The sequence below is a fragment of the Martes martes genome, assembly GCF_963455335.1.
Source record: "Martes martes genome assembly, chromosome: 5".
Taxonomy (NCBI): Eukaryota; Metazoa; Chordata; class Mammalia; order Carnivora; family Mustelidae; genus Martes; species Martes martes.
The window spans coordinates 57,641,041-57,713,129 of record NC_137892.1 but is presented as its reverse complement, the minus strand read 5'-3'; positions in this window follow the sequence as shown (position 1 = coordinate 57,713,129).

The window sequence follows — 72,089 nt, the reverse complement described above, 5'->3', positions numbered from 1 at the left end:
AGGGAGAGGGAAAAGCAGTTTCCCCACTGACCAGAGAGCCAGATGTGGGACTTGATTTCAGGACCCTGGGATCATGACCTGAGTCGAAGGCAGATGCTTAACTGACTGAGCCACCCAGGCACTGCAATATTTAATATTTCTAATGTACATTTATATACACACTGAAAGAATCATCTACATCTTATTTTTTCACCCAACATTTAACAGCAAACTAAATTTAGGGAAACGATGCCTATGATCTAGCAATTGGGCTTCTTCATATGTAACTAAAGAAAGATGAAAACTTATGTCCCTACAGAAGCCTGCAGACGTATGTTTATAGCAGCTTCATTAAGGGCTATGAAAACTTGAGGAGCAATCAAGACTCCCTTCGGTAGGTGAATGGAAAAACTGGCACACATCTAGACAGTAGAGTATTACTGAGCACTAAAAAGAAGAATGAGCTACTAAGCCATAAAAGGAAATGGAGAAAACTTAAATGCACATTACTAAGTGAAAGAAGCCAATTTGAATAGGCTACAGATTGTAAAATTCTGACTGCATAACATTCTGGGAAAGGAAAAACTGTGGAGACAGTAAAAAAGATCAGTGATTGCCAAGGGTTGGGGGCATAGAGGGTATACTGAAGAGGAAAATTACCCAAAGCTGGCCCAGGCCAGGAGGCCCCAGAATATGGAAAAGTTACTAACAATAAGCTAGAGAAAACCAGAAGCCCTACTGGGAGCAAGAGATAACGAGCCACTTCTGCTTCTGTGAACAGGTTTCCTGCCATAGTCTTCCGGCACTACTGTTCTCGCCTAAAGCAGGCTCCCCCCAGTTTAAACCCACCTACCAGCAGTCAGCATAGCCCTTGGAAGCTGCCTGCGTGCAGTCCCCTAGAAAAGCCCTATAACCCTGTGGCACGGGGCCCAGAATTTCGAGCACGAGCTCATCTGGGTCTGGTGGCATAAAATAAATCCCAGTTCTCCTACTTCTCCGAGTGTCACTTGGTCTCTTGCAGGTCTGACTCTTTTTCTACAACATATAAGTGGAACGTAGGGATTTTAGGGCAACAGAACTACTCCAGATAATACTGTAGTGGTGGATACAGGTCATTTACACATTTGTTCAAGCCCATATTATTTATAGCACCAAGAGGGAATTTAATATAAACTGTAGACATTGGATAAAATTGATGTGTCAGAGGTTCATGGATTGTAACAAAGGTACCACCCCGGTGGAGGCTACGCATGTGTGGGGGTAGAACATAGATGAAAAATCTCTGTATCTTCTGGTAAATATTGCTATGAACCAAAAGTTGCTTTAAACAATAAAGTCTATTAAAAGCAACACACCCACACACACTGCCAGGTTTTGAGTTTTGAATACTGAGAGATGGTACAATCAGCAGAAGTATGGTCAAGAAACGAGAGAAGAGGGCCATGTTTGGATGAGGAGCTGTGTTGACAGTTAATTGCGGGATGTGTTGAAATAAGTGTTGGCAACACATCTTGGGGGAAGGGCACATAAGGAAGGTTGAAGTTATTCTCAATGGAAGAAACTACTGAAGCCATTTAGAATTTTGTATTTTAAAGCTACTTACTTCACCTCCAAGTTTTCCGGGCCTTTTGTTTCCTAGACTTATGACTGAAGAAAACAAGTGAAAATAGGTAAAATCCCCTTGATATATGTAGGCCATTTTAATGTGTTTTAATAAAAATTAGGGTCTCCTTATGTTGAGACTACATTTAAAATTCCTCTGCTCAGTTTGAAAGTTTAGAGACATTATTATTTTCAAATGAGCTACCAGTGTAACAACAGCTGCTCTAAAGTGTTTATTAAAAACAAGTTATGTACTCAAGACAGGTAATAGGCACTGCTTCCTTCTGAGAATTTCTTTTTAATGTTTTAACAGGATGATTTCTTTTTTGCATACATGTAATTTGTTTTCACTTCTATAGTTTTACGGCAGCCTTCAATTAAAATTTTATTCACAATCAAGCACATCGTTTTAAGTTACATATTTAATTCAAATTGAAGTATGTGCCTGAGAAGCCCTTTCCAAATAATTAAAAAGTGTCTTTAGTTTAACCCAGATCAAGTGCTTATATTTAAAACACATGTGAATAGGCTTCCTAGCAATTACCTGAAATCTGTCCCTGAGCTTTTGACATTAAACAATTAAGCTCTATTTCTTGACTTTCAATTAGTATATTCACTATCCCACTCCATATTTGAAAAGTTGATTAATGAATCACCAGAGCAATTTCAATTCTGTCAAAATAATGGAAAATTCATGGTATTTGTTCTTACCAACCAAATGTAAAATGTTCCCTCAGTCCCTGAGACAGAGTTTTGTATGGGGATCATGAAGAAAGAGTTGGAGTGAGAGAGAGAAGGACAGGAGTCTCCACAGAAGTTCTAAAGAACATGTTGAAAGGAAAGTCAGGTGTGGGCATTCCCAGGGAGCTCACAATACTGCACACAATGTATTTTTATTTTTTTAACTTCATCGTAAGGTTATATAGTATTTTTGACTATTGAAATGTTATAAAAACATTTGGTTCAGAAACATTCCCTTCAGTGTTTCCAAATGCAAAGAACTACTTTAATGATTCTGTTTGGACATCAGATGCTGCCTCCCATTCCTCCAGGAACCAATTATTCTTGCTGAAACATTTGTTTGCTGTCATGAAGACATGGGTTAGGTGACAGAAATCACAGAATTTCAAAAGAATAGCTGAGACAGAAAAAAAAAATTCTTTAAAGAGCCTTGGGGGCAAACATAGAAACAAACCACATGGAAAAATTGAACCAATGATGAAAAATTCCTCCTTTGATGTTTTACAGAGGCAAATAAAATGTGGAAATAATGTTGCTCAAAATAAAATTTCTTTAATAGTTGCATGAAACTATTTTTATATAGGTTACAATCTGTATGAGGTGAAAGGTAACAAAAGATAAGTGTAGCAAATGTCTTATCATATCATGTGGTATCACATGATACCACATGTGATAAGATACAGTGCCACTGACTATTTCGGGGGGAAATGAAATTTTTAGAGCCTAAACATCAGAAGGTCCCTGAGACCTAAAATATTTAAAACACTAATGAATGTGAAAGATGATAATTTCAAAGAATTCTACAATTAATTCTGGCTAATGCCTCTCTTTGGAGCTTTGGAAATACAGGAATGTCAAGTTCTACTGCTCACTAGACTGTTACCAAATATAGTCAGCCAATCTTCCTCTTCCTACTCACATACTTGAGATAAGCTATGTCCCAGGGCTATTGTAACCTAGTCTTCCAAACTGCTACTCTTCACTGTAAGAGACTATTTAGCCAGAGCGATTCCATCCGGTTAAACAGTGATTTTGTTGTTTATGCAGTAAAACTTAAACTGACCCTGCCCCCTCTACCCTCCCCCCCCCCCCCCCCCGCCAGCATAACTTACTTAAAAGCAAGTCTGGGAAACTAGTAAAATATGGTAGACCAGTCCCAGGTAACAGAGCCCAAATATAAGGGCGGGTCAGGCCAGGTGGAGACATCCAATCAGTGGGGCGTGATACTGTCTCCCTAGCTACCAAGGAGTGTGGGCCCCAACTTTTGGGTGCCTTTTGGGCGCCAATTCTGACCAAGGTGATAGGCTAGTTCAAATATCTACTATAGGGTAAATTGTGATTCAATTGGTCACTTGTGTGTGACCTAGCATGACTGGGCAGCTTTCTCTGTGTGTTACAATATCACTGGCCACCTGTGTGCGGCCAGGCTCAACCACATGGCCTTTGCTCTATAAAACTTAGTCGGCAAGGCAGGGAGGGGTCGCCCTCTCTGTAAGAGGCGGCCCCAACCGGTCGGTTTGATTCTCGATGCTTGGCATGAAATAAAGCTTTGCTTGACCTTCCCTTTGTATCAGTCTCGCTCCTTTGATTATGGACCCATCATTCACTGTCTCTGCTTCTCCGATACTCTAGCACCCAAGTATTTGTGTTAAATGGAAACCACTCACCCTTGCACTTTTTCTCATGAACACATTTTGGCTCGGCTATGTTTACCTTCTCTGTCCTGCACCTAAGTCCCAACTTCTAGTTCTATTTGTTCATTATTGGCTAAACTTGCCCTTTGGCACAATTCCTATCCTTTGTTCTTTTCCCTGTACCGTCATTTCTTTCCTAAGAATCTCTCCATCTCTTTACTCTTCTGCAAACCAAGGAGCTTCTTATTGTAAATGAGCAAATTCTCTCCACTCCCTACCCTAGGAGCACAAAGTTTCTTTCCCAGAAATAGTCTCCCTAATTGGCTATTTCATGACATTTGTCTGCAATTCACAATCTCTGCCAAAATAGCACTTTCCTACAGAACCTTCCCCAAGGAAGTCTATTTTCTCTTTTAGCTTGTGACTTTCCCAAAGAAAAGGCAAATGAACCTGGTCCCTGATCACCAATTCCAGAACACGGTTTTCTTACTCAAAGGATTCACTGTTTTCAAGTACAAGGTTCTATCATGGAATTTTAGAGTATGCCTACGACGGTCGTCTTTCTTTGCATGTGCAACACTGCTTCCCCTAGCTTCCCAGTGCCCTTCTGCCTCAATAGTCTCTCTCAGTGGAGAATGTGGGCAGCAGTTGGTATCCATTTTTTCTTATTATCTGTTACAGGTTTTGGTTGTGTATCATTCACATCAATGGTAAACTGTATACTCTGACATCCAAACGCTTTGACTAAAATGGGCATCTTTCTTTCGAAAAGACTCAGATACCTAGATTTAATTTTACACTTCCCATAACGTGCTCACAAAGCCTGTTGTTTACTACTAAAAGCATTTATTCCCCAATTTCTTAGAACATTCTTTAATTATCCAATGTCTCCTTTTCAATGATGGGTCACCCCCAGCCCTTCAGCCACATGTACATCCTGACTGTACTCTCACTATTCTGCAATGCTAATGAGCCCAAAACTAAGTCCCCACTACCTACCTCTCAGCTGTTCTTTTATTTATATCTTGTTTTCTCCCAAACGTATTCTATGCAACGGCTATTTCAAATCTTTCCTGACAGTACCTAAGTAGAATCGGGGGGCCCGTATTCTCTTTATTCTCTTTTATTTTTCAGAGAATGAGGTGATGGACAGCATGCTTTCATCAACCCCCCAAGCCAGAACCCCTTCCATACAATATCTGTATTTCACTGATTATTTCTTATCTCCTTTCCAAAGAGAAGTTGACACTCCTCTGCCTTCTCCGGTCTTATCTGCATGCCTCCTCCCTATGCCTCTCTTCCCTGTGTCCCACTCCCCCAAGCTTCAGTGTGACATTCTTCAGGATAAACTGGGTATAGAGGTAAAGAGAATGGGTCCACCATAGGCTGCATGGTCAAGTTCCATGCTGCCATTCATTACCCACAAAGAGTAGTTACATAACATTTGTATCAGCTTCCTCATTTGCATAAGGCCAATGATAATAAGGGTAGTTCTCTCATAGGGTTTTTGCAATAAAGGAGATAATATTTTTGAAGTGCTTAGATCAGTGGTGAGCACAGTGTTTTCTATTATAAAAATAGTTTCCCAATTTCAGCACCATGGATTTTTGTACTCTGCCAGCTCCTTTACCACGATGTATTAAAATGGTCAGCTTACTCATTTCGAAATAAAATTCTCCATAACTGGCAAACGTAATTGAAATGAAATGACTTGCCACAAAGTATTTGACTTAACAAGACTTGTGCACTTCCTTTTTTTTTCGATTTAGCATCACACTTGTAGGATGCTGTATTCTCAGATCAATATATAAGAAATTAGCTCTTAAAATATTTTTAATTGATGGAATACTTATTTCATCTTAGTTATAATGGGCAGATCTATAAAGTCTACCTCTTGATGCTGTGATGTTAAGATACTATTAGAGAGCATTCACATATATTAAATATATCTATAAACATTCCTAAGTCACTTTGAAAAATGCCTTCCATTTTCTGTTCTTTCCTTTTAGCTATTCAAATTTTATATTCCCCTGTTCTGCCTCAGATAAAACACATTCATTCCTGAATCCTAATCAAAGCATCTGAGCTTGTCTGTCACTTCCAACCAGGCAGATGTTACTCGGCTCTAGGTCTCTCAGTTGCTATTACTAACTGGCGATGATGTTCAGAAGAGAACTTTTTTAAAAGGGAGATCTCAGAGTTAGTGGATTCTGTTGGTACCCAAGTCACTCTAAAGAATACCTTGCAGTTTGTCTCCATGCGCGTCATGTCTATATCCTTGAATGGTAATGAACATGTGCACATGTGTGGAGGTGACTGTTAGGAATGCAAAGTAACACATGAATGTAAACGCAGAGAACATTGGAAAGAACAAAGTTTCCCTATTGTGAAACTCTGCAATGGCTTAAGACATATAAGCAATAGTTTAAAGCCTTAAAAAGGTCATTTGCAATTCCTATTGAAGCCCATATCTCTGTTGCAGGCATTTTAAAAGGTTGTGTGCATCAGAGTAGAAAAAGAAATTGCCTTAATCTAAATATGCTCTTGGTACAACCATCTGGGACAAAAATATGAAATTGGATTCTCTTACATTTAGTATGTTCTGCCTTTGACCATTATTTACAACCCTAGTGGCTGTTTCGAAAGTACATAGGGAACCTATGTTTAAATAACCAAGAATCACAAAAATAATATGTTAGGACAAGAAAAAGTCATGGTGAATAGTTTTAATGTCTAATGAGATTTGTCTTTAAACTCTTCAATAAGTTTTTTATTTAAATCTAAGCTAATAAAAAAAAATCACCTCTTAGCAAAGTTTTGGCCTGCATATACATGAAAGAAGATTCCCTTAAGAAGTAAATAATAAAACTCAGAAGTTGAAAACACTTATTTTTCTAACTTTAAAATTTCATTTTAATGGAATTCTTATAGTGAGTTGCACTCAAATATAATAAAAACTGGCAACTAACAGAAGAATAAAATGCATGTCAAACTTAATTGTCTCTAGTGATTCAGTTTTGTTAATTTATAATTGAATTAGACTTCAATACCTGGGGAAAATTTTTTTTCCTGTGGAACAATTCTAAAATGATAAATTCTCATAATTCTTGTTTGCAGTCTTTTTTGAATGTCAGAAAAAAATAATTTAAGTATTTCAGAAAAATAACTATTTTATATGGTGTGGACAATGGTGCCTTAAACAACACTATAATCTTATCAATATAATTGACAAATTCCTTTAAAAAGTGACAGTTATATTTATCAATTTACCTATCCTCTAATATAAAGGGCATTGACATTTTATCCAATGCATTATATAGTATCTACTTATTTTATTGAGATTATGAGATTTAACTCATCAAGTTTAAAACATTATGATAGACTTTTGTAGTTTCAGGTTCACAGTAAAAAGTCTGCCTGTTTCATTTTTTTTCCTCAGAGGTTTTCACAGTTTGTCTCAAAAACTTAAATATTTAGATAATGATGGTGATAATCTGTAGTATTTTATAGACCTTATAGCACAGAGTACTTTATCACTTCCAAATCTTGAAGAGCTAAGAATGATTCCCGAAGTTCCCAGGTGGGTAGAAAACGTAATGGACATAATCAGGCTATCTACTCTAAGAGCATTCTGGTGTTTAATAGCTCTTTCATAAACAGGTTTTGTCAGTAAAGAGAAAAGGCAGCAACATATGCTCTGGATTCACTGATAAAAACAGAACAATGTACAGATTATATTGGTTTCTGAATTTTTGATACAGACATCCCTCAAACAGATGGGGCAAATACTATTCCTTTGTCATTTTTCCTTTCCAAACAGGTTTGTATGATACTGAAGTTCTCATTTATCGTACCAATAAGCTATTGTTTCTGTCATTTGGGGCACAAGTGAAAAAGGTATACACAATGCAATTTAGGGAGGTATATCCTACAAATTAGTTAAGGAGGAAAGATGTCTCCCTCTCTCCCATCCTTTTTCCTTTTTGCATTTTGGCATACCCCTGTTCTAACAAACATCTGCCTTGTAGTTTGTGTGGCTTTCCTGCTCATCTCCATGCAACATTAGTAAGCCTACGTGGATGCTGGGTTAGCAATGACTTTTCTACTGCTTGAGGAACAATTCCTGATATAGAGAATAATCCCCCAGTTATAAATAATTACATCTGATTAGTATGTGACCTTCCACTAGAATGTGGTTTTCCTTATGATAGCAATTCAGGAATCACAGGAAAAACATGTGACTACCAAAAATGCACCCCTTATCTTGATTAAATTTTGGAATCCTTCAACAGGGCAACCCCATTCATCATGTAATTTTTGAAAAGTTTTAAAGTTGAATTATTTCTGGTAACACATTCTTCCTAAATTTCTAATAAATTTAAGTATGTGCAATCATAGAAAGGCAAGGAGAGCCAAGTGGCATTTATTCTGTCATACTAAGGGAGGGTGAAGAAGGAATAAAAAGGATACTGAAGTCAATTTATATCTTCAAAATTAAAAAAATACAAAAGCATAGACTTAAAAGTTTTTTCTTTCTTTTACTCTGCTTTGTTGTGAGTGTAGGGTAACTGCGTGATTTTCTGCATTTATTAGATAACTTCCGTGTTTACTGATGAATTCCCTTTAGGTTTTCTTTCCCTTGGTCAGAACTTCAGTGCAACTTAACAGCTGGTTGAAAACCCTGGTTTGAAATCCTGCTGTCTTCCATAGGCAGCAAACCAGTTACTACACTGACTTGTGTCAGAAGAATAGATTTAAAATTATTAAAATTAAGTTTTGCCCTAATGAACAATGGCTGATCAATCAAGGAGAGAAATGTCTTTGAATAACAAAAGAATATTTTTTAAGTAGTAGAAGATGTATCTTGCCAAAATTTATGATACAGTATTGTAATGGGCTTTTTTCCTACTATTTTTATAGTTTCCTTCCCTCCTCCTGTCTTTTCTCCTTCCTTCCCCTCCCTCTTTCTCCTTTTTCTCAGTCTCTCTCCCCTTCTGATTTTTCTTTAGAAAATACTGTCACACTCTACCATAATTTCTTTTCTCTTCAGCTCTAAGGAAGAATTAAATGGCAACTCAAAACACCTGATAATCTGTTTCCTTTGTGGTTTGTTGATGTTTTGTTTTCTTCCTGACAGGAACATGCCAAGGGTAGGTATCAAAATAATCCAGACAGCAGGCAATGATCTGAAATTTTGATGGTTAATTAGCAGATCGAGTATCTACAAGAAGTGTGTAATTATGATGATATGTGAAAAGTAAGTCCCTCGCCATACTCCTTACCTATTATTTAAACTACAGCACGTGGCTGTAATGAGTGCAATGTGTAATGAGCTATGATTTTAAGCATAATAAATGAGAATCAGATGCAATTATTCTCAATGCTTCACAGAGTTGCACTGAAAGCCTGTGTTTAGACAGTGATGGTCTGCTGAGTGCTTTTTGTTTGGGGCACTAGAGCTTCCATTACTAAAAGATTTGAGACTCACTTTGTATTTAGGCTGCTCATAACAATAAGGGGTACTGTCATTAAGGTAATCTGCAAGTGACAGTAATTTTAATACTCCTCTCCTGGGTTAAAGTTGGCAATCGAGTTTTCAGGCCACATAGTTAAGTGTACAACTCTCTGGTTTCCCTGTTGTGTATGTTCTTTGGAAAATATTAGTTATTTCAACTGGAGGAATAACACGGCAATCACTTGTTATATGGTGAATTTATCTCTATAATTTATAGGGGAGAAAGACATCTGGGCCTCTCCTCTTCTTTTCTTCACCAAGAATTTTCTACTTCATGCCCATAAATAACAGAATACTTGATCCACCCCATGATGCTGTAATGGTAAATGTTCCTATCCTAAACAAAAAAGTGTTTCTTCTCTGAAAAAACTGCCTACAGAGAACCTAGGGAGAGATTTCTTTTGATCTGAAATTTAGGAACCTCGTGGTCAGTTCCAAAAAGTAAATAAATGTGTTCAGAGGATGAAAATTGTTGCTTTCCTTCAACCTCACCTAACTGCAATTAAATGGTCTTAGATTGGGAAATATCCAGTCTCAGCATTTTTTGTCTTCTATAAGACAAAACTGGTCTTCTAGAATATGAGATGTTTTATGCCCAATAAACTTAGAAATTCAATAGGACATAGAAAATAATTGAGACTCTGGAAAAAGGAAAGCATTAAAAAATGCTTCAATTTTAACAAAAACAAGATTTCTTGTTTTGAATTCTCTTTCTAACCTCTTCCCAGCAACAATACCATTTGGGTCACTGGTGATAAAGCTGTGCATGTAAAATAACCTAATCATGATTTAGAACCGTCATAAAGTGAATGTTCATAGTAAGTAAAACTAGGCTTTGGACTGTAGCTGGGAGAAGAAAGATTACTTCTCGAACGGAAAAGAAAAGTAAGAGAGAGAAGAAATGACAGGCCTGGTTTGACGTGAAGGGTTAGAGGTGAGAGATTCAAGTTGCAAGAGAGATTGGAGGTGTTTAATATGACAGAATTCTAAATAGGTGGTAGCCATCTCACTTTACACACAGAACTTAATATGTCACGGAGTTTTCCATCAGCTTTTCGTTGTTCTCCTCTTTTTTGTTTTCTTTTTCTCTTTTCTTATATTTTAAATGCAAAATCAGACACAGTCATTTGGGGAGGCAGGGTGGAGAAAGAGGACTACAGTTACTTGAATTGCAACCTACCAAGAAGAGCCTTGAAATATAGCCAAACTAACCAACTATGGACTGCTAATAATTTTTAGCATTTTCTGCATTTTCAGACACCTTCCTGTATTTCATTTCCTCCCATCATTATATAACTAAATGTGGGTATATAGAGTTATTACATACATAACACATATGACTCTATGTTGTATATGGTCGTAAATATGTACTCAATAGGTTATATATTACATATGTAATAGACATGTGGCTATATGTGGCTATATATAAATAATATATACATAATATACATATTAGGATTAACATGGCTTCAAGTTCTCAGTCCCTCTGAGTAGTTCATTTTTTCATTTTAGAATATTTTCAATAAGAATACTGTTAAATTATATATAAAATTGGTATGGTGCTACTGATATTTTACAGAAGATGTTTTCTAATATTAAAATAAATTAGAATATTGAATTCCAGGTCAAATTTGTGTCTTACAATATGATTTTGTAAGTGTGTATACATTCTATTAAATAACTATATTAAAAATATATTACATAGACTTTAGGAGATAAAAGACTAAAACAAAGATATTTTAAAATTTTGGAACTAATTGTGTGCATACATGTGTGTGTATTAAGAGAGAGAAGGATGAAATATAGAAAAAGGAAAAAAGAAAAAAAAAAGAAAATGCAAGTGGGTGGAAAGGAAGACACAACCCAGCTTTTAATTCCTATAATAGGAAGAAGAGAAACAATCATTTCTTGAACAGAAAAACAGTTTCAGTTCAAAGTATGCCAAAAGTTTATGTACTACAGTCTCTAACAAGGATCAGTTTTTTACTTGCATGAATAATTTGAATGATCTGCTTGAGGGACAGGTTGACTAATATAAAAAATGTTCTGAAAACTTAATTTTAGAAAATTCGGTGAGCTCTCTGAAGTTGTTAATGGAGCATGACAATATAAGGCTGAGAATCTGAATACTTGTAGCAGTCTTGCTCATGTAATTTCCAACTCATTGATTCCTAGTAAAGAGAAGAAAGTCTGGGAATTTTCGGAGCATTTTATAATAGAAAATTTTAATTAAAATCTGACGATCTCTTTTGGCGAAGTTCAGTACATTTAAAGTGTAAGTCAATAGGATATGTCCAGAAATATTTTCAGTTATAAATACTGAATGAGTTCCCATAACTAAACAATTTCTGTGGATATAAACTTTGACAACATTCAAAGTGTGTGTGTGTGTGTGTGTGTGTGTGTTTTCCCTTCTTCCCGAGTTAAATCATCTGGGCAAGTATGTAAGGGCAATTAGCAAAATTGATAATGGTTTTATTATTTGGAGACACATGTAACAAATATGTATCACTTAACAATCTATTTATAGTTTATACCTAGAGTCTGCCTAGCTACTATGAGCAATCCTTCATGATACACAAATAGATACTTGGTCTTGTTCAGTGAAAAGCATAAAGATATATTAAATACCATATTATACATTAAATGTTCAGATTTAGCATTTTAATAGTTTTTGATGTTATCTAAAGGCCACAGGATTTACTGAGTCTTAGGCCAAGACATTTTAATAGGATTTAAGATAAGAAAAATATGCTATTTGAACACATATTTAGTTTGTAATAGAATCCACACATCTGACTTTATTTTATATCAAATACATTGAACTAGATTAATCTCTCCCACAATCATGGACTGATAGGCTGGCGGATGGATGTCATGCATTCCCTTTCTCCACTTACCAAGGTCATAATCACTCTTTAAGACTAATCCTACAAACCATATTTTCTGGAAGCTCTAATGTCTCAGGGTTTATTAATCCATTCTCTGTGCTCACAGAGCATTCTGTCCCACTCTAGTATAACACTTGCACAATACTGCAGTTTGTTTTCAATATCTACCTCCTCACTAGACAGTTAACCCCACAGATAGGAAGAGTATCGGCCAGCCTGTGAAAGGATGATCACAATGGACCAGCTAGATCATGAACAGATATTAGTAGAGCCACTCATTCTGTCCTCTAAGGAGTGTCACCTCAAAATTGTGAGTTGCAGAAAAGCGTCTTCGATCTTATTATAGCACCAGGGTCAATGATTATGATGCTTGCCTGAAGAACCCAACATGTGCTCTCCTGAACCACCATCAAGTTTAAATCCATAAGGGCTGGTCCTGATACCCTATTGTCTTGAGGCAGTGTTCTGAGGTCCATCTTCCGGTGTACAGTTTTATGTTCTTAGCTATGTACAGAAATACGTATTCCTCATCCTTCCCACACCCAGGACCCTCATCAAGATCTGTGATCAACAGGGCTATGAAGATTCGGACTCTTGGAGAATACCTGGCCAGAGAAACACTACTGCTCGTTGCCCTGACTTTCTTTTCCCTTCTCTGGGAGATCAATTCAGTCATTGCTGGTGGTGAAAGGATCAGAAAGAGGCTAGTGTATGCGCTGAGTACAGAATTACAAAAAGATGAGAAATGTAGCCCATAGAAATTATGACTTATCAAGAACACTCACTCCCCTGTCACTCTTATGCAGGACAATGTGTTTTATACCACATAGTGAAATGCACATTTGTAAACGTACATTAAGAGAGTAGTGTAATCTGGGATTTCTTTTTTTTTAGTTTATCTATTGCTGTGAACAACAAGCCATTTTGAACAACTGTATTAGTTGTTTTTACTTTGAACAACTATATTTTATTATTTCTTGTGATTCCTTGGGTTGGTTGGGAAGTTTGTCTTTTGTCTTCTCCTGGATTCATGCACATGAACGTGTCTGGCAGTTAACACTGCTTGCTGGCTGGCACACCTCGTGTCTACTCCATGTGGCCGGTCAGCTTCCGAGAGGATGGACTAGTCAGCTTCCAGGAGCACAGACTGTCTTCCTTACACATACATGTCAGGGTAGTGTTCCAAGAAGACAAAATAAAAGCCACGAAAATCTCTGAAAGCCTGGTCCTGAAACTCAGTGTCACTTCTGCCACATGTAGTAGGTCAAAGGAAGTCACAAAGCAAGCCCAGATTTAAAGGGTGGGAATACAGACATCATCTCCGAACGAGGGAAGCTATAAAATAATGCAGCTACACTTTCAATCTATTACAGCATTCCAGTACACATGTAGTTGTTTCCAGTACGCATGTAGTGGTTTCCAGTATCCAACATCACGTTCATTCTGTCAAGGTCAGCTACTATTCATACATAGAGGCTAAAATCATATCATTTGCTCTCGTTGTGCATAGTGTTTTCTACTGTTCCTTCTGTTGACTTGCATGAACAATTTGTCGTGACCAAGCCACAATCTGTTAGTTTTGTAATTCTGTTATTTTTATCTCACTCCGAAAAACAAGGCTATGTGAAAAACTTGCCTGTTTTTTAAATGAATATTGTAAATAAGTAAAACAATATATTTTTAAACACTGTCTCATGATTATGAAAAAAATGAAAACAGAGAAAAAATTCAAATAGTGAAGAGCATTTGGAACAAGATGTTAAAAGGATTTTTTTTTTCTGTTTTCATGATTTCCTTAAAGAGATAAGGAAAATAGAATATATTATCCTAGAACATTATTCTAAAGATGGCTCCAAGGGATTACCACTTACTCTTTCTGAGGTTTACGAAGATCCCACCAAACCTCTTATCCTTATCCCCATATAAGGGGACTGGTTATTATGCAAACCAGTCTATAAAAAAGATCCCAAGAAGGTAGTTCCCCAAGTAGGGGATTTTTAGGGGCACTGTTTTGTAGACATGGTAGCAAGTATTGTGTTTCAGGAGAACACATGTTCAGAAAGTAGGCAACAGAGAGAGGAAGGCTCCAAAAGACCCAATGAGTGGGACTGCCAGTGCCAGCCACGGCCACAAGAGACTGGCCGGGTGCTTTGTGCTCTCCACAGTGATGACACGCAAATGCACATTGGCATGGAGCACAATGGAAGAATTGAGAGCCTGGAGGTGGAGGAATATATATTAATGTAGAGACTAACACCTTTTTTTTTTTTTTCCCCTCCTGGAAATTTTTGAAAGCCTGAGACTACCCGGAGTAGACCTTAAAGGAAAGGAAAGAGAAAATTGCCGAAGTGGAGCAGCCTGCACTCCCACTAAGTGATTTTTTTCTATTGGGCCGAGCAGATGGTCTGAAAGAAAGCCAGGTTTGAGGTCATCTTAAAATTCCCCCACTCAAAAAAATAACTTTTTAGGGTAAGGTTACTTCTATAGTAATCCACTGTGGAAACACTTGAGGGAGCATGAGGGAGGTTGAAGAGGTTAATAAGAGTATATTTCATAAAACAAGACCCACGGGACCTTGATGGGCTCACAAATGTGACTTGTAAGAAAATGTGCTCTGTACACCTGTCATGAGGAGGATATGTGTGACCATATTACAACAGCATGAGCAATGTACACTTTCTACCTGATACTGACCCTCATTTCTCTATTTAAAAAGAATTTCAATTTCTTACTTTTCAGCATTTATTCTGCTTAACCTCTGCTAAGAAATGACCAATAACACATTTTACTAAAACATAAACTTAAGGTAGGTCTCTCTCCTAGTTAAAGGTAATGACTTAACACTATTGAGGTGAATAAGTTGAGCAGAATTGCCATTCCTACATGAGGTTCAAATATTATCATTTTATAAACTTCTCTTTTGAGATTCGATACATTTACAAGGAGTTATGACAGATACTACAGCATAAATCTAAACACTAGGTCACAGACTGCTAATAAAAATAGATTATGACATTTATAGATTAAAGTTTCTCCAGCTTTTCACTCAAAAGTGTACTCTATCTTTAGATGGATTATATAAGCACAGTTTCATTGCTTATATATCTCACTTCCAGGAGCCATTTCTGCAAATATGAAGTATATTAGCTCTTGTCAGAATGATCCAGGGCAAAAGGTGTGACTTCAAAATTACACCAGGACCTTTTGCATAGTTTCCCCTTTTCTCTATCTGCTTGCCTTGCTTCCCACGTCAACTGTCCCAGTTGTCCTCTACCTTCTTGCTACTTTGTAGCTGCCCAGCCCAGCACTATGAGTTGCTTCAATACCTTTTCTTTGCCCAAACACCAAATCCTCCATCATACCTTTCAACACTGCCCCCCCGCCACAAAACTCAGACCCTCTGCTCCAAGAATGGGCTAAAATATAACAGTATACTACGCTTGATAAGCTGACACTTAGAGGCACAAAAAAAAATGCATTTCAAATTCAAATGAAAATACTTTCAATAATACTTTTGGGTAGTTGAAGTGTTTTCAACTCTCTCAGATGATACCATTTTATCTACTGAATAAGACTATAATAAAGGGCGTTGAAGTTGAGAACATGTATAACATAATGATGTGTGTAGCACTTACAATGTATTTTTCACCTTTAATTGGAAAGTAATAATTCAGGCTGGAGTTATTTGGGGTATCAATTCTCTTTTAAAAATTTTAAATGAAAAATGTTTTGGTATCTCTTTTTTTCTATAATTCCTAAGTGCTTTCCTCTAAAAATAAGGTTGATTCACAGATCAACATAAAATATATTTCATTATCTGTAGCAATCATTTATTATATTACGACAGCATATGATTTTCATGATTTTTCTTTGCTTTTCACATTTTTACACATTTATTGAGGTGTAACTGACAAATAATAAATTACATACATTTATAGTGTATAATGATAAAATGTGACATGTATATGCCTGTGAAATCATCACCACCATCAAGATACTAAACATATCTATCATCCCCAAAAGTTTCTTCAGAAAGTTCCCTTTTTAATTCCCCATCCTCTTTCTCTCTATCCTCTACACTCCCATCCCCAGGTAACCACTCATTTGTTGGCATCACTACACAAAACTGTGCATTTATAGAAGTTTATGTAAGCATTATTATACTGTAGGTACAGTTTTTCTGTCTGGTTTCTTTCATTCAGCACAATCATTTTAAGATTCATCCATGTTGTTGTATATGTCAACATTTCATTACTTTGTTGTAAGTAACATTCCATTGTAGAGATGAACTACAATTTGTTCATATATTCACTGGTTCATGGACATCTGTATTGCTGCCAGCTTTTAGTTATGACAATAAAGCTATCTTAGGAACATTTATATACACCTCTTTGTATGGGTATATGCTTTCATTTTCTTGGTAAATACTTTAGCAGAATGACTGGAACACACAGCAGGTATATGTTTAACTTTTCAACAAACTGCCAAACTATTTTCTAAAGTTGTTGCACTATTTTACATTTTCACCTACAGTACCTGAATGTTCCAGTTTTTCTGTACTCTCACCAACACTTGGGATGTTGGATCTTTTTAATATTAAGAATTCAAATGTCTGTGTAGTAAAATCTCATTGTGGTTCAAATTGTGGTTTCCTATGTCTAAAGATATAGAGCATCTTTCCATTTGCTTTTCATCTGTATATCTTCTTTGGTAACATGGTTCTTCAAACCTTGTCCCTTCATTTATTTTTAGTTGGGTTATTTGTTTCCTTAATGTGTTTTTAGAGTTCATATATTCTAAAACCAGATCCTTTACTAGATAACAGGATTTGCAAATAATTTTTCCCCAGGATTTGGCTTTTCATTTTCTTAACAGTATCTTTCAAAGAGAAGTTCTACATTTTGATTAAGAAAAAAGTATCAGTTTGTTCTTTCATAGGCTGCACATTTAATGTCCTTTCTATGAAATCTTCGCTTAAGATCAGGAAGCTTTCTGTTGACATTTTCTTCTGGAAGCTTTATACTTTATAGGTTTTACCTGAAGGTCTGTGATCCATTTTGAATTAATTTTTGTATGCAGTTAGAGGTATGGTATAAGATTGTTTTTTTTTTTTTTTTTTGCTTTTCTTGGGTGTTTTGCATATAAATAAACAATATAAAAATTGTTCCAGCATTATTTGTTGAAAAAAAAAAACCAAAACAGTCTTCTCAACATTGTCTTTGCATCATCAAAAATTAGTTTGCTATATTTGTGTGGGTCGACTTCTAGGCTACTATGTTCCATTGATCTATTTGTTTCTCTTTGCCCCAATGTCACACCATCTTGATTATTGTGGTTTTATAATCTGTCTGATCACTTGGTGTTAGTTTTTCATACTGGTACTTTTCCCCCAAGTTGTTTGCACTATTACAGGTCATTTGCATTTCCATATGAATTTTAGAATCAGTTTGTCAATTCCTACATCAGAGTCTACTGGAGATTGTCACTGTGTTCAACCTACAGATCATTTTTGGGAGAACGGACACCTTAACAATATGGAGTCCTTCACCCATGAATATGGTATATTTTTCCATTTATTAATGTATTCTTTAATTTCTCTCAGTTTTGCTGTCTAGTTTTCAGTGTAAAGGTGATTTATTTATATTTTTAGTCAAATATGTATTTTACTATTTCATATGTTTGATATTATTATAAAAATACTGTGTACCAGCAATGAATAATCCCAAATTGGTATTAATCACTAATTTGAGTATAGATTCTTATCACCTTTTCTACATAGACTGTCATGTCTATAAATAAAGGTAGCTGTACTTCTTTCCTTCTAATCTGGATATCTTAATTTCTTTTTCCTACTTTACTTCCAGTACAATGTTGAATAGTGGTAGTAACAAGCAGACATATTTGCTTATTTCTCATTGTGTATTCAAGTTCTTGGCATTTTTATTCTGTAGTGTTTAATCTGCTGCAAAGCCCTTCAATTTATTCTTTATCTCCACGTCATAATTGCCATTTCTAGAAGTTCTACTTGGGTCTTTTTTTCCATATCCTCTATGACTTTATTTAAATATTTGTACTTTTCTAATGCAGTTATAGTTGTTTCAAAGTTCTTGTCTGTTAATTTTAACATTTGTGTCAGTTCTGGGTCAGTTTAGTTGGACTAATTTTTCTCATTATTAGTCTTATTCCCCTGTGTTTTACATACCTGGTAATTTTTGATTAGTGTGAGATACTGTAATTTTACCTTGTTGAGTCCTAGATAATTTTGTATTTCCGTAAATATCGAGGAGCTATATTCTGGAAAGTTAACTGGAGGTAGTTCGATCCTTTCAGAATTTGCTTTTAAAATGTGTTAAATGAGGCAAGAACAATGCCCAACCTAGAGCTAATTGTTCTCCACTCCTGAGACAAGACCCTTCTGTACATTCTCCCCAATGCAAAGGCCTGTGAATCAAAGTTTGCAAGCCTGTGTGTGTACCTGGCACTGTTACCTACGAACCGTTGGGTAGTTTACTTCCTGCCTTGGGTAGTTTCCTCACACATGCTCTGACTAGCATGAAGCGAAACACTAGATGGAGACCCTCTGCAGATCTCCAGAGCAGAGCTCTTTCTCTGGTACCCTGACCTGCCAATGAACACCTCTTCAACTTTCTGAGTCTTAGCTCTGACTCAAGTTGTGGAGCCCACCAATTCCATATATTTCCCTCTACCTATGCCATATTGTGGAAATTTTTTCAAAGCATGAAGCTGGACATGAAATTGCTGGACCATTTCCAGGATTCACCCATTTTCTTCTCTCTCAGGGATCAGTACCCTTTGTTGCCTAATGCTTAGTGTCTAGAAAACTACTGTGTCATAAAAAGTGTTAGTTGTTTCAGACAGTAAACTCAGTGTATATTGCTTCATCTTGTCTGGAAGTGATAGGCAATTCTTAAAAAAATATTAATCATCCTTTTACTGCCCATCTTTCCACAGGTAACTGGCATGTTTTGCCAAAAAGGAAAAAAAAATTATTCTCAGATCCCAAATCCTCCTCTCATTTTAATGCAGACAATTCTGTAAGTTCTTTTACTTCATTTATGCTATCCAGACACTGCTCTGGAATAAGTTATGTCTTTAGCTCAATCAGCTGACAGAAGATTGTAATCAAATTTATGTTTTGGGTTAGACATGTATGTAGGCAATTGGAATCCTTAGCTCTGGCTGACAGACATCCTATCACCAGTAATCTGGTGCCTTAAATCCATGTGTGGATTTAACAGTTGTGCTATTGGCTTAACAGGGAATGGATAAGATTCCTGACTAGATCAAATTTACATTAAGTTAGAAAAAAAACAAATAAAATAACAGCTAGGGCTAGCACTTATTAAGCCTTTCCCATGTGCCATGTACTGTCTTAATGTTTTACATATATTAACTCACTTAATTCTTTTTTTTTTATTAGATTTTATTTATTTATTTGACAGAGAGAGATCACAAGTAGGCAGAGAGGCAGGTAGAGAGAGAGGGGGGAAGCAGGCTTCCTGCTGAGCAGAGAGCGATGCGGGGCTTGATCCCAGGAACCTGAGATCGTGACTTGAGCTGAAGGCAGAGGCTTAACCCACTGAGCCACCCAGGTGCCCTAACTCACTTAATTGTTACAGTAACACTACGAGATAGGTACTATTGCTCTTCTTGTTTTAAGATGAGGAAATTGAACCATAAATAAACTTATGGTGATTTTGTGCAATTTACTTATCCAACAAACCAGTTTTAGGGAAATAGAAGGAAAACAGAATTCAGTGATTATAAACAAATTAGAGGGGAAAAAAAAAGAAAATACATTAAGTATTTAAATAATAAATCAGAGGTGCTTGGGTGACTCGGTCAGTCAAGCATTTGACTCTTGCTTTTGGCTCAGGTCATGATTTCAGGGTCATGAGAATAAGCCCCACATTGAGCTCTGTGCTCAGTTCAGAGTCTACTGGTCCCTCTCCCTCTGCTCCTTCCCCCATCTATGCTTTCTTTCCTTTTCCTTGTCTCTGAAATAAATGAATAATTAGTATTCAGAAAAACATAGATACAATGGGAATAATTTTTTTTGCAGAGTTTAAAGGTTTTTTTTTTCATTTTTAAAATAGTACATAAAGTTTTTATTATCAATACCATGCCTGTCAGTAATAGAAGCCAAGGAGAGTTTTTTTCTTGGGAGTTTTTTTAACTAGGGAGTTGGCTCATTTGTCAGGAAGAACATGAGACAGGTATTAGAATAGTCTGGAAATGAACTGGAGTGGGTTGGCCCCACTGGAAATAGTAAAGAAGGACATTAGTGAGAGCTATGAAGAAAGCATAATTGAGTAAGGCTTAGTGAGCATATAGAGGGACAGATATTGTAGTGGGAAATTTTAAGCAAAAGAGAAGAAGAAAAGATGGTTCTGATGTTTGGAACCCATGGATGATGCTTTAGAATGCTGATGTTACTGACAGAATTGGGGTAGAGAGGGATAAGGAGGATAAAGAAAAATTTTTTAAAGAACCCTTTTTATGGATGGTAAGATGATCAGGTGGGAGCTTCCTCTTAATCACTGATGTGATCCCATGAAAATATTAATGCAGCTTCCAAAGACATTTTATAATTTGAGAGAAATTTAGTCACCAGAAAAAGTGTTATTTAACATAATTACTGATTGAGTGTCAAAAAAGAAGATAATAGGTAACATGATTTACCTGGGGGAAAAATCGGGCATATACTCTATTTTCACATTTAAAACTAATTTTTAGGGTGTAACATAGGTTTGTGGTTAGTAATATGAACTATTTTACATATGTTATGAAGCTAGAGACCATTCATTTTATAGGAAGGTAACTATAAAGTTATTTATAAGATTTTCAGAAGTGAAAAGTACATTAAAAGAGTACAAAAATAACATTTAGTGGCTGATTAAAATTGCTGTTACACTGATATCTAGGTTTTATTCCATTATTAAATCTTGATTTATAAATTCTGGAGTATCTGTACATGGCTAGAAGATCTAGAAGAACATCTATTAATGATACCCTGATTCTTGACAGTGGCAGTTGCATAGGACACTGGGCTCATTACCTAGTAGGTAGTGAATACAGAGTTGAGAAAATTTCCCACTCTGTGGCTCTAACGAGGAACCCCCTCAAGAAAGCTGCAGAACCTCAAAGTCAAAAGCTTAATTAAGCTAGTCTTACTTGTAAAATCCATGTAATTTTCAGTTTTGGTAGTTTTCTACATAAAGTGAATATTCTGATGGTTGACTATGTCCTTCTTCCTGAAGTTAAATTCAGTAGCTTCTGAATCACTTTATTAATTATATTTGAAAAGGTAGAAATTTAATCACTTCCTTACCCTTTACCTAGATTGACAATTCCCTAAATTTCATTGTTTTTTTTTTTTTAATTTTTAAGTTCAACTAAATTTTGAGGAATCCGTTAATAAAATACTGATTCTTTGATAAACAACAGAATCCAATTGATTATTATGTATACCAGTTATACCTTCCTAATAATTTCTCTATTATAGACTCTTTCCATATTTTCTTTTTTTTTTTTTAAAGTTTGAGTTAGTTTCTTGAAAATGGAAAGTGTTAAAATAGTTAATTTTGTTGTTGTTGTTGGCAAAAGTAACTAGTTAATAGCACTGGCCCTGCATACAGAATGCCTGGAATTAAATCTTGGCACCAAAATTTAATGGTGTGAATGGGCAGGTTGTTGCCTCTACGTGCTTCATTTTCTTTATCTAGTAAAAATGAGACTGTAGGAATTATATGTGACAAGCCAAGCATAGTGCCAATTGCTGGACGTATTTTATGTTGCCATTGCTGCCATCATTAGGAGAAAGTGTCACTTCACATTTCAGAGGGTGTTTGGTCTGGTTAAAAAAGGATTACAAGGAATATAATAACTGTACCTTTTGAAAGTCTATCTTTTGCCTATAGATAAAAGGCAAGAGTGTGAGTGTGTGTGTGTCTGGGAGAGAGAGAGAAAGGGCAGAGTAAAGGTATGTATACTGAAGTAGCTAGTTATATATAAAGAAGTGATTCTGAATAATTACAAAGCTCTAATTATTGAACAGGTTTCCTCACAATTTTACCGAGTTTTTATTAGAAGAGTTAGTCAAGCAGGATTAAATTACCACTTACTGGTGATTTTGTTGAAGGGAGTCATGCACTTAAAGAGGGTTGGAATTAATGACCTCCACAATCCATCTGAATTAAAAGATTTTGTGAATTATATACACATAGTAACCAACTATCCTACCAAAAAATCTAGTACCTCTGGCTCTTCTTCCCTTTATCCCCTATTAAATCAGAGATGCAACCTCCCTTGAGGCAGATTTTTTCCTCTTCTCAATCAAGTCAGAGGTCTCGAAAGCTGCAGTCAAGTATCATGTTCCTTTGCCATGAGGGCCACCCTGACTCTAATATCTTATGAGTCTGGCTTTAGTGGAATGATAAACCCGGTGCTAAGCATTTATTTTACTTGGTGATGAAATACGGAATTCATTCCTACCATCTCTCTTCATCCTCACATTAAAGTCACTGAACAGGGGTGCCTGGGTGGCTCAGTGGGTTAAAGTCTCTGCCTTCGGCTCAGGTCATGATCCCAGGGTCCTGGGATCGAGCCCCGCATCGTGCTCTCTGCTCAGCTGGGAGCCTGCTTCCTCCTCTCTCTCTCTGCCTGCCTCTCTGCCTAGTTGTGATTTCTGTCTGTCAAATAAATAAAATATTTAAAAAATAAATAAATAAAGTCACTGAACATGATTGGTGGTTTCAGAGTATTGGCTCAATACACTTCACAAATATTTCTTTACACAATTCTCTAATTCAACACTGAATATGAAATAATGAAATATGTTACCTTAAACAGAATACACAGGCCCTATAGACCCTTGTACACCAAATGCACTGGACCTACTGGGCACAGATCCTTTCTTGGGGTCCACATATAATTTACTTGAGTCCTAACTGGCACCTACTTTCTACCTACCACTTCATGCTCTGTCCTGAAACCTTCAATCTTGGAGTCATTTTCAAATGATTCTTTGTGATCCCATTCAATTTGCAAGCTGATTTACATGCCCTATGTCTGTGGGAAATGCCAGAATATTTTCAATCAGTTCCACTTAACAAATTTGTTGCACAGTAGGAAAGCTATACCAATCATTCTTTCATGATATAAATTTGCATCGAAAGGAGAATGTCCCCGTGTCAGTCTTTTGAAGGTTACGGGCTTCACCCTGTTTATTAATTGAACAATGTCAAGAAGTGAATTCTAAGGCAATATCATCTCTGTCCTTTTATCTCTTCTTATTGTTTGTGGAATTTTAATTCATGCTGTGCAAGCACAAACAAAAAGTACATCAGAGAGAAAATTAGATTATTCAAACAAATATATACTACTTTTAGAACTCCCCAGTATTAAATGTCTTGCTCTTACCAGCAGGAAATATTTATCCTCTTCCCCACATTTAAGGCTGTCTATTAGAAGTGTAGGTTAAAAGAACACAGGTATTCTGCATTCTTGAGCCTACTAGATGACACAGTGTCAGCCTCTACAACTTGCCTTATTGCTTTTAATCTTTATAACAATCCTCAGAGTTGGGTATTTCTACTGCCTCTTTTATTGAAGGGAAATGTGAAGGTTAGAGGAATTTTATGATCATCCTAAGCCAGCACTTTCAGGCTCTGAACTTGACTCTTCTGTTTACAGACTCAAATTCCTACCAAAACACCAAAAATAATAGGATCCACTGAAGGCTTCCAAATAAAGAACATTATGATCAAAGTAGTGTTTAATTATAACCCTTCCTCTATATATATATTTGCACCAATAATATCCCTGACTACTCCTCTTATTAAAACTTTAAAAAAACTTTATATTGCCGTAATTTTTTATTACATGGAAAAAAACATTAAAATAAGAGCAACAATAATATCTCTAACAGAAATTCACAACACAATTGAATATCTAGATCATAAATTCACATCGCAATAATATAATGAGATTTACAGGCCTTATCTGAATGTATTTATAGAAATAAGCCTTTCATTCTGACCAGGGTGAGGTGGTATCTCATTGTGGCTTCGATTTGTATTTCCCTGACGGCAAGTGATGCTGAGCATGTTTCATGTGTCTGTTAGCCATTTGTATGTCTTCTTTGGAGAAATGTATGTTCATGTCTTCTGCCCATTCCTTGATGACTGGATTTTTTATTTTTTGGGTGTTGAGTTTAATAAGCTCTTAAAATTAACAACTCAGGAAACAACAGATGTTTGTGAGGATGCAGAAAAAGGGGAATCATTTTACCCTGCTGGTGGGAATGCAAACTGGTGCAGACACTCTGGAAAACAGTATGGAGCTTCCACAAAAAGTTAAAAATAGAACTACCCTATGATCCAGCAATAAACTACTAGGTATTTATTCAAATGATACAAATATAGTGATTCAAAGGGGCACATGCTCCCCAATGTTTAGAGCAGGATTGTCTACAATAACCAAAGTAGGGAAAGAGCCTAGATGTCCATTGACAGATGAATGGATAAACAAGATGCTATATATATATACATATACACACACACACACACACACACACACACACACAATGGAGTATTAGCTATCAAAAAGAATGAGATCTTTCCATTTGCAATGACGTGGATGGAACTAGAGGTTATTATGCTAAGTGGAATAAGTCAGTCAAGAAAAAAAATACAGTATGATTTCACTTATATGGAATTTAGAAACAAAACAGATGAACGTAGGGGAAGGGAAGGAAAAATAAAATAACAATAGAGAGGAAGACAAACCATAAGAAAGTCTTAACTATAGGAAACTGAAGGCTGCTGGGGGGGGAGGTGGTTGGGGGGATGAGGTAACTGGGTGATGGGCATTAAGGAGGGCACTTGTGGTAACAAGCTCTGGGTGTTACATGCAACTGATGAATCAGTAAATCCTATCGCTAAAACTAATACACTCCATGTTAACTGACTTGAATTTAAATAAAATCTAAAGAAAAAAAAGTAAAGGAAATAAATCTTTTATGGGGTGTGACTTTAGAGATGAACAAAGGCATCGGATTTCATCATTAAAATTTAGCTTGATGCTTCATCGGCAATAAAACTCTTCCAATAATTGTTGGATATTTAAAGAATTATTCTTTCATTTCTACATTCATATATTTGTGGAATAGAGTCTAACAAGAGGCTGAAAGATATATGCCTGAAGAAAGAGGGCATTCAAAGACTAAGGGGATTAGGGACTGTGGCTGGGTTGGAGAAGTTAACCATCCTAAGAGGCTACTAGAGAAACCAAAATGAATGCCACTTAAGAGAACCTTGGTGAGGACAGAATGGAAATTTAGTGATGACTATGTAATAAATGCTACCTTTCCCCACCTCTCACATGCCATCAATTTAGTAACAACCTTTCAGAAGTGCTGTGTCACTGTTCTGAAAATGTTAAAATGTACAACTCCAGGAGGAGAGAAACCCAATACTTAAAAGACCTAGATGTCTTAAAAAGGGCTGTGGTAAATAGTGAGTGTGACACTAAGGCTAGAAGTCATTTTTCCAGCCTTTCTAATAATTTTGTAAATACATAAGTCCTATCTCAAATCTGTCTCCCCTTTAAAATGCATGCAGTAATGCCTATTTTCTTTACTAAAACCCGACTGATTCAGTGTTTGGAACTAGACATGTTTTCTAGCAGCACATAGTGCTGAGTTGTTTTCCAGGAGAAAAGGCTTACTACAAGTCTGCAGCATAAGATGGCTAATGAGTTTCTTAAATTCTCCTATGTGGTCACCTGGAGTAAAATGCCTACTAAATACTAACCATGGGTGAATGAAGTGGCTGTTGCAAGAGATCAATGGAGTAGGAATAAGGACTGCAAGTGCTAGGATGGCCAGCAAATCTGACTGCACTGGAAAGTACACAAAGCAAATGGCTTGATCTGGCTTTACATACACAGAACAGGCTTAAGAGATATACACAGAGGGCCAAGTATCTCCTGCGACTCTAGGGATATAATCCCTTGTCTCTACGGAAGGTGATGTAGCTGGAAATCAGGCACAAGTTTAATTCATACCCTTCCAATATTTTTCTGTGGAATTTAACATATTTATCTGGAATGACCAAAGCTCTGAAAAACAAAATGAATGAACACACTGGATAAAATAAAAATCAGATGAACATCTACAGTCTGATATCTCAAAACTAATGAGTTCTCTTGACAACAGAAGCAGGCTCTCATTATCTCTCATGCCTCCATCTACTGAGGATGGGCTTGCCTTGCTTGAAGATCCCATGGGGGTGCTTGAGATAACTAGCTTGTCAGCAAATTTCATTTTCCTTTATGCTCTTCCTCTACTGTCTTTCATTTCTTCCATATTGTTAACTAAAATCAGATACTATCTGGTAAAAGAAGCCAAAGTTTTCATGTTCAAAGAAATACAAAACTATAACGTATTAGTAGAATGCTGGAGAAGACATATTGACTCTAAAAATGATGCACTAGAGGAAGAATTAAGATGGCGGAGGGGCAGGGGGACCATAAGTTTGTCTGGTCTCTTGGATACAACTAGACCGTTACCAAATCATTCTGAACACCTGAGAAACTAATTGGAGATCTGAGAAAAAAAAAAAATGCTGCAAGTCTATAAATAGAAAAGAGAACACCATTTGGAAGGTAGGAGGTGCAGAGACTTGAATCTGGTGTGATATGCAGAGGATAGGGCTGAGGGGAGGGAGCCTGCTTAAGGAGACTACTGCAAAGTATTATAAGAAGTGGAGGGCAAAACAGGAACTTTTAGAAGTCTGCTACAGTGGCAGATGTGCCTGGCTTAAAGGTGCTCAGGTGGTGAAGTGGGGTAGAATCCCACACGTGACAGCATGATATCAAGATCCCTGGGGTCACAAGAAGAATGGGGGTGCTGGAGTGTGGCAGATTTCCCAGGCATAGGAGCAGGGAAGCCAGCTGACAACAGTGGTCTAGGTGCCAACTTTCTGCTCTGAATTGCCGTAAACTGCGAACCACTGCACACCAGTGCAACTGCTTTCCTGGCAGGAGTCCAGCAAAAGGCAGAAGTCTGGTGACATTCCTCCCTCCCTGGAAGGAGCAATGTGGGTCTGCACCATGGGAGTCCCTAAAATTTGGAGTTTTGAAACTGAGTTGCATGCCTAAGATAAAAACGCTTGGTCTCAGGCTGAGTGAACACAGAGTTCTGATGGAAACCGGGGAGACAAGAGTGATTCATCTTTTTTTGTAAGGGCTTACTGAAGAGTGGGGGCCGTGAATTTTCAGCTCCAGGGCCAGAGAGTGGAGTGCAGCCACATTCGTCCCACTCATCAGCACTAAAAGCATTCAGGGAGCAGAATAGTGCTTACACTTACACTGAGCTTTGCCAATGTGTGCACTGGAGGCATATTTCCAATAGGGTAAGTCCACCTAAGACTCAGCCCACCAGGTCCCTCCCCCAGAAGACCAGCACAAATAACAAGGGTACTGATCATGGAGGGCTGCAAACTTTAGCTCTTGGGAAAAGTTGTATATAGCATTCTTTGTATTTTCATTCTTCAGTCTTTTAGTATTTTTTTTTCAGTTATTTTATTTTTTTCTTTCTTATTTTGGGGTCTAGTTTCTTTTAACAAGCGCACCAAAACACATCCAGGAGCTAGGTTTTGTTGTTGTTTTTGTTTTCTGTTGTTATTGATGTTATTATTGTTTTTGTTGTATTCTCTTTCTTTCTGTTCTTTTCTGGATAAAATGACTAGATGGAGAAATTCAACCCAAAAGAAAGAAGAGGAGGAAGTACTCACTGCCAGGGATTTAATCAATACGTTAAGTAAGATGTCTGAACTAGAATTTAAAACAATGATTTTAAGGTTGCTAGCTGGGCTTGAAAAAAAAAAAAAAAAGCACAGAAGACACTAGAGAATCTCTTCTGTGGAGATAAAAGAACTAAAATCTAGTCAAGCTGTAATTAAAAATGTTCTCACCAAGATGCAGTCCCAAGTGGAAGCCATAAAAATGAGGATGAACAAACAGAAGAGTGAATCAGTAATAAAGATAAAATTCTGGAAAATAAGGAAGCTGAAAAGAAGAGGCAAAGAAAACTATTACATCAGTGAACTCTTAAGGAACTCAGTGAACCCATAAAGTGAAATAATATCCATATTATAGGAGTCCAGAAGGAGAAGAGTGGGCAAGATGGGCAAGATGGGCAGATGGTTTTTTGAACAAATTATAGCTGAGAACATCCCTAACCAGGGGAAGTAACCAGGTATTTAAGTATAAGAGGAACAGAGAACTCCCTCAAAAATCAACAAAAACAGGACAAAACCTTGATAATTAGTGAAGTTTGCAAATTACAAAGATGAAGAGAAAATCTGAGTGCAGTTCAGGGAAAGAGATCCTTAATCTACAAGGTTAGACACCTAAGGCTGGCCAGAAAAGACAAGGATAATATATCCAATATACTAAATGGGAAAAATATACAGCCAAGAATACTTTATCTAGCAAGGCTCTCATTCAGAATAGAAGGAGAGATAAAGAGTTTCCAGGACAAACAAAAACTAAATGAATTTGTGAACACTAAACCAGTCCTGCAAGAAATCCTAAAGGGAACACTTTGAGCAGAAAAGAGAAACCAAAAGCGACAAAGACTAGAAAGGAACAGAGACAATCTATAAGAACAGCAACTTTACAGTGATATATAATGGTACTAAATTCATATCTTTCAAAGATAACTCTGAACATAAATGTACTAAATATTCCAATCAAAAGACAAAGGTATCAGAATGGATAAAAATGCAAGACCCACCAATATGCTGCTTGCAAGAGACTCATTTCAGGCCCAAAGACACTTCCAGATTGAAAGTGAGGGGGCAGAGAGATATTTATCATGCTAATAGGCATCAAAAGGGAGCTGAGGTAGCCATCTTTATATCAGACAAACTAGATTTTAAACCAAAAACAGTAATAAGAGACGAAGAAGTACATTACATCATAATAAAGGGGTCTATTCAACAAGGAGATCCAGCAATTGTAAATATGTATGCATCTAATGTGGGAGCAGCCAATTATATAAAACAATTAATAAAACAATTAAAGAACTTCATTGACAATAATACAGTAATAGTAAGGGACTTTAACACCCCACTCATAGCAATGGACAGTTCATCTGAGTAAAAGACCAACAAGGAAACAAGAGCTTTGAATGACACACTGGACCACATGAATTTAACAGATATATTCAGAGCATTTTATCCTAAAACAGAATACATATTCTTTTCAAGTGCACACAGAACACTCTCAGATCACATACTGGGTCACATATCAGGTTTCAACTGTACAAAAAGGCTGAGATCATACAATGCATATTTTCAAAGTACGATGCTATGAAACGTGAAGTTAACCAGGAAAAGAAATTTGGAAGGACCACAAATACATGGAGGTTAAAGAACATCCTACTAAAGAATGAATGGGTCAACCAGGAAATTTAAAAAATAATTTAAAAAATACATGGAAGCAAATGAAAATGAAAACATGACAGTTCACAACCTTCCAGATGCAGCAAAGGTGGTCCTAAGGGGGAAGTATATAGCAATACAAGACTTCCTCAAGAAACAAGAAAAGTCTTAAACACACACCTAAAAGAGCTGGAGAAGGAACAGCAAACAAGGCCTAAACCCAGCAGGAGAAGAGAAATAATAAAGATCAGAGCAGAAATCAATGTAATAAAAGCCAAAAGAACAGCAGAACAAATCAATGAAACTAGGACCTGGTACTTTTAAAGAATTAAGATCAGTAAACCCCTGGCCAGACTTTCAAAAACAAAAGGAAAAGGACCCAAATAAATAAAATCATGAAAAAAGAGGAGAGATCACAACCAACACTGAAGAAATACAAACAATTTTAAGAGAATATTATGAGCCATTATATGCCAACAAATTAGAAATCTGGAAGAAATTAATAAATTTCTAGAAACATATAAACTATGAAAACTAAAACGGGAATAAACAAAAACCTGAACAGACCCATAACTAGCAAATAAACTGAATCAGTAATCAATAATCTCCCAACAAGCAAGAGTCCAGGGCCAGATGGCCTCCCAGCAGAATTCTACCAAACACATAAAGAAGAATTAACACCTATTTTTCTGAAACTATTCTAAAAATAGTAATGGAGGGAAAACTTCCAAACTCATTCTATGAGGCCAGCATTACCTTGACCCCAAAACCAAAGACTTCACTAAAAAGGAGAATTAGAGACCAATAGCCCTGATAGATGCAAAAATTCTTACCAAGATAATAACTAGTAGGATCCAACAGTATGTTAAAACCATTATTCACCACAACCAAGTAAGATTTATTCCTGGGCTGCAGGGGTCATTCAACATCCACAGATCAATCAACATGATACACCACAGTAATAAAGAGAAAGGACAAGAACCATATGATCCTCTCAATAGATGCAGAAAACACATTTGACAAAATACAGCATCCTTTCTTGATAAAAACTCTCTGGCATGTAGGGATAGAGGGAACATACCTCATAAAAGCCATATTCAAAAGACCCACAGCGAATATCATCCTCAATGGAGAAAAATTGAAAGCTTTTCCCCTAAGGTCAGGAACATGCCAGGGATTTCCACTCTCACCACATTTGTTCAACATAGTACTAGACGTCCTAGCCTCAGCAATCAGACAACAAAAAGAAATAAAAGGTATTCAAATTGGCAAAGATGAAGTCAAACTTACACTCTATGGAGATGACATGATAATCTAGAGAAAACCCAGGAGACTCCACCAAAAAATTGCTAAAACTGCTAGAGCTTAATTCAGCAAAATAAAAGGATATAAAACAAATACACAGAAGTCAGTTGTATTTCTATACACTAACAATGAAACAGTAGGAAGAGAAATCAAAGAATTGATCCCATTTATAATTGTGCACCAAAACCCATAAGATAGCTAGGAATAAACCTAATCAAAGAGGTAAAAGATCTGTATTCTGAAAACAATATAAAAGTTATGAAAGAAATTGAGGAAGACACAAAGAAAGGATAAAACATTCCATCATCCCATGCTCACTGATTGGGAAAAAAGTTTTTTTTTAAATGTCTATGCTACCCGAAGCAATCCACACATTTAATGCATCCCCTATCAAAATACCATCAATTTTTTTCAAAGAAATGGAACAAATAATCAAAAAAATTTATATGAAACCAGGAAAGACCCCAAATAGCCAGAGGAATGTTGAAAAGAAAGCCAAAGGTGGTGGCATCACAATTCCAGACTTCAAGCTCTATTACAAAGCTATAATCATCAAGACAGTATGGTACTGGCACAAAAACAGACACATAGATCCATGGAAGCAAACAGAGAACCCAAAAATAGACCCTCAAATCTATGGTCCTAATATTCAACAAAGCAGGAAAGAATACCCAATGGAAAAAAGAACAATTTCTTTAACAAATGGCATGGGAAAATTGGACAGCCACATGCAGAAGAATGAATCTGGACCAATTTCTTTACACCATATGCAAAAATAAACTCAAAATGGATGAAAGACCATGTGAGATAGCAATCCATCAAATTCCTAGAGGAGAACACAGGCAGCAACCTCTTTCACCTTGGCTGTAGCAATTTTTGCTAGACATGTCATCAAAGGCAAAGGAAACAAAAACAAAAATGAACTACTGGGACTTCATGAGGATAAAATGCTTTTGCACAGAAAAACTACTAACAGAATGAAAAGGTAACCTACAGAATGGGAGAAGATATTTGTAAATGACATATCAGATAAATTAGTAGTATCCAAATCTATAAAGAGCTTATCAAACTCGCCACCTAAAAAACAAAAAATCCAGTCAAGAAATGGGCAGAGGATATGAACAGACATTCCTCCAAAGGAGACATACAAATGTCTAACAGACACATGACAAATGCTCAGCATCACTGGGCATCAGGGAAATACAAATCAAAACCACAATGACACCACCTCACACCAGTCAGAATGGCGAAAATTAACAAGACAGTAAACAACAGATGTTGGCGAGGATGCAGAGAAAGGGGAACCCTCTTACACTGTTGGTAGGATGGTGCAGCCACTCTGGAAAACAGAATGGAGCATCCTCAAAAAGCTAAAAATAGAACTACCCTATACCCCAACAATTACAGTACTAGGTATTTATCCAAAGGATACAAACATAGTGATATCAAGGGGCATGTGCACCCCAGTGTTTATAGCAGCAATGTCTCCAATAGCCAAATAATGAAAGAGCCCAGATGTCCATCAACAGATGAATGGATGAATGTGGTATGTATATACACATTTGTGTACACACACACACACACACATACACACACACACACACACAGGAATATTACCCAGTAATCAAAAAGAATGAAATCCTGCCATTTGCAATGGCATGGATGGAACTAGAGAGTATTATGCTAAGTGAAATAAGTTAGTCAGAGAAAGACAAATATTATATGATTTCACTCATATATGGTATTTAAGAATCAAAACAGATGAAAATAGGGGAAGAGAAGGAAAAACAGAGTAAGATAAAAACAGAGAGGGAGGTAAACCATAAGGGAGTCTTAACTATAGGAAACAAACTAAGTTACTGGAGGACAGCTGTGGGGGGATGGGGTAACTGTGTGGTGGGCATTAAGGAGGACACTAAGCAGTAAAAAGCTGTGGGCAACTGATGAATCACTAAATTTTACTGCTGAAACTAATAATATAATATAATATAGGTTAAAAAATATATAATATAGGTTAACTAAACTGAATTTTTATAAAATGGAGGGGGGCATGAGGGCAGAGAGTATCTTCCAGATTTACTTGTGCACAAAAATATAAGCCCAACAGACCTGTTTCATATTAGTTGTTAAATGTATTTCATCAAATATTAAAAAGCATTTTTGTCCAAATAAGTGACCTGATGTAAGCCTTGTATTTACCTTCTCTTGGTTATTTTTTGGGGAAAAAATTATGCTCTAAGAAAAAAGAAACAATGCTGGGTTTAGTCTACCATATCTAAATGGGTGAGAGTCCCAGAAAGTCTAGATTTAAAGATATGGCTCAAGCACCTTGGAGTAAATCTAACTTTAAATGATACTTTACATGAAATTTGAAGTATATGAATCTGAGATTCTAAAAATTTCTATGTTTAGTGTGGGTAAAGTAGTATAAATTTTAGGGAGGTAAGAATGCAACTCACTCTCACATTTCCTGTTTTCTAAGAAGGTAAAGAGGACATTTATTTTGTCAATGCACTGAAAAATACACTGGTGAGAGGTGCATCAACATCCTTGAAAAGCACCATAGCATCTGTTCTCTATCAGTCAGGGATTTAGGTAAACAATGTACCACTGAAATATGCATCTCTATTTCAGTGGGCATGACAGAGTCTAGGATATCGGAAATGGCAGCTTAACTATCAGGAGATACGTACATATGATTTCTGGAATAGTTATTAAAACAAGAAACAAACCAGAATGGTATCAATAAAAAGAGCTGTGGGGGATAAGTGATCTTGCAATATGTAGCTGAATGTACCTATGTCCTCTCCTAGTATTACACCTCAAGATCCTCACAAAATTTTTTGATTTTTATCTCTGTGATTTAGGAATTTTCTGGCTTAGGGGTCTTAGTACCTAAAGTCAGAGGGATTCCCAAGGGATAATAATAATTACTGATGTATGAGAAATGAGGTACTGAAATGGCATACTGATGGGATAACAATACAGAGTGAAATGAACTGCAGAGTATTTATACTGGAGGGATAACTGAAGGAATTTACACAAGAGACATGTTTACTACCATCTTGGATTGGTTTTAAAAAACTTTCCTGAACCCTCTTCCATACCTACTATTCTGAAACAAAAACAAAACAAAACAAAAAAACAAAACTTCAGGGAACTCTATTCTATTCACAAATGCCCTCTGAGCCTGGACTTTTTCAGAAAATTGAGATAAAGCTTAAGTTTTACACCTTGATTGACAAAAAATAAAGCAAAGACAGAACTATCAGGATTGAAAGTAATACATAAACTATTTAAGGTAGTTGGGAGATGTCATTTTGAGCTAGAAGTAATTAAGAGAATATAGTCCCTTCTACCCAGCAACTTATGTAAATCTTAGAGAAGGTTTGAACTTCAATAGCATAAAGAAAGGTAAATCCAGGAGGCATATATACATAAATATTAGGAAACATCATAAAATTAGGGAAATTTTGTCCACTGTATTTTCTTCTGCTCTGTTTTCCCTGAATAAAAGATGTTCAAGGAAATCTTTTAGTGAGAAAGAATAAAGCGCTTAAGACAAATATTCCATTTTCTGAACACTGATAAATTAAAAACAACAAATTGTTTAAAAAGTACCTTAAGAAAAGTGAAAACACTAATTTGAAATAATATACAAACCTCTGTGTTTACTGTAGCATTTACCATAAGCAAGATATGGAAGCAACCCAACTGTCCATCAATAGATTAATGGATAAAGGAGATATGGGGTTTGTGTATACACACACACACACACACACACACACAATGAAATCTTACTCAACCATTAAAAAAAAATGAAATATTGGCATTTGGGACATGGATGGACCTAGAGGGTATTAGGCTAAGTGAAATAAGTCAGAAAAAGACAAATACCACATGATTCAGCTATATGTGGAATCTTAAAAAGAAAAAAGAAGCAAATGCAGAAGCAGATTCATAAGTACAGAGAGCAAACTGTTGATTGCCAGAGGAGAGGTGACTAGGGTGAAATGGGTGAAGGGGATTAAGTGGTACAAATTTCCAGTTATAAAATAAGTCACGGGGATGAGAAGTACAGCATAGAGAATATAGTTAACAATATTGTAAATAGCATTGTATGGTGACAGAGGATGTCTAAACTTGTGGTAAACATTGCATAATGTATAGAATTGTCAAATCACTATATTGTATACCTTAAAGTGATAAAATATTGTATGTCAATTAAACTTAAATAAAATGGAAAAATTGAAAAATAAAAAGTAAAATGTACCTACTCTTTCTTTAACTCATGAATTAATGCATAAACATTCTTGAATACCCAGTTCTCTTCTAATGTTTGGATTTACAATGGAATGGAAATTTACTAGTACTCTGCTTAGGCAAAGGAGTAAAGCAGCAAGTATAATATTGGTGGAAAAAATGAAGATATAGGCCCATGCACTTATGTTGGGCAAGGCCAAAGTTGGAGGTGCGATACAGCTTCTCAATGAGGACACTTAAGTGTTTTGGAGAGAGAGAGAAGTAGTTACCCAAGAATGGGAGATGGAGGAACCTGAGTTAATCAGGGGAATGGTATCTGTAAAGACACATGAAGGTTACAAATGTGAATAGTTTAGTATGTCTGGAGAAGAAGGTCAAAGTTGGGAAATAAAGGATTGCTACAAATGAAACTGGAGAGTTTGAAAGGAACCAGATAATGAAAATCTGTGGATTTCACTTCAGAAGGCAATAATAGGAAGCAACTGAAGGATTTATATGAAAGTAACATCAGGTTGTTTTCTGAAAAATTCTTGAAATGTAGGATTAGAAACAAGGAAGTCAGTTAAGAATGATGTAATAATTCATGTATGATTAGTAAAGAAGTGGACTTAAGTAGAACTAGTGATGATGAAGGTGGCTACCAATTCTAGAGACATTGAGAAAGTAAAATAAATTGAACATAATGATGGCATAACTAGAAAAGAAAGAAAACAGCAAAGGATAAAACCTATGTTTCTGCTCATAGTTAAGAATCAGTGCAATGATGGTAGTAATAAATATGGAGAAGTTACTGAAGGAAAAAAAAAAACCTTTTGGTCCTAACGATTTTTTAAATTATCTGTTACACTGGACTAAAACATTAAACATTTGTGTCCTTAGGGCTGGAAAAAGATTTCATGGTAAATCAGCATACAAACAAATACAACTTCCTCATCTTTTTAAATACTTAATCCCAGCAGGCAAGTAGACTTGCATGTGTAATAAATGCCCCCCTCCCATTAAATCTATGAGCAAACAAGCTGAATTTTATTCTAGACAGAGTACTTATAGTTAAGTGAGTTATAGTTGTGCCAATATCATATGAAACCATTAAAAAGAGCAGTGGATATAGGTATTATTTAAGAATTTAATGTGGTAAGATATATCTATTATAAACAAGATCCATTCATCCAGTGAGTCATTCTTAGGGGAAAATTTGGCAACCGACCTCCATATCATAGCAAGACACAAATCAAAATCTGAATTAAGAGCTGAATCAAAATAATTGGAATCAATTTTCATGAGGAATTAACCAATAAATAGAATAGGCAATAAATGTTACTGAAGTCTCAGGCAGAGCAGACAAGAAGCCTTGTTCCATAATGGCACGCCCAGAGTTTTGTTCTTCTGCAAAAAGTTGTTTCTTAAAAAATGCATTTCGGTTGCAATGTCTCAGAGGAAGATAATATTTTTGAAGACAACTGAATTATTTACCAGATAAAGAAAGTGACATGACTCTTGCTGGACTAGAATCCAAGATCCTACTTAATGCTTGCTTATAGTATGAAATCTCCTGAGAATTTATGAGTAGAGGGAGCTCTCATTGCCCATACTACCTGGAATGAGGATTCAGGAAAGACCCAAGAGATTTTCTTGTGAATCAGGTGGGTATTTTCCTAAAGGAAGCGAGTGTGTTCTACCAGAGAGATTTAAAAAGATGGATGCATCAGTTGAGGCATGCAGACCTAACAGAGAATTTGCAAAGTCCATTCTTCTTGTGAAAGCCCTCGTCTTAAAAATTCTACCGTATGTGGTACTAGAGAAAGTTGAAGTTAACTAGAGTTTCCACCTAGTTCCTACTATATTGTAGTTTTTGTCTACATATTAGTCTTGACTTTCACATTTGAATTGCAGTCCAATCACTGGACTTTTGAAAGCTGACATAATAAAATGGTTTGAAAAAAAAAAAAAGAAAAAAATAATAATAAAATGGTTTGGCTATGCTCCATCCAATTTCCTTCAAGGTTCAACGGAAGAAGGGGTGTTGACATATTCAGTGGTCTACTACATGAAGACTAGTGGCTCTCATTAGTGATGGGGCCAACTTAGGACATGGCAAACTTTAGAGGGCAACCATGTAGAAGAAACAGGAAAATTAAGCCTTCTAATTGGTACGTTAAGAGAAACCACACTTAGAAAAGGGAATGGTAAGTATTGGGGAGACGCATTCAATAAACTTTCTTCTGAGCCCAGGTTAGTGGTATGAATAAAGAAAAGAAATCCTATCCTCAAGGACCTTACAGTTTTAAGGAAGTAAAATAATATAATCAGAAATTAAAATGGAGAGTTGCAAGTTTGAAGAAGGTGTGCACAGATGGTTATTATAAGACCGTAGAGAATGGGACATTTAACCCCCAGAGGGTAGGAATAGAAGGGAGGTTTCAAAAGGAAACATGCAGTCCTTTCTTATTGCTAGGCAGAAATAATTAAAACTAAAGAATTTTGTGTAAACAATGAATAAATTGTACTTGAAAATGATAATTCAGGTCTTCCTCAGAGTAAAACTATCTTACTAGTAAGCACTTTGTTCCTCAAGTTTTTCCCCAGTTTTTATCTTTTTCAGAACATATGGGGGTCCAGCAGCTACTATCTCAGGCTTAATAGTCTCTCCTTGTTGGAGGACATCCAAAGTCTTCTGTCTCTCCTTCTACTGTTAGGTTCTTTCATTCTTAAATCTTCTCAGATCCCTGTCCTTTCCAGGGCTCCAGCCTCAGAGTTCATCCTTTCGTCCTATTATATCACCTCTTAGATTTATAACAAAAATAAAAACTTATGTCACAGGTTTTAATATCAATTTGTAGGCAAATCAACTCCAAATTCTTCTCTTGGCTTTATATCTTAATACCATCCTATGCAAAACTAAAATCTTCTCCAACTTTATTCTTCATTTTGTATTGCCTCTCTTTGTTGAACTGTCACTATTCTTTCAATTACCCCAGTAAAAATCCATATACTGAAATTATTTCTCTCCCTCAGTGTTCGAATGCCTTTGATCATGTAAGATTCTTTCTCCTGAATCTCCTTCCAACCATATCCTCATCTTAATTCTTACCACTATCACCTTAATTTAAGTCCTTGTTATCTTTTGCTTAAATAATTAGAATAATTGATTAGTATCTCTGACATCATTCACTTCAATTTATAATCTATCCTCTCTTCTTCTACAAGAGTGATCTTAATAAAAGTAGAAGTGCTATTCTGTCTCTTGCTTGAAACCTTTCTTCGACTTCCATTTATTGGCCTAAGTGATAAATGGTAAGTTCATTAGCAACTTGCTTCAGGTCCAAGCCCTACATAAACTGGCCAATGCATTCTCTTGCCAGTCTCAGAAAAAAACACACCTCTGCCCCAGGCCTCACTACTTTATGCTCTACCAAACTTAAAATATACTGTATTCCCTTTTCCTTCTAGTATACATACATTCTGATGGGGCAGTTTTATTTATCACCTTGGCTTTGATTACCATTTCTGTGTTGATGACTCCCAAATCTCCATCTCCCTTCCATGTGTATTTCCTGGGCTCTCAACAAGGATATCCAACTTAAATGTTTATTTCTGTTAACATGTACTACAGACCACTAAAACCCAACATTTCTACAAACTGGATTTATAATCTTCCACAAACATACTGCATATATAAATTTTTAGGGTTTATAGTTATTTTAGGGAAATCAACATATTACAGCAATGCTTCATTTTATACACACAGAAACATACTCAACTTGTTTCATAGAAACAAGGTTTGTCAGGATGCTTAGTGTTTTAAAGACCACAACTCCAAATAGTTTAATAAGAAAAACATGAAGTGTGTCTTACAATTGAAAGGTCAAAGTCAAATCACATTGGACTCAAACAATTATTTTAGTCTGTTATTCATAGTCTCTCTCCCCACCTTCCCAATTCCATTTAGAGTTTTTCCACATTGTTTCTTTTCTCGGACAGGGTTTTCCCTTTTTTGGGTTATATGGCTGCTGACCACTTTATATTTTTATCATATCCATTCAGCACCCATCAGATAAATAGTTTTTCTTTCCTAAGGGTTAAAAAAAAAATCTCCAATGGAAAATGTTGAACATGCATCCCTTTATGAAACAATCACAGTGACCACAGGGATAGGCTATGTTGAGAAATGTATTATCCCAGAAAGGAGATGGAAACCCAATGGAACCACACAGACTGAATAAATGTTTATAGTCATAGTCACCAAGAGGTGGGGGAGGGGGATTAGGACACTGTCAGCAAAAGGAGAAATGAATGTTAAGTAGGCAAAAGCAATAGCTACTTGCTCATCATTACTCAGCAAGTAAGTGGTCAGGCAAGGACTCAAACTGAAGCCTTTTAGTTCCCACACTCTTCATGCTCTATAGCAAATACAGTCAGCTGCAACTTCACAACGGGGACACAGGGAGAAGTAAGGCACAGCCCTTGTTCCCAGTGAATTGTAAGTCTTATACTGTAGGTAAGTATAAGATGTTCCCAAACATTTTGTCACCAAAAATTTTTTTAAACCATAACTCAAGAGAATTATGGTTTAAAAAGCCATGTAAATATCATTTATTATGTACTAATTGATTGTGTTCATTTTACTGTAATTTTATTATTCAGAAAATTTTATTGTATTTTATTTTATTATTAAGAAAAGTATTTACCTAAGTTAAGGATTACTATTTTTAGTGAAGAAACCAAAGGCTGGTGAGCTGGGATATTGATTCTGCATAAGCCCTCCTGTCACTTGCATGGGTACCTAGCCTCACATTTCCTCTTTATCTGTTAAATTTGTCTTTTATATTCTAAAAGATTATTTTTCTTTTACCATTCACATACAAATTCCTATTCTTTAACTCAAGTAGCTGTCAGCTAGGATGTGGTATAAGAAACTAATATACAACAGAGTGTTGTTGATCACCGGGGCTGTTGATAAATATTCTATTCATTTCTCTTTCTGATAGGACTGTACTTTCTTAAGATCTTGAAGTTAAGCATGGTCATGGGACTCACTTTGGCTGACTGCATATACCACCTTTCTGAGGTTTCATGAAACCTAGGTTTTAATTCAATGTCTTCCCTTTTCCTGCTCTAGCAATCATGGAGACACTTAAGGAAATGGAATTTCCATGAACCTTCATCCTTGAGCAAATATAACGCCAACCCACATTGCACTTGCAGCATGAGAGAAACACAAATTTTTATGGTATTTGGCTACTCAGATTTTGGGGTGTTATATGTTATTATAGCCTAACATAGCCTATTCAGACTGAAGCAAAGATTCAATCACCCAAGTATATAGGTATGTATCCTTTCCAAAGAATTTACAGTGTTAGAAAATGTGTGGAGAAACACACCAGAGGACAGAATACACAATGGTGGAATTTTAGAATTTAAGAGACCTAAGGAGTATTCACATTTGAGGGGTTCCATAGTAGGCAAGTACTCTCCTGCTTGCTAGCAAACAAAAAACAAAACAACAGAAAAATAGCCATAGAAGTTGAATCTGCAAAGACAGTCACAGGATTTCCATTTCAGTTCATTATTCTCTGAAGCAAATGCACACAAAGATTTGCCCACTTTTTTTTTTTTTATTAAGATGAAGTAACCACTAAATCTAAAGAGGTGTCATTTATAGGAACTTCCAATTTTGTGATATGAAGACTTCAAAAAATAAAGTTCTGAGTCCCTCTGCTTCTGTTCAAAATTCTGTCTGGAAGAAAAGAACATGATAAACTGCCCTTGAAATGCTGTGAAAGGGAAATAAAACTTTATTATCTCTCTCTAAAGTTAGTTAGAGAAGGTTCTTCAGCTTGTCACAGGAAACTGGGAGGAAGGCTGAAGTTAATGAGCTGCTTGCATTGTGATGGGCTTCTTTGAAAGAAGCTGTGCTTCTCCACAGTGAAGCCATCAGAAAAAAAAGAATCAGCATGGCAGCAGGAAGCATCATAATTAATAAGGAGCCCACAATAGAATGCTGTTTAATCTAACATGACTACTACGAACTGTAGACAATAACAGCATGAGTCTTCATTTACAAAGGCAATCTATCACTTTTCCTTCCCAGAAAATGAGAAAGTATCAATCTCTTCAGAAGCTCGAACTTAAAATGCTGCAGAACAAAATAAACTTTGTAGAACAAAAAATAGTTTAAAAGATGTGGAGACAAATGTGAGAGAGAGATTTAATCTCTGTATCTGGGATGCAACAGACAGTCGAAATTCCATTTACCATCTGTGACTAAATATTCTAATGCCAAACTTCTACTCTCTGTAGTACCTTTAAGTGGCCTGTGGCTTATTATCTGAAGGCTTGGGAATTTTAAGTCCTCTCTAATGACTTTGTAATGGAGGTAAAGGATTGCTTTAAATATTTCTTGAGGGAATGACTGATTAACCAAGAAACAAAGTTTGCATTCCTCCAATTTGCATTCTGAGAATATGGGAAAGAAAAAGCTCTAGGAAGTGGGAGCTCTTTTGCAACCTTTATTCAGGTGTCCAAGTTTACCTTCTTACAATACCACTTCCTTTCTCTACACTGCTTTTTAAGTAGCCAAATCCTGAGGATACACTTTAAAAGAAATCAAAGATTAGCAAAAAAGTGGTGTGGACATCCTCTTAGTTTAAAAGTTCACTTTTTTTTAAACAGAAAATAAATGGACAACAACATGAAAATGGGATTAATGTGACACAATTCAATTTACTGATAAGTATTAGCTATCAATCAAGTCATCTAGCAGAGGAAAACTAAAATATGAACGATTTTCTCAGGAGCAATGACCTCCATGATGGAGCATCAGGAATTTCACTCTTATTAAAATATATTTATGGCACATATTTTGCATTAAATCTATTTGCAAATGGAATTATTGTTTTTTTAAATGGCTGGAAGTATGTGTGAGGAGGAGGTTCTAAGTGCTGTTAAAGGAGCTTTGATTCTTGCCAAGAACAGTAGAAAGATAGGTCTTTCATGATCTACATTGTTTTCAGAATTCCTGGTTCTAAAATAAAATCCTTCTCAGGAAGAAAATTAATGTTAAGAATTATTCAAAAATTGACCAACTCTATTTAATAATGGATTTCTATATGTCTCTGGGGAAGCAGAAAAAACACAAAATTTCACGTTTGAAATAGAAGTTTATAAAGATTTTATTCTTTGGAGACTTCTGGGGAAGCGGCTCACCTCATCCCATGGATACAAATAGGTAACACTCACATGAGTGTAAATAACCCAGAAAATGATCCAATGACTGGCAGGATAACCTCAACAACTAAATGTAGAGAAGAGGCAATATCAAAGAGGGTAGTAAAGGTGGACACATAGTCAGGAACTCAAGGGACTCATGGTACTATTCACAGGAGAAACAGATGGGCATGGAGAGGGGAGAGAAACTGATCCCCACACTGGGGAGCCTGTATGGGGACGATGAATCTCCATAATATTTGGCTTTGAAAAGGTGCCGTATTTTGTGAGCTCTTACAACCAGCAAGACTTAAAACCCGGAATTTCAAAATATCAGCAGGCTGTGCTCTGGGAGAGCCAAGAGGCCAAGAGGAAACTGAGACCCTACCCTTAAAGAGACAGCACAAAAAAGAGCCCTCAGAAATAGAGCACAGAAGCAGCAGCTGAGTAAGGTACTTGAGACATGCAAGAGGTAGAATTATTTTATAAACTCAGAGCCTATCCCAGAGGAACAGAAATTTCAGGGGAACTCCAGAAATAAAGGAACTGGCAGGTGCCATTTCCCTCTCCCATCCACCAGCATAAACACAGGGCCACCTGCAAACTTACTACCGAACTTGCTAGAACTGCAGCCCACTTGGTCCCACTGTGTGCTTCCACTAACACACTCCCCTGCACAGCCCACCTCAGTTCCCTTCTCCTGAGGAATCTCAGTGTGCAAATCATGCCTACCACAACTGCACTCACCCTACACACACTCCATTTCCACTGTGCTTTAGCAGATCAGCACTCTCCAATATGCTTGTGATTAAAGCACAGATAAGATAGTACCACAGGCATGGCAGTGGGCAAGCAGCCCCTAGAGTGGCCATTACTACTCCAAAGTGGTTCCTACACCAAAGAAACAGAAAGATAACTGCATACAACAGTCAGACAAAGACCCAGCAATGGGCTGGAGGCAGACAACTGGTCTGCTTACAGACCCTACCAACCAATGAAAGCTTCTCAGAGGACAGCACAGGGAAAGTGTCCTGCTGTTTGGTGCTACTCCATCTCTGGCAAACACCTGGTCTAACTCAACTCAAGCCCAAGGCATCCTTAGACTGTACTACCAACACCACAGGGACCAACACTGGCAACAACAAGCAAAGAGAGTCACTGAGGAAACTGGATTGAAGGAAAAAGTGGCTTAGCCATAACATCAAGGCACATACATCACACACAGGAGACACTCCTGAGCTCTAGGTTCAGATGATCAGGGAACACTTCACAGTAGGGAACTATAGGCCTTCTTCTTCATAAGGCCATTACTTTCAAGTGCAAGAGATGTATCTGTCTTTCCTAACATACACAAACACAAAGTTAGACAAAATGAGGAGACAGAAAAACATATCAAAATGAAAGAACAGGAAAAAAAATCACATCAAGAGACCTAAGTGAAATGGAGATAAGTAATATGCCTCATAGAAAATTTAAAGTAATGACCATAAAGACAGCCAGTGGACTTGAGAAGAGAGGGGATGACATCAGTGAGACACTTAATCAAGGATATAAAAAAGAACTAATTAGAGATGAAGAACAAAATAAATGAAATAAAAGTACACAATATGAAATAAATAATAGACTAGAAAAAGCAGAAGAATGAATCAGCAACCTGGAGGACAGAGTAACAGAAAGCAATCAAGTTGGGCACATGAAAGAAAAGGAAAAAAAATATATGTATATGTGTATATGTAGACACACACACACACACACACACACACAAATTGAGAATAGAGTTAGAGAACTCAGGAACAGCATCAAGTATAATAACACTTGCATTATATGGATCTCAGTAGGAGAAGAAAAAAGGGGGAGGAGAGAAAAGATAGTTGAAGTGGTAATAGCTGAACATTTTTTGAATCTCAGGAAAAAAATAACAATCCAGATCCAGGAGTCACAAAGATGCCCCAATAAAATGAAATCGAGGAGGTGCACACCAAGACACATAGTAATTAAGATGGTAAAAAGTAGTGATAAAGAGAATTTTAAAAGCAGTAAGAGAAAATAAAGCAGTTACATACAAGGGAAACCCCATTAGGCTATAAACTGATTTTTCAGGAGAAGCTTCATAGGCCAGAAGGGAGTGGCATGATATATTCAAAGTGCTGAAAGGAAAAAAAAATCCGTACCCAAGAATACTTTAATCAGAAAGCTATCATTCAGAATAGAAGGAAAGGTAAAGAGTTTTCCAGTCAAACAAAAGGTAAGGGAGTTCATGACTACTAAACCAGCCCTACACAAAGTAACTATTAATAAGGAGAATATAAGTAAAAATAAAGACCATAAGCAAGAGTAAGGAAAGTAGGAAACACAAAAGCAGTACAAGTAAGTGTATCTGTAAATATCAGACAAGGGACTAACAAAATAAAAGGATGTGAAGTATGACACAATACACCTAAAATGTGGGGAGGAAAGGAGTAGAGAATGGATTCAACCTTAAGTGACCATTAACTTAATATAGATTGCTACATGCAGAAAAGTTGTATACAAACCAAATGGTAATGACAAATCAAAAAACAGTAATAGATATGGAAAAAATAAAGGAAAAGGAATCCAAGTATATCACTAAAGAAAGCCAACTTATGAGAGTAAAGAACAAGAGAAGGAAGAAACAGAGAAGAACTTACAAAAACAACCATAAAACAAGTAATAAAATGTCAATAAATAAATATCCATCAATAATTCTTTGAATATAAATGGACCAAGTGCTCCAATCAAAATGCAGAGGGTGAAAGAATGGGTAAAAAAACAAGGTCCATCTATACGTTGCCTACAAGAAATTCATTTCATGGGGCCCCGAGGTGGCTCAGTCTGTTAATTGTGTCTTCAGCTCAGGTCATGATCTTAGGGTCCTGGGATGGAGCCCCACATCTGGCTCTCAGCTCAGTGGGGAGTCTGCTTCTCCCTCTCACTCTCCCTCTGTGTGCTCTCTTTCTCTCAAATAAACAAATAAGGTCGGAAAAAAAAAAAAAAAAGAAGTTCATTTTGGGCCCAAAGACACATGCAGATTGAAATTGAACGGATGGACAAACAACATGCAAAAAGAAAGCCAGGGTGGCACTACCCATATCAGACAAAATAGATCTTAAAGTCTGCACCAACAGACAAAACAAAACAAAACAAAACAAAACAAAACAAAAAACACACTGTATAATCATTTGGAGATAACCCAAAGAATATAAAGCAATTGTATATATTTATGCATCCAACATGTGAGTACCCAAATAGGTGAAATAGTTAATAACAAACATAAAGGAAATCATCAATAGTAGAGTACTTTAACACCCCACTCACAGTAATGGACAGACCATTCAAACAGAAAATCAACAAGGAAACAGTGGTTTTGAATGACACACTGGACCAGATGGACTTAAAAGATACATTCAGAAAATTCCATCTTAAAACAGCAGAATATACATTCTTTTCAAGGGCACAGAGAACACTCTCCAGAACAGACCACATATTAAGCCACAAAACAAGTCTCAACAAATTTAAAATACTGAAGTTATTCCATACATCTTTTCTGACCACAAAACTACGAAACTAGAAATCATCCACCAGAAAAAAATCTGGGAGGAACACAAATACATGGAGATTAAATAACATGGTACTAAACAATGAATGGGTCAGCAAAGATATCAAAAAGGAAATTAAAAAAATATGTATAGAAAAGTGAAAATGAAAACAAAATGGTCCAAAACCTTTGACGTGTCTCAAAAGTCATTTTAGGAGGGAAGATTATAGCAATATAGGTATACCTCGAAAAAACAAGAAAAATCTCAAACAACCTAACTGTACACCTAACGGAGCTAGAAAAAGAACAAACAAAATCCAGAACCAGTAGAAGGAAAGACATATTAAAAGTTAAAGCAAAAATAAATGAACTAGGGATGGCTGGATGGCTCAGTCTGTTAGGTGTTTGTCTTCAGCTCAGGACATGATCCCAGGATCCTGGGATTGAGACCTGCATTAGTCTCCATGCTCAGTGGGGAGCCTTCTTTTCCTTCTGCCTACCTCTCCTCTTGCTTGTGTTCTCTCTCTGACAAATAAATAAATAAAATCTTAAAAAAAAAAAAAAGGAAGAAATGAAATAGAAAAAAAAAAAAAAAAGAAGAAGAAGAAAGAAAGAAATAGAACAGATAAATGAAACCAGTAGCTGGTTCTTTGAAAAGTTCAACAAAATTGGTAAACACTTATCCAGAGCCAACAATAAAAAGAAGACACAAAACAAAAATCAGAAATGAGAGAAATAAAAACTGACAACATAGAAATTTAAAGGATTATTACAGTATTATGAAAACTTTTATGCCAACATATTGGACAACCTGGAAGAAATGGATACATTCCTAGAAACATATTACCTCCAAAAATGGAATCAGGAATAAAAAATTAGAACTGGCCAATAACCAGCAATGAAACATTTCCAGTAATCAAAAACTCTTAATGAACAAAAGTCAAGGATCAGATGGTTTCACAGTTTAATTCTACCAAACATATAAAGAGGAGTTAAAACTTATTCTTCTCAAACTATTCCAAAAATAGAAGAGGCAGAAAAACTTCTAAATTCATTCTACAAGCCCTGAATTACTCTGATACCAAAACCAGATATAGACACCAAAAAATAAAAAATAAAAAAATAAGCAGGAGAGAGAACAAAGGAACACTACAGGTCAATCTCTCTGATGAACACAGATGTGACAATCCTTAACGAAGTATTAGCAAACTGAATCCAACAACTGATTAAAATATATCATTCACAATGATCAAGCGGAATGTATTCCTGGGAGGTAAGTATGGTTCAATGTTTGTGAATCAATCACTGTGATACGTCACATCAAAAAGAGAAAAATAAAATCCATGTGATCATTTCAATAGACACAGAAATGGTACCTGAGAAAGTACATCTATTCATGATAAAAACCCTCAATGAAGCAGGTTTAGAGATAACATACTTCAACATAATAAAGACCATATATGAATACCCATAGGTAACATCATACTCAACAGTGAAAAACAGAGTTTTCCATTAAGATTAGGAAGAAGACAAGGATGTCCACTTTCACTACTTTTATTCAGCATAGTACTAGAATCCCTAGCCATATTGATCAGACAAGAAAAAGGTAAAGAAGACATACAAATTGTTAAGGAAGAAATAAAACTGTCATGACTTGCAGGTGACATAATACAATACATAGAAAACCTTGAAGGCACCACCAAGAAATGACTAGAACTAATAAATGAATTCAGTAATGTTACAGGATACAAAATCAGCGCAATCCACCCATTGCCTTTCTATACACCAATAATGAAGGAACAGAAAGAGAAATTAAGAAAGCAATCCCATTTATAATTACACCAAAAATAATAAGATAACTAAGAATAAACCTAACCAAAGAAATGCAAGATCTGTACTCTGAAAACTATAAAACACTGATGAAGAACATTAAAGAGCACACTAACAAACGGAACACCATTCCATGCTCATGGATTAGAAAAATACTGTTTAAATGTCCATACAAACCAAAGCAATCTACAGATTTACTACAATCCCTATCAAAATATCAACAGCATTTTTATCTAATTACAACAAACAATCCTAAAATTTGTCAGGAACCACAAAAGACCCCAAATAGCCTAAACAATCTTGAAAAAGAAAATCAAAGGTGGAGGTATCACAATTCCAGATTTCAAGTTCTACTACAAAGCTGCAGTAACCAAAACAGTACGGTACTAGCACAAATATAAACACAGAGATTAAGAGAACAAAACAGAGACCCCGGAATCAAACACATGATTATGTATGGTCAATTAATCTTGCACAAAAGAGGCAAGAACATGCAACAGGAAAAAGATAGTTTTCAACAAATGGTGTTGGGAAAATAGGATAGTTACAAGCAAAAGAATGAAACTGGACCACCTTCCTTCACCATACACTAAAATAAACTGAAAATGGATTAAAGATCTAAATGTGAGGCAGGAAACCATAAAATTCCCAGAAGAGAGCATAGGCAGCAATCTCTTTGATATGGGCCATAGCAACTTCTTATTAGACATGTCCCTGGAGGCAAGGGATACAAAACCAAAAATGAACCACGGGGATTTTGCAAAGATAAAAAGCTTCTGCACAGCAAAGGAAACAATCAGAAACCTAAACAACAATGTCCTAAATGGGAGAAAATATTTGCAAATGACATATCTGATAAAGGGATAGTCTCCAAAATGTATATAGAACTCCAAAATATATATATACAACTCAACACTCAAAAAACAATCCAATTAAAAAATGGGCAGAAGACATGAACAGACGTTTCTCCAGAGAAGCCTAGCAGATGGTGAATGGACACATGAAAACACGCTCAACATCATTCATCACAGTGAAAGGTAAATCAAAACTACAACATCACTGCACACCTCTCAGAATGGCTAAAATAAAAAAAAAATAATACAAGAAACAACAAGTGTTGGTGAGGATGTGGAGAAAAAGGAGCCCTTGTGCACTGGTGCTGGGAATGGAAACTGGGGCAGCCACTGTGAAAAACAGTCTGAAGTTTCCTCAAATAATTAAAAATAGAACTATTCTACCATCCAGTCATCACACTACTCAGTATTTACCCAAGGAATACAATAAACTCTCAACTGAAAGGATATATATACCCCTATGTTTACTGCAGCATTATTTACAATAGCCAAATTATGGTAGCAGCTCAAGTGTCCATTGATAGATGAATGGATAAAGAAGATGTGGTATGTGTGTGCAATGAAATATTATTCAGCCATAGAAAAGAATGAAACTTCCCATTGCCAATGACATGGATGGAGTTAGAAATTACTATGCTAAGTGAGGTCAGTCAGTCAGAGAAAAAAAAAATACAATATGATTTCACTCATACGTGGGAGGATTTGTCAAATAGGTGATAGGGATTAAGAGTACACTTAAAATGATGACCAGTGAGCAATGTACAGATGTACATTTACAGGTGTACATTATACTGTATACCTAAAACTAACATAATACTGTATATTAACTATACAGAAATTCAGATAAGAATTCAAAAGATTTTATACTTCAGAAATTTGATACTGTCTAGTTTTCAACAAATATGCTCCCTTTTTCATTTACATTTTTATTTTCTGTACTCGATGCTGATATATTCTAAAATTGTGTGTATGTGTGTAAAATTAAACTGCTTCTCGATGCTTTCATATGGTTTTATGTATAGTTTCATCTTATTTCCAGATTATTAGTCATCCTTATTCTATATGTGAAGTGTTAAGTCTAAGAACTGGTTCAGGGATTTTTCTGAGCAACTAAACATAGTATAAGAATTCTGGAAACCCCATAGATGAAATGCAAAATTTACTATGCAGCTATTTCTTTCCTATCTGAGCTTCCTTTGGATGTTGAGCTTTGCACCATATATTTTTACATTATTATGTCTCTATACAGAGAGCAAAGTTTTATTCTCATTTTAATTATTGGATATTTCAAGGTAACTTAATGATTTTTTAATCAACGGGTAAACATGTAGAGAGTTTAATTATAAAATTTATGGTAAAAGCACATAATATGAAATTTACCATCTTAACCATTTTTAAGTATAATATTCAGGAATGTTAAGTGTACTTACATTGTTGTGATACAAAGCTCCAGAATTTCTTTATCTTATAAATCAAACTCTGTATCCAGTAAATAATTCCTCTTTTCCCCACCTTCCTTTAACCTCTAGTAACCACTGTAGAAGCACTTTCTATTTCTATGAATTTCATTACTTTAAAAAGAAAGTTCATGTAAGTGGAACCATATATGTTTTTTGTGACTGGCTTATTTCACTGAGCATGTCATCTCAAGATTTATCCACTTTGTGTCATGTGACAAAATTTCTCTCTTTTTAAAGCTGAATAACATTCATTGTGTGTATGTGCCACTTTGGTTACTCACTTATCAATGGACATTTGGGTTGTTTCCACCTCTCAGCAGTTGTAAACAGTATTCTATAAACATAAGAATGCAGATATCTCATCAAGACTCAGCTTTCAAAAATGTCTTTGCATATATACACAGAAGTAGGATTACTGGATCATATGGTAATTTGTATTCAACTTTTTTTTTAAACTCCACACTATACCATTTTATAACCTCACTAATAGTACTCAAGTCTTCAATTTCTCCATGTCCTTGTCAACACTTACTATTTTTTGTTTGTTGTTTTGTTGATAGTAGCCATCCTAACAGGTATGAGGGACTGCATTGTGGTTTTGATATGCATTTCTTTAATCATTAGTGATATTGGATATCTTTTTCATATGCTTGTGAGCCATTTGTATATCATCTTGGGAAAAATGTCTATTCAAATCCTTTGGCCATTTTTTCCTCAAGTTATTTAATTTTCTTGTTGAGTTACAGAAGTTCTTTTTTATTGTATTATGTTATGTTAGTCACCATAAAGTACATCATTATAAGTTCTTTATATATTCTGGATAGTAATTCCTTTTCAGCTGTATGATTTGCAAATATTTTGTCTGCTTCCATAACCATAGGTTGTCCTTTTATTCTATTGTGTTTTTGAAGCACAGTTTTAAGTCTTATATAGTCCCATTTGTCTATTTTTGCTGTTGTTGCCCGTACTTTTGGTGTCATTTCCAAGAAATTGTTGCCAATTCCTATGTCATAAAGCTTTTTCTCTGTAATTGTTTCTAGGAGTTTTATACTTCTAGTATTTACATTAAGTTCTTAATTTGAGGTAATTTTTGTGTTTGGTAAGGGTCCAACTTCAGTCTTTTGCATGTGGAGATCCAGGTCCCAGCACCATTTTTTGAAAAAGACTGTCCTTTTCCTATTGAGTGATATGGCATCCTTGCTGAAGATCATTTGACCATATATTTGTGGGTTTATTTCTGGGCTCTCTATTATATTTCAGTAGTCTATTTGTCTGCCTTTATACCAGTACCATACTGTCTTGATTACTACTATTTTGTGTATGTTTTGAAATAAGAAGTGTGAGTCTTTCAACCTTGTTTTTTGTTCATTTGTTTATTTGTTTTACAATTATTTTGGCTATTCTGGTCTCTTGAGATTCCATATGTATTTTAAGATTAATTTTTATATGTCTACAAAAAATGCCATTAGGAGTTTAATAGAAATGAATTTAAATCTGTAGATCACTTTGGGTAATACTGACATCTTAACAATAGTAAATATTCCAATCTATGTACATGGGTTGTCTTTCTATTCACTGGTATCTTCTTTAGTTTCATTCAGCAATGTTTTAGTTTTCAGTGTACAAGTCTTTCACATCCTTGGTTACATTTATTCCTCAGTACCTTATTCTTTTTCACGCTAATATAGATTAGTTTTCCTAATTTTCTGTTGAGATTATTCATTTTCAGTATATAGAAATGCAACTGATTTTTGGGTGATTTTATATCCTACAACTTTACTGAATTTATTACTATTTTGTCAAATCTTTAGGATTTTGTACATGTAAGATATCGTCATCTACAAATTTTGCTTCTTTCTAAAATGGTATTTTTTTTTTTTTAAGAGTTTATTTATTTGTCAGAGAGCGAGTGCACAAGCAGGGGCCGAAGCAGGCAGAGGGAGAAGCAGTCTCCCTGCTGAGCAAGGAGCCCAATGTGGGACTCAATCCCAGGACCCTGGGATCATTGAGCTGAAGCAGATGCTTAACTGACTGAGTTACCCAGGCATCCCTAAAATGGTATTGTTAAACACAAAATTTAAAACCTTATGATTTTCACATTTGTTACATTCTGTAACATAATTGTAATAGCCCTAGCATGTCTAAAGAACAGGAAAAAAATACACTTGGAAATAAAAGATCATCACTAATACTGGGGAACTAGTCTATAATGGCTTTTCAGTTTCAAGTACCTTATATAGGACTTGATCTCCTAGTCTATAAACTTAATGATGCTTCTAATTACTTACTCTATTACCCAAAGTAATGTTTCAGTGTGTGTATTCTTAATAATTACTGACATTTTCAATCACATTTCCTAGGACTCACAATCTTCAAAGGACAACTAAGAAGAAAGACTAAACAACTTTAAACCTGACAAAACTATCGCTTCTCGGCCTTTTGGCTAAGATCAAGTGTAAACCTGACAAAACTAAGCCAGTCACCTTTCATGAATTAATGTGAATTGCCAAGTCTGTAAAATGGAGATTCTGTATCAGTGAGAACAGCACTCTTATCTCTATGGTCTTAATTATACATTCAATATATCTGTAATTTATATTAGTATTATAGTTTTATTAATATACTACATCTGAACAAAAGTAAAGCATTTATCCATGGCTAGGAATTTACTTTTTCTTCCCTCAATACCATAAATCCTGTAAAAGCTTTGCCCAGTTGTTTAAATTATCTGGGCCTTAGTTAATCAGTATTAATGAAAGAGGTTAAATTAAAGCGAATCCTAAGTCCTAAGCGAGTCCCTTCAATATGTAACAATATGTAAGATTATATAATCTCATAACCCATGATTAAAGAGCTTAAAGGTAATCTAAGTTTAGTTACACTGAAGGAATCTTAAAGGCTATATACATTTAATGTTTTTAAAAAATCACATCTGGGGTGACTGGGTGGCTCAGTTGGTTAGATATATGACTCCTGACTTTGGCTAGATCTCAGGGTCCTGGGATCTAGCCCTGCATTGGGTTCCACACTCAGTGTGGAGTCTGCCTCTTTTCCTTTTCCCTCTCATTCTCCCTCTGCTCCTCCCTATATGTGCGAGCACTCATACTCCCTAAAACAAATAAAATAAATCTTAAAAAAAAAAAATCACACTTATAAGTAGTCAAATAATAGAAGTTCATTGTTTTTTAGTATATAGTAATACTAAGTTTCATTCAAAAGTCTTTTGGAAATGCTTTTAAAATAAAAACTTAATGACGGCACCTGGCTGGCTCAGTGGAATAAGCCTCTGCATTCAGCTCAGGTCATGATCTCAGGGTCCTAGGATCGAGCCCCACATCGGGCTCTCTGCTCAGCAGGGAGCCTGCTTCCTCCTCTCTCTCTGCCTGCCTCTCTGCCTACTTGTAATCTCTCTCTCTCTGTCAAATAAATAAATAACATCTTAAAAAAAAACTCAATGAAAAATTCCCATTCATGGTTCATCTACCTGTATCTGAGCAAGGAAGTCCTACAAAGCTTTGGAAAATCACAATCATTGAATCGAAATCAACTGCCTACAAAATGAAATCTTTAGGTTTATTTTACATTTACCATTTCTTTCTACTGAATCAATGACTTGACCCAATGTATTTAATTTGGGTTTCATGACCTATAGTTTTATTCAGTAATGTATGAGTTAAGCCATCATTCCTAATTATTATTGCAAATTAAAGAAAAAATAAGTATGATAATAGTGAGCTCCCAGGAAATCAAAACAACCTTAGCAACAGGTGGATTCTATCTACTTTTCCATAAATTTTGGCATATTTATAAAAATTGAACACTCCTACATGTATACATTCATAAATACAGTGTACTTTATTTCATATTTTAACTTGGAAAAGTTTGTAGATAAATTCATTCTCTCACTATATGGCCCCAGTATTCCATTATTTTAATCATCATTTTTTTTTTTCATATAGTATAGGTCCAGAGATTGAAAGAATGAGCACAGCACGGGCAATCATGCACTCACTATCTGGCCCCATTTTAGAACTGTAGAGCTTACAATGTACTCCATAGTACTCAGTAATACATTCATATATTACTTCATCCACCTATTACTTACATGACAAACACATCAAATATGCATAATATGCCAGGAAATATGCAAACTTTCTTCATTTTAAAACACTAACTTCTGCCTTTGAAGAGTTTATATTGTCTAGTGACAGAGATAGACTTGGTAAAAGAAATATATCAAAGTATCTGCTTTAATTTTAAGAGAGACTTATAAAGCACGTAGTAGAACAAAAGGGATGTGTCCGTGCTACTTGATGGGGGAATGGGAGATAAGAAGATGACAAGAAATGGTAACAGTATCTAAGATAGCACAGAGATAGGAATTAAGGCACAAAGGCAAAGGCACAGAACAGCATGGTTTGCTGGAGAAATGAACTGTCCTGTAACAGAGGGTCCTGGAATGAAAGGGGAGGATGAGATAGACTCAGATGACCAGTCTGTGGAAGGTCTTATAGGCTATATAGTTAACCTGGACTTTGTCACATAAATAAAAACGTTGAATATTGTCAAGAAAGAATGTCATGAGTAGATTCATACAGATCTCTCTGGCAGCAAAGGATTTGAGATGGCTTAGGAAAATAAAGATGGTGGGGAAAAAACAAAAACAAAAACAAAACAAAACAAAACAAAACAAAACAATGAGATTAATAGTCGAGGGAGTCAAGAAGAAGGTAGGAAGGTAACAAAGCCTGGGCCAAGCTTAGCAAACCTAGAATGCACATCAGCTCTACTGCATTACAATTAGCACAAAGGACCAAATTTGATTCTGAGCTCCCTGAATGCCAAGTAGAGAAAGAAAGGCAGACAACTGAATGATTCCCAATATCCTAATTGAAAAGAGGAAAAGTCAGTCAGCTGCCAGATTCTAAACCCAAAGAGAAAAAAGCAAACTATTAAGAATGAGCATTGTCTAAAATAGCTGAGAAAAGTTTCTCCTCAGAGTCTTCTTAAAAGAAGGCACTGTATGATCCACTGCAGTATGTTCTTAACAGCATCTCTACAATAAAAATAACTACAAGTTTATAGTATTTAGTATTTTCCATGCCCTTCAGTGTCAGCTGGTAGCATAAAACCAGAACTCAACTTCATAAAAGCAATTAGATGAAAGACCCAAATGGCACAATCCATATCCAAAGCTCTTGAATGCTCTAGCCTGATCCAAGGATAAAGTTGAGGAATGCGTAAGCTAACCACGTATATAGGTGTATCACAAAAGTCAGAGCAAATTTCTTCTCATGTGAAAGATTCTCCCAGTGGTTGGGGATGTACTGTCATCATTGATTCGTGTCATCTATGCTTCATCTGTGTGGAACATAAAAACTTCATTCTGTAAATGGGAAACTCGCAGGTTCCTGTCCTTCCAAACTTGTAGAAATACGAACATTTCTAGTAGTTCACATGCTTTCACCAACATAAAAGGAGGTACTGTCTTGGTAAGTAGGAAAAACATAGGCTTCTCATGTAGCCTCACTGTCATGCCATGCCTGGGCAAACTCTCCCTCACAAAATGCCCAAACAACCTAATTGTAAATAAATACTCTAACAAACATGTAAGATCCAGGAATAGTGTCAAAAATAAAATACAGACTCAGTTTCTCAAAGCAAAACATAGATGTAAATCTTAGTAAAATGAAAGCGTTCACAAGAAAGGAAAATACTGTGGCTTAATATTTAACAAACTTAATCATTTACTCCTTTATTCAATATATCGCTGCCAGGCATCATGCCAAGTGCCACGATTTTGGTATGAATAGCACATTAAGTTTATATCTTATTGGAGGGGACAGTCAAAAACAAATGAAAAATAAATAAGATCCTGACAATGGGTATGGGGAAAAAATGCTGATTATCAGTACAGCTAGCTGAACTTAACATTAAAATATTGAAGGATATGTCAGCAAAGAAACTGATAACTTGAATAAAGATTCCTGAGTCACGATGTCAGTTTTAACAGGAGGTTTTCTAGCTTGTAATTCACTTCAGGCTAAGCCTAATTTTGTTCAGGCCAAAAACCTTGCAGGACTCTGGTAATTTGCATTACTAAAAAAGAGGCTTTATCTCTTGGCGTATGATAGAAAAAAAATCAGCTGAAATTGTTCTCTTAGAGGTTGCTTCAGGCCAAACAGGCAATAATAAGGTAATAAATAAGACTTTATATGAGTTCATGGAAAGAACTCATTGAAAGATGACTATATTCCACTCCAGAACTTTTCTCCTAGGTAGTTTGCAAAGCAGAATTTCAGATTTTAGAAGATTATTGCTCTTATATGGAGTGTCTGGCTGTACTTGTGATATCGTTTATTGTAATTAAATAAAGTGAGATGTGAATTCATCTTTTCAGATATTTTCTCTTTCTTAATAGAATTCTTCAGTGAACATAATTCTTAATTTAAGCTTTATTTTACTAAGTGATACATCTGTCAGTGTTTTAGTACCAACACAGATTTTCTCATTTTCAAAATTGATTAATGAAAAGTTCAGATTCCCTAAGAAAAAAATAAGTGTGTGATTTCTCTTTTATGCATGAATTTTACTAACCCTAAGAAGGGCCCGTTTCTTGATTTTTTAGGTAAGAACCCATTTTATTATTGTGATGCCCATAAAGGAATCTTTTCTGTACCTCATAATTGAACAATAAGGCATGGACAGCAAGTGCCTTCCTCTAGCTCCATAGAATCTTTATAAGAGCTAAGGCAAATGATTTCAATCAGGAACAGTGCAATAATCTTAAAAAAAAAATGCTCGTAGTCTCTTAATGCTTTTAAAAATAGAGGTAATGAAAACGGAAACATCTGCGACTACTGGATCCATCCAGTCAGTGAGTGTCATTAATTCAGGATGCTGTACGTGGCAGCAAATCATAAGCTTCCATTTGTGTCAAGACACCTGAAGCTATCTCACCATGAAAAGTTACTTATCTCTCCACTGACATTCTCAAAGAAAACGGCTTATCTCTGAAATTCACTTGATACAACTATGCAAATACAACCCAGAGGAAACCAGTAACTTTGAACAAAGAAGGAAATTTCACTGATTATTTGCTTGTTTCCAGACTTGGAGGCTGGAGGAGACTCAGTCTTTGGTAGAAAACAACCCATTTAAAGTCGCCTTCCACTCATCCCTGAGCTACAGAAGTTTGTATTTGTCATTACCACTTGAAGTAAAAGACTTAAATGAACTCATAGTCTGTTCTATACAATTCACTATCAGCAGGCATAAAATGAGGCCGAAATCTGAAGCTGTGTTTGTTTATTGAACCTGAAACAACTCAAAGACAAATGATTTAAGAATACTTAACAGATTTTAAGAAATGATCTGAGATAATTCCAACACAGATAAAGATTCAACACCAAGACAGAAAATCAGGGTATGTACCATGCTCTTTCTAGGAAGAAAAAGTGTGACCTGCAATCACATTGTTTTGATTTATTTATTTGGCAGACAGAGATCACAAGTCGGCAGAGAGGCAGGCAGAGAGAGAGGAGGAAGCAGGCTCTCCGCTGAGGAGACAGCCTGATGCTGGGCTCGATCCCAGGACCCTGGGGGCAGAGGCTTTAACCCACTGAGCCACCCAGGCACCCCCACATTGTTTTGATTAATTCTGTGGTTGTCTGTGAAGGTGACAGTTGTACCAGAAGCTTGTTTTGTGGAACAAGAGACAGGCAAGACTAAGAGGCTTAATCATCATTACATTACTATGCAATTGAGCTAATCAAAACTCTGCTAAGCCCATGGGAGGCTTGAAGGCCAGTCACTCAGTTGGCCTCTCCAGGAAAGGCCAGTGGTAACTCTCTTCTCTTTGTAAAAACAAAAACTTATATATGGGGGTGCTTGGCTGGCTCAGTGGAGCACATGACTCCTGATCTTGGGTTTGTGAGTTCAAGCCCCACATTGGGTGTAGAGAAAACAAGACAAATCAGGGGCGCCTGGGTGGCTCAGTGGGTTAAAGCCTCTGCCTTCGGCTCAGGTCATGATCCCAGGGTCCTGGGATCGAACCCCGCATCAGGCTCTCTGCTCAGCGGGGAGCCTGCTTTCTCCTCTCTCTCTGCCTACTTGTGATCTCTGTCAAATAAATAAATAAAACCTTTAAAAAAAAAAAAACAAGACAAATCAATAACTTATATATGATGCAGTTAGAGATCTAACTCACAACTCTTGAAGAAATTGAAATGTAAGGTCAGGTTTATCTTTAGCATCTGTAGGGCAAGAGGCCAGTGTATGTATCTAAATCTTAAGAGTTATTAATTATTTCCTCCTTCCTTGACATTCTATAAGTATCAAAACAATATTAAAAAAAAAACCTATGTTTTTGATATGCTTAACCTTGGTAAAATATTCCAAACAGCTGAATTTAATGATTACAGCACATGTCTGGGAGAAAGGAACAACAGGTTTGTTTGTTTTTTTTCTTTATAACATAATGGCAAAAATAATGGTGTATGGTGCAATTAATTTCAGCATTCCTTGTATAAGCTTCCATAGCCACAAAAATGTTTGTTTCCTTGCTCTATTTTCATTATATTAGAAGCTCTATTTTTGTTATATTAGAAGATCAACTTTGTCATGTATTCATCTAGAAAAATCTCAATTTTCTATAAACATGTTATAATTATTTAAACAATTATTTTAAGTACAATTGTCAAACCATTTTTAAATTTTTTTAAAAGACTTTATTTATTTGACAGAGGGAGAGAGATCACAAGTAGGCAGAGCAGCAGGCAGAGAGAGAGGGGGAAGCAGGCTCCCTGCTAAGCAGAGAGCCCAGTGCAGGGCAGAGCCCGATGCAGGGCTTGATCCCAGGACCCAGAGGTCATGACCTGGGCTGAAGGCAGAGGCTTAACACTGAGCCACCCAGGTGCCCCTAAGTTTTCACTAGTATTAGAATCAAGTAAAAGTTTATACATGAATGATGGAGTAGGCAGTTAGATAGGAGCTGGGAACAAGTGTTTTCTGACTGATAAAAAGGTGGAAACCACATTAAAACAGCAGGGACAGACTCCAGGGGATACGCATGTGTTTTCCCCTCTGACCCCTGCCCTACATTAAACTATAGTTTCATTAAAATACATTCTCAGTGTGGTTTTAACACTCTTGGCAGAGGAAGACTGCCATGACAGTTTCCACAAGGATCATATACCACCCAAAACTCCCCCTTCCATCTGGTAGGAGAAGTCCGTTAGACTGGCTGCAACCCTACTTGAGAACCTCCCCCACTATGTCCCATAACCTACTGAAACATGGAAAGACAACCTTGACTCCCTGCTGCAGGTGCCACCTCCAGGCCTACCCACTCTCCCATCTCCAGAGCATACTTGCACTTACACTACTATCAAACAGTTGCTAGCTTAAGAGTGTGGCTCTGAATTCTTTCTAGTCCACCCTCAAGAACAGAGGCCAGGGAACAGAACTTGCTATTGACAAAACTACGTGTGGAATAAAATGAGCCTAATTTAGTTTAAGAACAAAAACAAAAACAAAAACAAAACACAATTTACTCTTAAAAATTGTCATTTCAGTAGCTTTTCTTATGCATCTTGATAAACTTAATCAAATTGCTTTAACACATTTAGCTGACACTCATAATTTGAGTCTAAGAGTGCCTGTAAGGTCAAGTTTGACCTATGTTTCATTCACCAAGATATTTTATTTTGGGGTAGATATATGATACTACATTGACACTATGATTTGTTACAAAAAATGTCATCAATGTAAGTACACTGAGGCCATAACCCCTACAGGCAAATGTAAACCACATGCTATAAACAGCACACGCACACACAAAATATGCTTCAAGATTTGGGGCCAAAGTCAATTTCATTGTCATAAGCTTGTGTTTAATATTTTAGCTTCCTTTAAGTACCGAGTTTTTAAATTTTCTTCATACATGTGCATCTAGGCCTAAATATATACAAAGCACATAAATTATTTAATAATACCAAACATTCCTTGGCTATCACTGCCACCATTGGGAATATGTATTAATTTGTGTTATCTCTAGATAGAACCATAAAAGCAGCAAGAAAAATGGACACTTAGCACTGACAGAAAATGACACTTCTTTATGGAAAAGGCTACTGCATTCATAGTCTCTGAAAGGAGGAACTTGACAAGTTAATTTGTCTTTTCTCTGTACTCCTCTCCCACTGCAATTCTCCCCATAATTTGAAGCAGTCTCTGTCTATCTCCCACCTTGGCTATGGTACCACTTGCATGTCTTCACCTCATTTCAGTATTATTGCCTTGGCTAAAGACACAGGGTAAGAGGTCTGAAGTGTTTTCTGGTCTTCTTTGAAACATTTAATATCCCCTGATACTAGTGGCTCGGGGCAGGATCTAAAAGCAAAACTGCCTAGGATAAGGGATTTAATTGTTCAAGAATTACAACCAATTGGCAACAGTTTCCTGACTCCCTGTGCAATGGCTTTTTATTTTTAATCATGCCATTTCCATTGTAAACCTATATAAAGATATTTTTGTAAATCTCCCTAATTTTATCATTCAAGGAAAACATGAGAGTTATGATAAACCTCATAGACTAAAACACCCAATATTAAACTGCATTCTGTGACTCTGGAAAACCAAGTTATCAACTTAAAATTGGCATTTTATATATTACCGATATTATATACTATTAACTACATAAAGTGAAGAAAATTTTATGGGAGATAAGGCCAATGAACTGAAAGTTTAGAAACCTGAATTTTACTCTCAGCTTTCTAACTGGCTACTTAAATGTTCTAGCCTCTCTCATATTTCATGTTTTCTTATTTACATATTTTCTTATTTGTTTTGCCTAAGATTTTTCAATGTATGAGCCTATGAATATTTGTAGGTTGTGAATAATAAGTTTGACAAATAAATAAAAGGCAGAACCATTAATACATATTGGTGGAGATGTTTCTCTACAAAAAAGAGAAATCCCTTGCCTCTTCTTCAAGGTGTAGTTTTGTAAATGAGCCCCCAAATAGAGCATCATTTACATTATCAGAGAGTTTGGTAAAAAAGTAATTCTCAAGTTTGAGAACCACTGATCCAGAACGACTAAAATACCACTGCTCTAGATACATTCAGATTTAGAAAGATTTACGGAGTTCGAAGTGAACTAATGATAGAAGCATTTGGCAGATATTAAAAGATAGAAGCTGTGAGTTTATTTAAATAAAACTGTTTAAATCCACCCTTTACACTATGGGAAAAGGGACAATTAAACATTAATGCTTATCACCTATTTCTTCTGAGAAAATGGTTAATAATTTGAGGTACTAAGTGCCTTTCTATTAACTACAATAGCTAGTCCTGTAAGTAAGTCAAAAGGGGTTTACATACTCCCACTTGGCACCAAAACCTAAAATATGTCCAAAAGAATGCTTTAGGGAAAGAGGCCAAAAGGCCCAGAGAGCTTAGTTTTTAAGTATACAAAAAGGACTAGCACTCCTCAACCATTCTAGGAATAACTGGTGAAGAAAGCATTCAATATTTGCAACGTGGTTTTTTGTTTTGTTTTGCTTTATTTTGTTTTTTTTTTTTTTTTTTTGCAAGAAAGCAACATTCCCAGCGTAATTAAGGATTCCATTTTCAAAAACAAAACTTTGAGAAACTGCATTAAGCCCAAAAGTTAAGTGATAAATGTTTAAAGAAGCAAATATCCAGAATATGTGGGTTCTAAGGAGGACAGGCTTATTGATCCCCAGTCCCTGGAAAAATAATCTACCTATCCCTCCTTCATCTCATTTACGTTAATCATGAATTCAATGGAAAAAGAAACTACCTAGCCAGAGCAGCTCCATCCGGTTAAACAGTCAGTTTGTTGTTTATGCAGTAAAACTTAAACTGCCCCTGCCCCGCAACCCTCCCCAGGAACTTACTTAAAAACAAGTCCCGGAAACCAGTCCCAGGTAACAAAGCCCAAATACAAGGGTGGGTCAGGCCAGGTGGAGGTATCCAATCAGTGGGGGTACATACTATCTCCCTAGCTACCAAGGAGTATGGGCCCCGCCCTTTGGGCGCCTTTTGGGGCCAATTCTGACCAAGGTGATAGGCTAGTTCAAATATCTATTATAGGGTAAATTGTAATTCAATTGATTCAATTGGTCACTTATGTGTGACCTAGCATGACTGTGCAGCTTTCTCTGTATGTTACAATCTCATTGGCCACCTGTGCGACCAGGCCCAACCACATGGCCTTTGCCCTTAAAAGCTAGTCTGTAAGGCCGCTCTGTAAGAGGCGCCCCGACCAGTTGGTTTGACGGTCGGTTTGATTCTCGATGCTTGGCGTGAAATAAAGCTTTGCTTGACCTTCGCTTTGTATCAGTCTCGCTCCTTTAATCATGGACCGATTATTGGGGGACCTAACACCTACTAATACTGCAAATCATAGTGCATTATGGTGCCAAAGGTTTAGGAAACTCATTTTACTGTGTGCTTTTAGTCATTTGATGTTAATTAGGGAGCATGTTTAATAAAGATACAAATGCAAAAAGAACTCTCTAGATATGGTTATTCATAAACATATGAATTGGGTGGCTTCTACCTGGCTATTTTAGTTCAGAGTACCTGAATAGAATGCTGTAACAAGGCTGATTTCTTTCTGTGCATGCTACATGTTACATTAGCATGATAGAAGGAACAAGAATGCCTTTATGCACTGAGGAACTAAAAATAGCAAAAGATTAAAATAGAGATAACTTTGAAAAAATGTAAGAATTAAAAAGTCTGGGAATACACCAATAATCCCTTTAGGAAATACTGATTAGAGACCTTTATTCCAAATCCTAGTGTTATTAAAAGCTAGGTAAAACCTAAAGCCACTCAGAAAAATAAATGAGAAAGGAAGAAATACAGTGTAAACACATCAGAAAGAACTATATAAAATAAATATGTAATTTAGTTTAACAGAAAAATGACAGTACAGGTACTATGTAGAACATTTTTCCTTTTTGAAGGACACACAGAAAGACTAAAAGAAGTTGGTATTAATTTATAGATTTAATACTATCAAAAGTCCTAGTAGACCAGACTTCTTAAAATTAAAATTATCTGTCCCAAATTATAAGTATTTGGCTGTTCATTGGTATTAAACTAACTTTGAATCAAAATTATTATGTACTGTTTGAAAGGCAATTAGTAGTAAGCAAAATATTTCAATCAAGATTTTATATATTAATTTTTGGGTTGAGAGCAAAGCATATTATCAGTGGTGTTTTCTAACTTATCAAAATATTCTCATGTACCTACAAATTCATTTTCTTTTAAAACCCAGTATTCAAATTCAGAGAAATAACTTACTAAAAATCAAATTCATCATCAGATTTCTTAGGGTTTTTTCTACTGTAAGTATAGACACATAAAAGAATTTCAAGTAATTCCTTTTAAAGCAAGTTTATCACTGCAATTGTCTTCATATTGAAAAGATTATCAGCAAGACTTCTGGTTTCCCCTTTGGCATGTAAGAAGCTTCAAAGTAGCTATTCCTTTCTAACAACAAGAAAAAAATTAAACTGAAAAAAAAAAATCAACTCTTCTTAGAGCTTTAAGAAAAGTGAGGTCACAGAGAACATTACTACCCCCAAAATTGGAGACACAAGACAAACACATACAGATAATCACAAATTACCAGAACAGAAATACATGAGCAGAAGCCTTCCTGGAAACCAGTCAGGGTAAGAAAATCTAACCTGTAACTGACCAGCCCCTGGAGACTCAGTATAGCCAACTCTAAGAGTAAAAACCCCAAGGGTATTTAGTCATAGGGAGACATCCTCACTTTTGTGTAGGAACATGACCTATTTCTCACAGTGAATTAGAGAAATTTACTTACGCTTCCAGCAGTAAAAAAGAAAAGCAACCATTTTGAAAAACACTAGAGCATACTGTTCTTCTTAATGAGGTCTACCCTTACCTAAACTACTCGAGTTTTACCAAAGCCTAAACCAGGAGAAGGGAAATGCCCAACTGAAGCCCACTCTATACATCCTACCCTATTTAAGTGATGACTGAGAAACATTTGTGAAGTTCACAGTGGAGAGGTAGAGGCTCACTAAAAAACTGAAACCTAATCCCAGGACCGTAGAATGCTTCTGCCTTTGCCCCACACCTCACCACCAAAGCCTGGTTTATGGTAGTTCCTTTTACCCAGTATACCCTGTCTGTCTAGCTAATAAGAAAAAATTATGAGGCATACCAAAAAAGAAGAAAAAGAAAAAAGAAAAAAAAAAAGAGTAAGAATTTGAACCAGATATGGCAGGGATATTGATTTATCAAACTGGAAATTTGAAATGACTATGACTAATATGTTAAGGGCTCTAAAGGATAAAGCTGACATCATGCAAGAACAGATTGGCAATGTAAGTGGAGAGCTGGAAATCCTAAGAAAATCAAAAAGAAATTCCAAAGATCAAAAACACTACAATAGAAATGAATGCCTTTGAGGGGCTAATTAGTACACTGGACAGAACAGAGGAAAGAACCTGGGAGGATTTATCAATAGAATCCTTGAAAACTGAAAAGGAAAGGAAAAAACAGAGTATCTACAAGTTGTGAGACAACTGTAAAACATAACGAAGATGTAACAGGAATACCAGAAGGAGAAGAAAAATAAGTATTTGAAATAATAATGACTGAGAATTTCCCAAATTAATGTCAGATACCAAACCACAGACCCAGGAAGCTCAGAAAACATTAAGGGTAAGTGCCCCCCAAAATACACTTATGCATATTATTTTAAAACTACATAAAATCAAAGATAAAAACTCCTTCCTACAGAGGAACAAAGATAATTACAGCTGCATCCAAGAAAATATGCAAGCAAAAAACAAGTGGAGTGAAATATTTAACGTTGAGAGAAAAAAACCACCAACCTAAAATTTCTATACCTTGTGAAATTATTCTTCAGAAATGAAGAAGACATGAAGACTTTCTCAGACACATAAATATTGAAGGAATTTGTTACCAATAGGCCTGCCTTGCAAGAAATGTTGAAAGAAGTTCTATAGAGATACAAAAATAATATAGGTTAAAAACTTAAAAGTGTATAAAGAAAGAACACCGAAGAATGAATAAATGAAAGTAAAATAAAAACTTACTTTCTTATTCTTACGTGATCCAATAATTAAAGTTTCAAAATAGTAATGATGTATTCAATTATTATATGATTATGTGTGTCTTTATGTTCTTGCATCCTGATTATAAGTTAAATGAATTGCAGCCATGATACAAAGGATAGGAAAAGTAATTAGGATTGTTCTGTTTTTATAAGATACCTACACTACCCATGAAGTAGTATAGTGTTATTTGAAAGCATACTTGAATTAGCTGTAAATGAACATAGCAAATTCCAGAGGAAAAGCAGTGACAATGACAACAGCAAACTATAATTGATACACCAAGAAAGAGAAAATGGAATTGAAAAAATGCTCCATTAAATCCAAAAAAGACAGAAAAAAAATGGAATAGAAAATCAGGTACAAAGAACATGGGCAACAAATAGAAAATAGTGACAAATATGGCAGACAGTAATCCAACTATATCTATATCTATATCCAACTATATCTATAACTAGAGTAATGATCTACATGCACAAATTAAAAGTCAGATTGTCAGAGTGGATCAAAAAGGACCCTACTATATGTTGTCTGTAAGAAATTCACTTTAAATATAAAGACACATATTGATTAAAAGTAAAGGGATAGTATCCAAACAGTATGGCACAAAACTAGACACACAGATCCATGGAACAGGATAGAGAATACAGAAATAAACCCATGCTTATCTGGTCAATTAATCTATGACAAAGAAGGCAAGAATATACAACAAGGAATACACAACAAGGAAAATAACAGTATTTTTCAATTGAGGATATTGGGGAAACTAAATAGGTACATGCAAAGGTTTCATGAAACTGGACCACCTTCTTATACTAAACCCCCAGATAAACTCAAAATGAATTAACTCAAAATGAATTAAGGAACTAAATGTGATACCTGAAACCATAAAACCATAAAACTCCTAAAAGAAACCATAAAACTCCTAAAAGAAAGCAGTGATCTCTTGGATCACTTAGCAACATATTTATGAATGTATCTCCAGAGGTAAGGAGAAAAAAATGCAAAAATGAACTACTGGGGCTATATAGGGAAAAAAAGCTTTTGCAAAGCAAAGGAAACCAACCACAAAATGAACAGGCAACAGAGTGAACAAGGGAAGATATTTGCAAATGACATATCTGATAAGGAGTTAACGTCCAAAATATACCAAGAATTTATACAACTCAACACCCGAAAAACAAATAACCTAATTTAAAAATGGACAGAAGACATGAGCAGACATTTATACAAAGACGACATACAGACACATGAAAAGAGTCTCAATATCGTAATCATCAGAGAACTGCACATCAAAACCACAATGAGATGTCATCTCACACCTGTCAGAATTAAAAACACAACAAACAACAAGTTTTGATGAGGATACAGAGAAAAAGGAACCCTCATGCACTGTTGGTAGGAATGCAGACTGGTTTAGCCCCTCAGGAAAACAAAGTTTCCTCAAAGTTAGACAGAACTACCCTACAATCCAGCAATCACACTACTGGGTGTTTACCTGAAACATACAAAAGCACTAATTCAAAGGGATACATGCACCAATGTTTAAAGCAGCATTATTTACAATAGCCAAGATATGGAAATAGCCCATATGACCATCAATTGATGAATGGATAAGGAAAAGGTGTGTGTGTGTATACACAGATACATACATACAACAGAGTGATATTCAGCCATAAAGCATGAAATCTTGCAATTTTCAACAACATAGATGGAGCTAATGAGAAGTGAAATAAGTCAGTCAGAGAAAGATATCATACGATTCTACTCATATATGGAACTTAAGAAACAAAACAAGTGAAAAAAGAAAAAAAAAAAAGACAAACCAAGAAACAGACTCTTAACTATAAAGAACAATCTTATGGTTACCAGAGGGGAAGTGAGTAGGGGGATGGGTGAAATATGTGAAGGGGATTCAGAGTACACTTTTCATGATAAGCACTGAGTAACGGTTTATAACTGCTAAGTCACTATATTGTACACCTGAAACTAATATTAACACTATATGTTAATTATACCACAAAATAAAAGCAGAAATAAAAACAAAAACGAAAACAGAAAAATACAGAGAATTAGTGGTTGTCAGAGGGGAGGGGAGGGAGGGATAGATGAAATAAATAAAGGGATTAAGAGGTACAAATTTTCAGTTACAAAATAAGTCAGGGACATGAGACCTACAGCATAGGGAATATAGTCAATAATATTGTTTAAAATAAGGGTGGAGAAATTTATACCATGCTAACATTAATCAAAATAAAGCAGGAATAGCTATATTAATTTCAGAAAGAGCAGACTTCAAAGTAAGCAAGGTTATCAGGAATAAAAAAGGGCATTATATGATAATGGATCAATTCTCTAAGGGGATAATTTTTAACATGTGTGTGTCTAACAATAGAGCAAACTATGTAAGGCAAAAACTGAACCACAAAGAGAAATAAATGAATCCATTATTATACCTGGAGATTCCTATGCCCCTCTATTCAAAATGGCTACAACTACCAGGCAGGAAAAAGAAAAAAAAATCCTAAAGAACAAAGTTCAACTCAACAACACCATCTATCAATTAGATATAATAGACATCTACACACTACATCTTCCAACAACAGAAATAAACATTCAAGCTCATATGGAACAGTCACCAAAATAGACCACATTCTGGGCCCTAAAACATACCTTTGAAGCAAGTTTAAAAGAAAAGAGATCATACAACATTTGCTGTCAAACCACAATGGAATTAAACTAGGAATCAGTACAGAAAGTTGCTGGAAAACCCCAGAATTCTTGGAGAATAATTAACTTCTAGTAACACATGGGTTACTAGAAGAACCCATTTTTCAAGAAAAATCTGAAAATATTTTGAAAAAAATGAAAAGACAAATCAAAATTTGAGGGATGCACTGAGAGCAGTGCTGAGAGGGAGATTTATAGCTTTAAATTAATATATTAGGAAACATACCTAAAATTAATCATTCAAACTTCTACCTTAGGAAACTAGGAAAAAAAAAAGAGTAGATATCAATGAAACTGAAAAGAAGTCATCAATAGAGAAAAGTCAACAAAACCTAAAATTAATTCTTTGAAAACATGAATAAAAATCAATGAGACTTTGGCCACACTAAGAAAAAAAAGAAATCACACAAATTGCTATCAGAAATGAGAGACAGGACATGTTCATAGCTCCCATGGACATTAAGATAGAAAGGAAATACCATGATCAGCTCCAGCCCACAGATTTGTTACCTAGATGAAATGGACCATTTCCTTTAAAGACAAAATATCCCAAACTCACACAGGAAGAAATCATCTGAATAGACTTGTATCCACTAAAGAAATTGAATAAAAAACCAATAACCTTCCAAATTAGAAAGTGCCTGACCCAGCTGGGTTTATTGGTGAATTCTAACATTAAAGGAAGAAATTCTTCCAATATTCTAAAATCACTTACATAAAACAGAAGCAGAGAGAATACTCCCCAACTATGAGGTCAGAATTACCCTAATACCAACACCAGTTAAAGACACTACAAGAAAAGAACATACTAATCTCTCTCATGATCATAGATGCAAAAATCAACAAAATCTTAGCAAACTGAATACAACACAATATAAAAAGAATTATATACTATACTCAAAAGCGATTAGTCCAAGCATGCAAGGCTGGTTCAACATTTAAAAAAAAAATCATTAAAGTTATCATATCAACAGGTTAAAGAAGAAATCACATGACCATATCACTAGTACCATAAAAATCATTTGACAAAATTAAATATCCATTCATGACAAACACTCTCTGTAAATTAAAAATAGAGGGAAACTTTTCAATTTGATGAAGACTATCTACAAAAACCTACAGCTAATGTCCTATTTTATGAAGATAGAAGCTTTCCTGCTAAGGTCAGGAACAAGGCAAGGACATCCTGTCTTATAATTCAACATAGCACTGGAAATGCTACTTAATACAAGACAAGAAATGTTTGTGGTCAGGGGAGATAAACAAAATTCTTTGTTCACAGATGACACTACTGACTCTATTCAGGGTATGCCTAAAATAATTGACAAAACAAAACAAAACAAAAACCTCCTGGAATAAGCAATTGTAGCATGGTTTTGAGATACATGTCAGAATGCAAAAGGCAATTTTCCCCCTATAAACCAGCAATGAACAAGTGGGATTTGAAATTTTAGATAACAACTTACATTAGCACCTCCTAAATATAGCAAATACAAAGAGGTTCTACATAAGAAAAGCTATAAGTCTCTGATAAAAGAAATTAATGAAGAACTAAAGAAATGTAGAGATCCTTCATATTCAGAACTAGGAAGACACAATATTGTCAATATATCAGTTCTTCCTAACACTATCTACAGATTCAATCCAATCCCAATCAAAATTCCAGAAATTTATTTTATGGTATCAACAAAGTGATTCTAAAGTTTATATGGAGAGGCAAAAAACCAGAATAGCCACCACAATATTGAAGGAAAGGAACAATGTAGTAGGAGCGAACCTACCTGACTTCAAGACTTACTATAATGCTATAGTAATCTGGGATTGTTGAACTGGTTAAAGAATAGACAAATAGATCAATAAAATAGAACAGAGAACCCAGTAATAGTCAAGTAATAGTTGACTATGTCTAAGAAGAAAAGACAACACAATGGAATAATCATTTCAACAAATGGTGCTGAAATAACTGATCATCCACAAGGGAAAAAAATGCATCTAGACACAGACAATATCCAAAACAAAAATTAACTCAAGATATAAAATGTAAATCTATAAAACTTCTATAAAATGACATAGGGGGAGCCTAGATGACTCTGGGTTTGGTAACGACTTTTTAGCTATGACACCAAAGACATAATCCATGAAAGAAAGAACAGATATGCTGAACTTCATTATAATTAAGATTTTCCACTCTGCAAGAGACACTGTCAAATAAATAAATAAATAGATACAGAATAGAATAGAATAGAATAGAATAGAATAGAATAGACAAGCTACCAATTGGGAAAAAGTATTTGTAACAGTCATGTATGATAAAGAATTATTATCCAAAATGTACAAAGAACTTAAACCTCAAGAAACAACCTGATTAAATAATAGGCCAAAGACTTTAAATACTTTAAATGACACCTCACCAAAGAAGACATATAAATAGCAAATAAGCATATGAAAAGATGTTCCAAATCATGTCATTAGGGAAATGAAAATTAAAGCGAGATACTACTACAAACTTAGGAGAACGACCATAGTCTGGAACACTGACAACACCAAACACTAGTGAGGATACAAAGCAAGAGTCACCCTCACTCACTGCTGGTGGGAATGAAACATGGTATTTCCACTTTGGAAGACAGTTTGGCAATTTCTTGCAAAACTAAACATGTTCTTATCACACAACTGGTCAGTAATTGTGCTCCTTTCTAGTCACCCAAAGGAGTTAAGTTATAGGCACACGAAAATTTGCATGTGGACATTTATAACAGCTTTATTCATACTTGCCAAAAATCGAAAATAACAAAGACGGCCTTTGTAGGTAGTAACTAGACTATGTTACAGCAAAGAACGGAACGTGACATAGTGCTAAAAAGGAATGAGATATCCAGCCATGAAAAAACATGTAGGAACCTTAAATGCATATTAAATGAAAGAAGCCAATCTGAAAAGTCTCCATAGTGTATGATTCCAACTATATAATATCCTGCAAAAGGCAAAATTCTGATAACAATAAAAAGATCAGTCTTGGGTAGAGTTTGGAGAGAGAAATAAACTGAGGAGTATAGAAAATTTTTATGGCAGGTCGATACATGTCTTTATATATTTGTCTGAACTCAGAATAAATACAACAGAGAGTGAACCCTAAGACCAACTTCAGACTTTGGGTGATTATGATGTGTCATTGCAGGTTCAGCAATTGTAACAAATGTACCACTCTGATGGGGGGATGGCTTTTTAATTTTAATAAATGTGGATTTTAAGATTAGCTCCAGTATTTGTACTCAGCAGAATTGAAACTCTCAAATGAGGACGTTAGATGCAAAGTCCTATCTTTGGGCATGGGTAGAGGAGGAAAGCTATATTTTTGGTGGCTATTCTGCTTATATGGAGACAGAAATTCCAAAATCTTCTCCTGACGGGTAGCTAGCTGTTTGGGGTTCTTCCATGGTCAATGCAGTATGGTCACGAGGGAAGTCACTAAGCAAAGACAAAGGCTGATATTATAACCCGTTGAGAGTTCTTCTGTATAAACCTATAGGCCATGACTGATAGATTAAAATGTCTAGAAAGACCAATTTGGTAGTAGTGACTACAGAAAATTGGTGACTAGAAAGAGGATACACATTTATCTCTGATCCTGGCTCACTTCTCTGGGCAAAAACATGCGATTTAGGGCCCCTATCTGGGTACCCTTCCAGGACAATGAAAAACTCTCATGGGTAACATCAGTTTTAAATTTCTTTCCTACATCAAACTATTCTGCATTTGAATGCACATACATTTCCCAAGATTAAAAACATCCAATGAAAAGGGAGATGGTTGGAAAGATTATCAAGATTGCCTTGACCTATGGGGCACCCTCACAGAATTTTTATGTCTGGGCTTCCTGTGATTTAAGATACC